The sequence below is a fragment of the Polyodon spathula genome, chromosome 17, assembly GCF_017654505.1.
Source record: "Polyodon spathula isolate WHYD16114869_AA chromosome 17, ASM1765450v1, whole genome shotgun sequence".
NCBI lineage: Eukaryota > Metazoa > Chordata > Actinopteri > Acipenseriformes > Polyodontidae > Polyodon > Polyodon spathula.
Window position 1 is genome coordinate 24,952,430 of NC_054550.1, and position 72,089 is coordinate 25,024,518.

The 72,089-nt window shown below is 34.5% G+C and overlaps 2 protein-coding genes and 2 long non-coding RNA genes across 4 annotated transcripts in view; 3 read left to right on the forward strand and 1 right to left on the reverse strand.

Annotated features, from left to right (window-relative positions):
• Nucleotides 1-12,638: 12,638 nt before the first annotated feature.
• LOC121330388 lies at nt 12,639-24,663 on the forward strand. Its single transcript, XR_005951854.1, has 4 exons — nt 12,639-12,829; nt 13,708-13,872; nt 22,007-22,041; nt 22,661-24,663. It is a non-coding gene; the product is annotated as an uncharacterized LOC121330388 (long non-coding RNA).
• Nucleotides 24,664-29,819: 5,156 nt separating this feature from the next.
• LOC121329563 (paired box protein Pax-9-like) lies at nt 29,820-42,013 on the reverse strand. Its single transcript, XM_041275204.1, has 4 exons — nt 41,808-42,013; nt 40,523-41,155; nt 37,886-38,025; nt 29,820-32,253 (listed from the first exon to the last, which is right to left on the reverse strand). The coding sequence occupies exons 1-4, from the start codon at nt 41,809-41,811 to the stop codon at nt 31,999-32,001; spliced, it is 1,032 nt and encodes a 343-aa protein (XP_041131138.1). The 5' UTR covers nt 41,812-42,013; the 3' UTR covers nt 29,820-31,998.
• Nucleotides 42,014-48,427: 6,414 nt separating this feature from the next.
• The window catches only part of LOC121329549, a 28,521-nt gene continuing 4,859 nt past the window's right edge, over nt 48,428-72,089 (forward strand). The window contains exons 1-2 of the long non-coding RNA XR_005951793.1: nt 48,428-48,653; nt 57,635-57,719. This is a non-coding gene — a long non-coding RNA (uncharacterized LOC121329549). The remainder of the gene's footprint in view (nt 48,654-57,634; nt 57,720-72,089) is intronic.
• Nucleotides 67,687-70,074, forward strand: LOC121329548 (homeobox protein Nkx-2.8-like). The gene is made up of 2 exons (XM_041275176.1): nt 67,687-68,274; nt 68,813-70,074. The coding sequence occupies exons 1-2, from the start codon at nt 68,124-68,126 to the stop codon at nt 69,346-69,348; spliced, it is 687 nt and encodes a 228-aa protein (XP_041131110.1). The 5' UTR covers nt 67,687-68,123; the 3' UTR covers nt 69,349-70,074.

Here is a 72,089-nt window from a genome sequence, read left to right on the forward strand (position 1 = left end):
ACACTGGGTGGGTATTAAATGTTGATGCTACTTTAGAGGAAGGAAAGATGAACACAATCAGCTGGAGTTTCCATCACGATCAGAACTGAAACAAAAATATTGCTGTGTGACCCAGCTTTGAAGGGATCAGGGGTGGGGTTGCAAGAGAGGTGTCCCAACCAGGTTTCAAGCAGTAATGCCCCCCATAGCTTTGTCTGAGGCAGCACAAGGACAGTGGTTTGGGAGTACATGACATGCTACAGGTATGCAGTGGTCCCCCTGGGTGTTGAACGCTTTAATTTGGGAAGTAAGGTGAGGTTACTGTCAATGGAATGGGGGACAAGATATAGGGGGAGCCCCTTGGTTAGGAGGGGTAAAGTTAAACAGGACATGGTTGGCTGTTGATGTGTGCTGTGGCCAGTTGTAGGAAACAGTGTAGAAAAACTAAATGAAAGCTCATTGCATTTTTGACGTAAGAAATGTTGTCCCGACTTTCATTCCCGAACACCACTGCAATTTCAATACCTACCCAAATCACAACTTGGTTTAGAATGCTCACCTAAGTGTGTATATTATGTTAAAACTTGGAAGGTAGACCCTTGAAGCTCAGAGCCAACTCCAAACTGTTGCCAGTATTGTATACAGATGATACAGCTTAATAAAGTAAGAAGGAAGCTTGATTTTCTAAATAGCAGAACTGTTAACAAACCAAATTTTTATGCAAATTATAAAAATACAAAATGTAAAGCATTGTAGGCCTGTCAAGTTTAAACGTTCACTGTACTCTGTATTGATTTTTTTTTTCTTTTTTAATGAAATTCTGTGTGTTTTATACTTGAGTGTCAGGGCTATATTTATTAAGGTACTTACAACAAAATGCTTTTAACAGATACCTTAAGCAGACATTTTGGTCACTAAATAAACCTTCTGGGTTAACTGATTTTGTAGTATTTACAGTTGTCTTTAAAAATATCAGGCCCAATGTGTTCTATATAATATAATACAGCAGTAACTCACTAATACAGACACTGTTAAGTACATTTGGATATGTCTGACACAACGTGTGTCCCACCAGTAATAACCAATTTAGTGTTTAATCCACAATCCAAAGAGACACAATCAAAAAAGAAACAAAACACACCTGTTATACTGACACCAAAGGCAGGAGTCAGCAACATATAGATGACTTTCTTTTTTTTAATGAAAATACAGCATTCAAAAAAAGGTAAGATCAAATTCCTCACCATTTGATAGCTACTGCATAACTTCAGGATGCATTGAGCTATTGCAGACAATTGCCTCTGTCGCTTGTGCAAAAGTCTCAGCACTGTCTTGGATTTTATTATGTCTTTGTACAATTGTAGTTATCGCCTAAATTTAAATATCTAAATGACATAAACATCTGGCCACAAAATATCAAAAATAGTGTACGCAGCGAGCGGATAGGGTGTCTGTGGATGACATGTAAGAAAGAGAATCAGTGTATGCAAACTTCTAGTAATAGCTGCATTGGTTTATCTCATGAGTCTTGAAAAGCAAATTATTAAACGATATCCTATATAATTTGATATATGACCAGCTGCGGTATGTGCTCAGCACAGTGGTTTAGGACATTTAGTATATTTTCAAACACCAAGATACGATACATTGAGCGTATCTAAGTTCAAGCAGGTGCAGAATATATTTCCCTAAATGGATGCTAGAAACAGAGACTAGAAAAACTGACAATTCACATTTCCTAGTCGTCCACTATAGTCTCTGTGAGTCATTTTTCTTGGTTGTTCAAATGACTTACAGACATCTTCTATGTACAGTCTCTTTCATCTTCTAAACTGACCCCATTAAGGTGTACGGAAGTTTTATTTCTGAAGTGGCACTTGAGCAACGGCCTGTGTACATTTATAGAAACAAAAGATGCATTTAATCAACATGTACTTTCAATTCTAGTATTCATGTTCTCTTATTGTGTATGCTAACCGTGATGGTGTACATTTCCTGAATTAAACAAACCTAAATGAATGGAGAGATTATTGATATGACTAGAACCACGTGTTTTCTAAATAAATTCTGTACAAAGTGTTTTTTCTGCTCTGGATATACTTTCATTGTTACCAATTTTTAACTGTGTAAAAGCTAATTGTACTAGAATTGTCCCCTGGTTTAGGTTTGTTGCACACCTTGAGTGGTATGCATAGGCGACGCGTATAAGAGGCTTGGGGAGGCTAAGCCTCCCCAAAATAAATTGCCCAAACCATCACAAGAAATTGTTCTAATAAGCACAAAAATATTTGTGACAGAAAACGATCGATTTTTTTTTTCTTTTTTTCCTTCTACTGCGCAACTGCCAGACCGCTAGGGCAGCTGGGATATCAAAATCAACACTGTAGTACAGACACAGGATTTAGGTGAATTTCAATGTAATTGGAGGAGACAATGCTTGGCTGGTATAACATCAGTTCTTCCCATTGATCTGAGCCCCCCATACCGCTGAAGGAGGCAGCCGATGAAAACTCTGACTCCTATTTGCTCATTCCCTTTCCAGGAACATCCTGTTCACAATTTCTACATTTATTCGAATTGCTGTTATCTATACAAACAGCTTTATCCGAATCTGATTTTACAGAACTTGTGGCAAAATATTTTTGTAGCATACTGTCTGTTTTAACGCACCACCATTTTGTGAGACTTTGATAACTGTATGTGACGCTACAGTCAGAATACTTCCTTCGACTGTTTGTGGTGCCAGATTATGAATGCTTCTGAAGTACGATAGTAAGTGCGTGTTTAGAAGCTTAATAGTCAGTATTATTAATTGATTTTGAATTGGTGTGAAGTGATGGGAATGGTGTTTGAAATTGTTGGGTTCAATAAATGCAGGGGGGAAAGTGTGGAATACCAGCCTCCCCAAATGAAACTCCCTTGCCGCCTATGCTAGTATGATATGTGCCTTATTGGTGCATTTAAGTTAACGCTAGGTTGACATTGCCAGAGTGTCTCTATAAAGAGTTTTGACATTTGACTTGCAGTCACTGTGTTCTATGATGTACAGTGGGCCATAGGTAAATAATAAAAGCACTCCTTTCTACTTGAATTTTAATATCTGTTACAATTGTGTTAAAAATTAAAAGCTACCTACAGAAAACATTCCCCTTCTCTGTTGTTTTAATCTGTTAGTGGTGGGCGTTGCATGTGTATAAATGGCAAATTACCTGTTGTACCTGTTCTGTCAAACTAGTAGACTTTTTTTACTTTAGACTTTAGAATTCTATAACAGCAGGTAAACAAGTAACTTGAGCACATAGCAATTCCATTTTTAGTTTGGATTTATGGATAGTCCAAAAGAGGAAAAAAAATCTGTATGTGGCAGGGTGTGTCTATCTATTATATGATATATATATATATATATATATATATATATATATATATATATATATATATATATATATATATGCTTAACGTTCATTTAGCTTAGAATTTTGTTTATTTTCTTTTAAAACTAATGCTGTAAATACATTGTTCAAAAAATCCCTTAAGAGCTAATAGTAAACATACCTCTGCCCGGCCACTTTATTGCAGTAGGACCTGTATCTAATATCAGGTTAGCCACCGTTGTGACAAATGCGTTGAGAATGCTCTTCAAAACCATTTCTGCACAATTCTGGCATGCGGTCATCATCGTCATTTGAGTACAAGTGCAGCATTGCTGGCTTGATCCAGAGCAATGCTTAGATAAACTATGACAGATTTATTGTACTTCAGAGATCACATGTAACATCACATGATCGACTTAATTTGCATCTCCAATTTAGGGCAATGCCAAATCCAATTGGGTGGACAGGTCCTAATAAAGTGGCCAGACTAACACACAATTTGGTCTTGTTATTTTCCACCAGAATAGTATCTGGCAGGCAGTGCATTATAACACTGGATAATCCCATCTAAGAGATTTAATGTAGGGGTGTGTGTATAGTAGTGAAGTGCATTATGTTTTATTTCCTGCTGTGTTGCTTTTATTGGTCATTATGGGAAAAGCTGCACACAGTAGAAAGAAACAATGATGACTTAAATAGCACAGATACTGGCCATTGGAAAGGTTGTAGAGGTCCCACGAAGTTATCTTAAACCTTTAAACTACACCTTTAGATCACGTTAGACTACCGTGTCATTAAAAGTCCAAAAACTCTTGACTACCTGAAGGCAAACACAAAAAGGTTGTTTGAGCTGAACGCATTCCAGACATTGTGCAAAATTTCTACCATGATGCCATTTTTTTTTTATAATTGCTATTTGTAAATGAATTCCCCCACCCCCAGTATTTGACAGCGTAAGGTAATCCCGGTCTTCTGTTATGCCTACATATTATTTTTTTCATTCCACTATAAAACCTGCCAGGGCAGACAGAGTCCCAGTTGAAATCAATTTGATCTGGATCTGCTACTGATAGAAATGAACAAGCCTTGATTTTCAAATCTCTTTCAAGTTAGTCCCAGTGGCAGATGAGAAAGTGGTATAATATTAAGCTTCCATACAAAACCTTATTCTATTGATTTGACACGTTTTAACATTTTAAATTGATAGGTAGATAAATACACATGGTTCTATATATATATATATATATATATATATATATATATATATATATATATATATATATATATATAGATAGATATATATAGATATTGTTTTATTGGTTAGTAATCCCCTGCACCAGGTGTTAATTGGAAATTAGAGCCAGGTGCAGGATATTTAAGAGAGACAGGCAGTTTGTTCAGGGCTGCTGTGTGTAGGGAGGCAGAAGTTGGGGTCTGCTTCCAAGCAGTCAAGGTAAAGTGCTGTGTTTTGTGTTTGAGTTACAGGTAAACAGTTTAGCTGTCCTGGTTGACAGACTGTATGGTTAGTGCTCCAAGAAGGAGCTAGGTGTTTGTTTTGTTTAATTTATTTGATTGGTGTTTATTAAAAGTGTGCGTCAGCGCTTAAATCAATTCCATTTCTGTGTCCTGGGTCTATTTTAAAAGGGGTAATAAACCGTGAGAGAATTCGTTACATATGGTACCAGAAGTGTGTGTGGGCACCCCTATGACCCAGTAAAATGGAAACCCTAGAGGAATTGATCGCTTTGATAGAGAAACACTGCTGCCCAGATGCACAGAATAAGAGATGGAGATTGAAACTTGGAATGCCAGAGCCGGAGCCGACGGAGCTGGATCTGCTGCTCCAAAAATTGGAGCAGGCAAGAAAAGCCCAGCCGCCGCTCCCAGAGCCCAGAGAGGAGGAGCCGCCGCTCCCAGAGCCCAGAGAGGAGGAGCCGCCGCTCCCAGAGCCCAGAGAGGGCGAAGCAATGAACAAAGAAGAGGAGGTGAGGTGCCCACCTCCATCACCCCAGCGAACCAGTCCGGCACTGCCAGTTGCGGTCCCTTGCCACTTGCTCCTGGACACCCTGCCGGTCTTCCTAGACCTTCCTGCACTGGACCTGGAGCCCAGGAGTCTGCAACATTGGCCACAGCTTTTCCCCTGGTTCCCTGATCCGCTCTTGCCGAGCACCCAGACGTCGCTGGGCTGCTGCCAGACGTCACTGTTGCTCACCCTGTTCGCTGCTTCGCTCCCCCTGGGTGATCGGACATCGCTGCGCCGGTCCCCAGGGGAAGATCTCTGTCCACGGCTGCATCCTCCTGTTCCCCGGTCGTCACTTCGGTCAGCCCTGTCATCCCGGTGGGGTCCCTTGTCGTCGGTTCATGGTCCCTTCCTGGAAGTGACGGAAGGTCTGACCTACCCTCAAGCCCGCCCGTGGAAGAATGCAGAAATGGACATTTTGGGACTTGAGTGTGGGTGGCTGTGATTTAGGGGAGGGGGTGGCCTTGGTATGGCCAATCAGTGTTTCACACTTGAGGGGGAGGATGTGTAAGGTAGCAGGGAGGGGGTTAAAATCCTTCCCTGCCAAAACGTGAAAATGCAACTGTCTTAATTGTTTTATTAGTTAGTAATCTCCTGCACCTGGTGTTAGTTGGAAATCTGAGCCAGGTGCAGAGTATTTGAGAGACAGGCAGTTTGTTCAGGGCTGCTGTGTGTAGGGAGGCAGAAGTTGGGGTCTGCTTCCAAGCAGTCAAAGTGCTGTATTAAACCCTGTGAGTTTTTTGTGTTTGAGTTACAGGTAAACAGCTTGGCTGTCCTGGTTGAGTTAGGTTCCAGACTGTATAGTTAGTGCTCCAAGAAGGAGCTAGGTGTTTGTTTTGTTTAATTTATTTGATTGGTGTTTATTAATTGTGCATCAGCGCTTAAATCGATTCCATTTCTGTGTCCTGGGTCTATTTTAAAAGGGGCAATGAACCGTGAGTGAGAGATGTATAGTTATATATATATATATATATATATATATATATATATATATATATATATATATATATATATTGTAGTTGGGGATAACCTAGCTATTTTAATTAATCCATGTCTCCCAAGCACAATGCTTTTCTACTGTTGGAATTCAAGTAGGGGTGGAGGAAGCAAACAATCTTTAATCTCTTTAAGTAAACCAAGCTGGAGTTGATGATTTTGTGCCTCTCATTAAGGAAACCCCTGCCCTTTCTTTTCAGGATACTTGGCTTCTACAAGGGGATCCTCCCTCTGATCTTGGCAGAAACCCCAAAGAGAGCTGTCAAGGTAAACACATTTATTTCATTTATTTCTGAAAAAACTAGCCGTATTGAAATCCTTGTAACTTTAGAAGCAGAGCAACTGCTGGCAAAAGCTTAGAAGTGCAAATACAATACTGTTGGTAAATGTTTTTTCTTTTCTCTCTCTCTCTGTCTCTCTCTGTCTCTTTCTCTCTCTCTCTCTCTATGTGTGTGTGTGTGTGTATATATGTGTGTGTGTGTATATATATAATCTCACACCCTACATTGTGGTAGGACTGTGTGTGACACTACAACAATTGGCCAGACCAACATATAAGTGCAAACATGGCCATTGAAAACCACCAGACCATGCCTATTGTGTACCATGGCCAAATAAAAAAAAAAAAAAAAAAAAAAAAAAAAATGGCCCATGTTGGCCCATCAGATTGCATTTCCACGCAATGCCAACTCATGAATGGTTTACTAAAACCTGACTCACTTTTCTAAAGTGGAGCTTGTCGGGAAGTTGGTAGGTATATATTTATTAATTTGCTTAACAAAGTACAAGTGAAATATTTTCTATTTTCAGGTTTGTGTATTAAATGGCTATACATGCTGATTCTTTCAGAAATGTCTATCTTTAAATATACTGCAAGCATACTTCAACAAATGTTGAAGTCATTATTTACGCCTGTTCACTTTTCTCATGCTGTTTTTGGCTAGCTACATAAATAATGACAATATTATATATTTCACACAATTAGACTTAGGAATTCATATATTTGACAGTGTATATATAAAATAAACACTGGACATGAAAATCAAACTATACAATTGACTATAAAACAATAAACAATTTGAAAAAATTAGTGCGGCCCACAGCCACCCAACACAAAGTCAGTATTAGGTTTACAGTAATGTTTTCGGAGGACAATACAACACAGTTAAGAATTGAAATAGAATCATTAGTAGTGACAATACTGAGTGCCCAACACAAAGAAAGGGGCACAGGTATTTGCCTTCATGCGGCACTGTGTATGTTTTACTTTGTTATAATCCAATATTGGTTTACAAGGCTGTGGAGATTTTTTTTTTTTTTTTTTTTTATATCTGAAGATACAATACCTGTTTACCCATTCTTATTCAACAAATAATCATTGTTACCATCATCTCTGCAAAATCACAAACGCTAGTGTATATGAAACAAAGCAAATGAGACAAGTAAAAATTAAACAGAAAACATAAAGCTCTGTAGTACTTGAAATCAAGTGTTTTTTGTTGTAAAGTCATCTATGTGAAATGTAATGGTTATTCATTTTATCCTTGATCTATTGTACTCACTTTAGTGTCATGTTACATAACCACCAACAATAATGCAACACATTTGTTAGTAAGCTAGTTATAAACGTGTGACCATTAAAGTGCTAACAGTAAAATTGTGACCAAATAATGCCCTTTGTATATTATGTGGTTGAAGTAGATGTGAAATAATCCCTACTATGCATTTCCATTCTTAATATTATATGTTTGTAACATTTGAGGCAGGTGTTCATATTAAACATCATAATTATATCTTTCAGGGTACTGACTCATTGCTACTGTATGTTGCCTAGTGTAAAGGTACAAGGAGGTGAATTTCATTCCAAATATGTTGCAATACATTTTCTGGAAAACCAGAATCTGGCTTAGTTCCTGTTTAGGCAGTTGTTTACCACACAAAATGAGACAATTGGTAATGTTTCCCAAGACTAAAAAGTGGTCTTTCACTTGAGGAATGAAAGACATTAGTAGAGTTTTGAGGGAGGTTCATAAGCCTGTTTACTGCATGTGTGGCTGATCAAGTACTTTGTTCATCATGTTTCTTGAGTCTGAATTCACAAACACCACCATAAATACAACAAATGTCAATACTTTGATGCCTGAATTCTAAGATTTTTGGCTCCAGTATACACTTTTTTTTTTCCTTTTTTTAAAGGAAACGCCTGTTCAGAATGTAAACTAGGAGCCGTTGTGGTTGCACGATGCCAGCTTTGGCAACTGGCTCATCTGTGGCCAGTCAAGGGAGCAAGCCATGTCTCGCACGGCTCTAGTGACGGAGCATCTTACCCGGCTCACACTCAATCTGGAGAAGAGCTTCCTGCAGCCGTCGCAAGTGACAGTTTTCCTGGGGATCCGGAGCGGGAATCCAGCCATTGTTGCATCCCTGTCGGCCGACAGGGTAATGCACTGCAAGCCTGTCTGCCCCTGTTCCATCTCAGACAGTGCAGGTGGTGCTGTGCCAACGGTTGCTAGGTCTGCTTGCCGCAGCCTCTGTCCTCCCTCTCGGTCTCCTCCACAAGCGCCCCTTGCATGCATGGCTCAATGCCCAAGTAGTTCATCCAGCCCTAGACAGACACCGTCGGCTGATGGTGTTTCAGTCATGCTGGCATGCCCTGCACTGGTAGAAGAATCCTTGCCACCTCGGCGAAGGAGGTTACTATGGGTGTAGTTTATCGGAGGGAGGCGCTGACCACGGACGCCTCCACCCTCGATTTGGAGCAGCAAGGAGACCCATGGGTTCTGGACTGGCTTGTGGCAGTCTGCCCACATCAGTGCACTGGATCTGAGGGCAGTGCACCTGGCCCTGCATCATTTTCAATCAGTGCTGCAGGGCAGGCATGTAATAGTGCGCACGGACAATACCACTGTCATGGCATATGTCAATTGCAAGGGGGAGTTCTAGATGCTCTTACAAAGGCTACCTTCGAGCCTCTGCATTCAGTGGACCCTAAATACTTGTCCTTTAATACAGCCTTTCTCCTGGCCGTCACATCAGCCAAACGTGTCAGTGAGTTACAGGCCCTTTCCATGGAGAGTTCCTGTTTGCGCTTTGCCAGGAGCAGTGATAATGTTACTAACCTGGCTTTTCTGCCTTGTTTTGCAGTTTCACTTGAACCAGTCAGTGGAGTTGGATGCGTTCCACCTGCCCCCCTTCTCCTCTGAAGCAAATCAGAGACTTAGTACACTCTGCCCTGTCAGGGCGCTGAGGTGTTACATTGATAGGCCTCAATCATGGCGATAGACAACCCAGTTATGTGTATGTTATGGGTCGCATACTCAAGGTCAGGCATGTGATGGTGTAGCTCACTCCACTAAAGGGACTATGATGTCTTGGGCAGTTTTTCATGGGGGCATCCCTACCTGACATATGGAACACTACAGCATGGATCACACTGCACATGTTTATAAGGTTTTACCGACTGAATGTGGCTACTTCAGTGACACTTTCTGTGGGGTTCAGAGTCTTTGATGCAGCTTGCCCTCTTGCGCAGCAGCCTTCCAGTGGCTGCTTTTGGCTCGCTGCTACAGCTCTGGTATACATTTCCCAACTCGTAGTGGTTGACATTTCGAGATTGAAAGGGTAACGTTTCTTACCGTAACCCTGGTTCCCTGATAAAGAAATGTCAACCATTAAATTTGCGAGGTCGCTAGCTCGCCTTAATTGCCACATGGAATCAAATGGCAAAGGTTGCTGTGTGACGTAGTGTCTTGTTCCAGAATGCAACAGACACACCGGGCCTATTAGGCAGCTTTTTAAAAATGACCTTGAAATTAACAAAATTGCAGAGATGAAAATTGAAAAGTGTTCTGATTGGATGGATTTTTTTTTTTCTTGGACAATATTACATATCTACAATCTTCACCAGCATTTGTATTTTAAACTAGAAATAAAGCACATGGTTTGCATTAGTGATTCTCACTCAATTAGACAAGGAATCTGGGAGGCCTGTTTGCTCAAAGTGTATAAGCTAACCTACAATACGGAATACACTTCCTGCAACTGACAGCTAATTCATTCTTGCTTCCTCTTCTAGTTCTTCACCTTTGAGCGATATAAGAAGATATTAGGTTTCACCTCATTACATCCTGGCTTGGTAAGTAACAAACACCATTGATGCCAAACCTTTCTTTTCTGTACAAACAACACCAGAAGCTGCATGGCTCAGTAGCTGCTTTATGAGGATAGTAACTGGATAGCAGATTAAACTGTGATTTTCAAAAATAAAGGTTATAAATACACTCTGACAAAATGTTCAGAAACGTTTATATTATATATATATATATATATATATATATATATATATATATATATATATATATATATATATATTATATTAATATAATTTGAATTGTTTTTGTTTTAGTGTTATAGTTTTAGTAGTTTTGCATCACCTAGAATTTTAGGATTGTAATAATTAAACATAAATACAAAAATGGTTCATACCAGTCTATTGGAAGCCAGATAACCTAGAACGGTATGATCATGTTAGTTTCAAAGAGTACACCATTTTCAATTTCACAGTTTTTCACTAAAGTATGGGGGAAAAATGTGAACAATACACCTTTGTTGTTTCATCAAGTATGTAATTCAATATGTTACTGTAACATTATTAAATGGGTTTCATTCGACTTATGAAGCAAAATGTGTTAATTCTGTAGGGTGATGCAAAACTTTTGTCCATAGCTGTACAGTATAAACTTCGGAACAGCTTTATAATCAACCAGTAAAACCAGCAGTTCAAAATTAGGTCTACAATTTCAATGTATTTATATTTCTTGGTTGGGGGGGGGGATTTAACTTCATGAAAGATTCTCAAAGTTTATCATTGTTGCGATATACCACAGCAATAGGAGTGTCAGAAACTGGAAAAGCTGGTGAATTTCATCAAGTCATTCACATGTTACTACAACAAGATATTGTATATATCTGGCAGTAATTCCATCTCGGGTTTTTGGTGTTGGTGACATTGATAAATCACTGTGCTATTCTTGTCTTAAAATCATTGTAAAAACATTACTAGCTATCACTTTGACATATTATATACCATTGTATAATACTATGAGTCATGGGTTAATGTCATGATTCATGCAATTTTTAGTCACTCTTAAGTGGCTGACATTCAGAGGTATATTCTTTACAACATTTTAATCAAATATTCTAATAGAGGAAAGAGTCACAATGTTTTTTTTTTTTTTTTTCCAGACATTATTGAGCAATAATTATCATTAAGAGCTTTGACAATTAAATTCCTGTGATTTATAATGACAGGGATAAGTCGGCACAAATAACAATCCAAATGAAACCCATTTTGGTCATAATGAAAGCGCTACAGTTTATCTGAAACAGGTACAATTGCCCCTTCACAGTATCCTGTACTTGCATTTAATTGTTTTGGTTTGGTTTTTTGTATCCAATGTTTTATACATAATAATCTCCAAATTAACATGGTCCTAATGTGGTGTATTCCCAACATCTGTGGGAACCAAACTTCCATGAATCTTTCCCACAGAAATCCTTTCAAAAAGGCACAAACTTTGAGGGATGAAGGCTTTTTGAGAATGGGAAGATGTAAACTCCAAACTCTGCATACAGGATTACAGTTAAGAAAAGGACAGATTTTAAATCATCTTAAATGTGTCGTCTGGGAAATTTCATATCAGTTTGGCAACAAAATCAGCTGCAACCACTGGAAATAATCTCTTGAGTTGCAATATCCCTTGGTAAGTCATCTTGGTAAATTGAATTAAAGGTTTGTCTTTGCAAAGCCCAAGATAACCTGGGATGATGACCACACAACCTGGTTCAGCAATACAAGGATTATCCTCCTCAGCATAGCACATGTCAATGGCAACATATTAGGAATGAAGTGGCTTTGCTGTCCTTCACCAATTTGTCAACAAACTTGCACTGCAGTTCTTTGAATATACCCTCACATTAAATGGGCTGAGTAAAATGGCCCTCATAAAATACTTAAAGAAGAGTTTACCTAGGTTTTAAAATCAGTTTTATAACCTCTTAATAGCTTTATTAACATTATTGCTGGTCCCTCTTTTATTGTGCTCCAGAATCTTTTGGTCGTACCCTTAATTCAGCATACACAAATCTTTCAAATACTGTATAATACATTAGATGAACTGCTTCATCCTGGTACATTTGCTGCAGGCCACATCTGATTTCAGCTTGACCACTGGAGTGAGTTTGAACTACAACACATTTTAACAGCTGGCTGAAGGACTGAACCCAAGGTCACCCAAAAGGTGATCTATTTTGTGAAAAATGTGCTTGGACATTTTGTCCACTCCTATGTTTTTAGGCCCTTTCAGTCGTCGGATTAGGAGCAGGCCTGATTGAAGCAGTGGTCGTCAATCCCTTTGAAGTTGTCAAAGTCAGTCTACAAGCAAATCAGAATGCATTTGCAGAGGTAAAACATTTCTCCCAGTACCAATACATTTTAGTCTCTACAGCCCTTCACTCTTACATTTATTGTCTCATTTGTATGTCACTGTAGTTCAATCAATGACTCAGATATTGCCTAGGGCTGCTCATTAATCCCTCTGTGACAGTTGTGCTTATGATGTTGTTAAAGGTATTACCCAGGGTGTTTTATTGCTTTGTGCTGTTAATGTTAAAACAAGAACAGGGCACATTTCAAATCTGAATACCGTCAAAGTTTTTTTTTTGTCCATAATCGGGTGAAATTTTATACTGACATGTGAGTGAATATGTAGTATGCCACACCAAACAATATTTAGAGAGAGATTTACATTAAACTATATAAATCCCCAGATTCTGTTTTGAAATTATGCCCAATCGCCTTCAAGATTCATTATTAAGGTTCATATACACAGTGTCATGTTGGATTACATAGTATTATAGAATGGGAGTGGATTTGGGAAGTTTTGGCTACCTGCCCCCCAGATTCAGACACAAAACCACACACTGCCTTCCCTCTACATCCTTGGCCATACACTGTGGACCTACCTTCTCTAACCACAGAGCCGCCTTGTCTTCTAGTCCCCTGCAGCTAGTCTGATTCAACTACTAGACTACTCTAACCTCTGTCTCCACTGCATTGTATTTAGCTGTTGTGTTAATTAACAGATTGGGAAAGAGAAAGCTTCACTTCTTAATGCCCTAAATTTCTACAGTACAAGAAAGTCTGCTTTATTTTCTTATTTTGGTTAGGTTAATAATAAAACCTTGAAATGAACTTTAAATAATGGTGAAAACACTGTGCCTTAGAGAGACAATTGTATCAGTATACCTGTGATGGTACTTTTTTTTTCATGCGGTCTTCAGCAACCTTCAGCGTTTGGCTAGGCACGGAACATGATCCACACCAATGGGTTTGGCTTGCAAGGCCTCAACAAGGGGCTGACCTCTACCCTGGGTCATCATGGTGTGTTCAGCATGATCTACTTCGGGTTCTACTTCAACATCAAGAACATGTTCCTAGCCTTTCAGGTATGGCTATTTTTTTTTTTTTAAGAACCTAAGCTGAATAGACAAATATTTTGGACATTGCCTTTGTCTGTACTCATAGTTTTATCTTTAAAATTCAAATGCAGTGCCTACACAATTCTGTGGTTATGATTTCAATGGCCTACCTACACACGTGATCTACAGAGAAAGAGATTCTAAAAAAAAGATGTTATAGTAATGAGTCTTGTTCTTGCCTGTTCAGTTTGTAAATTAAACAGGCAAAAAAGAGCAAACGACAGAATAATACCCATATAACCTGTACATATTTGACCAAAAGGTTCAAATTATAGATTATAAAGGTCTGACTTTTAAACAAAACTTAAGCTGTGTTAAGAGGAAATTTTAGGATCATATATATATATATATATACTATATCCTATAGTCTATATATATATCTATAGATGTATGGCAGGCTGGCGAGTGGATAGAGGCCCAGAGACAGACTGCAGTTCAAAAAAAATATACTTTTATTATAAATAAACACAAAATAAAAGTGCACAAGGGCAAAATAAAGGGATTTAAACACAAATAAAGCAATACAAAAACAAAACTTGCAAAATTAAGGTTTCCAGGCTGGGCAATGCCTTCACTGGATTCACAAATCACAAAAAACCACAAACACCAACCTGCTTCCTCAGCTCCCTCTTTTTAAATGAGAAGCAGAGGCCTCCTTTTATGTCAGGTGGCTGGGCGCTGATTGGTCGTTAATCAACTAATCAACCCCAGCCACCTGAACATAATAAACCCAGGCAGGTAGGGGAAGTTAACCTCATCCCTGCCAATTTAAAGGACAGAGCTTTGCTCTGCCACAATATATATATATATATATATATATATATATATAATATATATATATATATATATATATATATATATATATATATATATATATATATATATATATAAAAAAAAAACTAGAGCTAACCTAGAGGTTATCTAAATTAATGAGGAAACAGACTCGGCTTTCATTTGGGGATTACAACTTTCTCTCAATCAGAGACCAAAAACGTTTGTTTGTGGCTTTAATGTTCTCTGTATCCTAAATGTTTCGTGACCGAATAATCAGTAAAGCAATGGCTTATTCGTCAGGACAGACTATATAAGCACCTGGACTATTCGACCTGACAAATTGGTTTTATAACAGTAATTTAGTAAATAGAGAAAACATCTCCCTTGTTCTGGAATGTATGGGACAGATATGATACCCAGCGTCTTGTCGTCACACACAATACTCTCTGATAAGTTTCTTAATACTGCTATAGGTACGTTATAAATTCCCAGATTTAGTTTTTTTTTTTTTTTATCCTTTTAAATTCTCATTGGCCAGGAGACAGATTGCTATTATATACAGTATTTGGGTCATTTTGTTAACCACATAACAGTACATGATAAAATTACTCTTTCAAGGTTAAGACACATTTTTAATTTTTATGATTTAATTATGAAAAAGTTATTGACTGGTAAATAAACTGGTCAATTTCAGTTTTTTTTTTTTGTATTCGGGTGATACAAAACTCCATTTAATGGACCCAAGAGAAGTGACATGCTATTCCTAATCTACATTAATGATTTAGATTCTGGTATAGTAAGCAAACTTGTTAAATTTGCAGACGACACAAAAGTAGGAGGAGTGGCAAACACTGTTGCAGCAGCAAAGGTCATTCAAAATGATCTAGACAAGATTCAGAACTGGGCAGATACATGGCAAATGACATTTAATAGAGAAAAGTGTAAGGTACTGCACGCAGGAAATAAAAATGTACATTATAAATATCATATGGGAGATATTGAAATTGGAGAAGGAATCTATGAAAAAGACCTAGGAGTTTTTGTTGACTCAGAAATGTCTTCATCTAGGCAATGTGGGGAAGCTATAAAAAAGGCTAACAAGATGCTCGGATACATTGTGAAAAGTGTTGAATTTAAATCAAGGGAAGTAATGTTAAAACTGTACAATGCACTTGTAAGACCTCATCTTGAATATTGTGTGCAGTTCTGGTCACCTCGCTATAAAAAAGATATTGCTGCTCTAGAAAGAGTGCAAAGAAGAGCGACCAGAATTATTCCGGGTTTAAAAGGCATGTCATATGCAGACAGGCTAAAAGAATTGAATCTGTTCAGTCTTGAACAAAGAAGACTACGTGGCGACCTAATTCAAGCATTCAAAATTCTAAAAGGTATGGATAGTGTCGACGCAAGGGACTTTTTCAGCCTGAAAAAAGAAACAAGGACCAGGGGTCACAAATGGAGTTTAGAAAAAGGGGCATTCAGAACAGAAAATAGGAGACACTTTTTTACACAGAGAATTGTGAGGGTCTGGAATCAACTCCCCAGTAATGTTGTTGAAGCTGACACCCTGGGATCCTTCAAGAAGCTGCTTGATGAGATTTTGGGATCAATAAGCTACTAACAACCAAACGAGCAAGATGGGCCGAATGGCCTCCTCTCGTTTGTAAACTTTCTTATGTTCTTATGTTCTTATGACATTTATCCAAAAATTAGGGTGTTTTTGTCTATCATATTGTTGCTCTTTGAGAATTGGTCAAGTCATGTTGCATATAGTTAAACATTGAATTGTGTATATGCAAACCAAAAGGGATGTACTGTATCAATAGAAATTTGACCCTGCATTTGTGATCCAAGTCTGTGGTCTTCATGAAAAAGTACCAAACACTATCAAGTTGCCTTATCCTTATTCCTTATTTACATTGAATCTACAACTTCCTCATCCTAATGTCCAGCAATACAAACTTTGGTTAGCTTTTTGTCAAACGGTCAAATGCTGATGTTTGTATTGAAAAGGCTTAGGTGTCTTTTGAAGATGGCACTGGTAATCTGGTAGAAAACCTAGACTTACAAAAACATTTCGAATCCTAGACATATGATCTGAGGAAGTTGAGTGACTGTTACGAAATATGCTAATAACACAAGATGTAAAGACATGATAAAATGAATCTCAACTCAAGTAATAAAAACATCATACAACCATCTAAATATAATCCAGACCTTAAAGATACAATATAACTTGTTGATAGTTACATGTGTGTGTGTGTGTGTGTGTATGTATGTATGTATGTGTGGTGTGTGTATATATATATATATATATATATATATATATATATATATATATATATATATATATATATATATATATATATTTTTTTTTTTTTTTTTTTTTTTTTTTTTTTTTTTTTATATTATACCCAAGTTACCTCAAAGTGCCAGAGAATTGGGAATAGCGCACTGATAAATTCTTAAGCAGTGTGCATGCACAAATGTGTGCTAGCAACACCAGTAACAAGGTAAAGCTGGGAGTTTCTTAGTGCAGCGATTTCAGTTATAGCTGCATGTGAGCCTCAGTTTTAAAAAGCTGTGGGGGTGGGGTGGGGTGGATTGAAACAAAAAAAGACTGGAATTAGCCCTTTATTTATTTTACCATTTGGGAGTCTTGTACACAAACAAGTGGTTTAGGAAGGCTATCTGGTGGAAGCTCCTGTCATTTGTAAAATATTCTGGCCAATTAGCTAATAGTACGCTTTGGATGTCTGTTGTTTTGATACAGTAATACCCCTGTATGATGTGGAGTCCAATTATACAAATGATCCCCATATGCCTTGCCAGCCTGCCTTTATGAACTGTGTTTAGAAATCCTCCGCGGGGAAATGTGAACTTCAGCAATTTAGACCATGTGTGAAAACGGGGCCAATCAGAAAGCACAGGAGAAAAGGAAGCACTAATGTGCACCGCTGTTATAAAATGTCTGTGCTTCTATGCAGGCTTTTCCGCTCATATCTTTCAGTGTCAATGGGTGGCGTTGGGGATCAGTGGCTATTTTCAAATTAAATGTGCGATTCAAAGGAGCTCAAATGTGTGCAAGAAAAATCTGTGCTTCGATAATTAACCTCTGGTACCTGAAATGTCTAGGTTCATAGTGATGTCCAGTCTCACTGTTGAGGTGTTATTTCCTACATTTAATCAGAATTAGACATGCTTAAGGACAAAGACACAGTGACGTGCAATCCAGCAACAAGATCAACTGGTTCCCAGACCTCAGATTTAACAGCTACTGTACCACATTTCCTTTGTTCTAAGCAAACCGAATTTCTCCCATTCCTGTGGGGAAAATGTTGTCCCAGAGAAGTTTTTAAACAAACTTTCCAGATGATATTCCATTAGGAGTGCCAGTTTCTTTTAATTATGTTGCATTAATTTGTATTGTAAGTCAATTTAATTTGTTTCCTGATGATGCAGAAAATGTATTTTGTCTCCTGCCTCAATTCAGAGCTAATTGAACCTACATTGAGTGATGTTTATAAAACTATGCAAGAATTTGAAAGTGGTTGTTTCACATAAATACATAGTAGAACATGCAAACTCACAATAATAATCCAATTACTTTAAATGAAATGTATGATTTTTACAATACTTTATAAGAATAAAAACATATTTTGCAAGGTAAGTTTTTGATCATAAAGTTTCCCTCCAGCAAGATTTTCAGGATTTAAAAGAGCTTACATAGTTTTTAATGTAGTACCAATTTGTGATAATACCAGATAGTTAGCGGTGGCCTCAACTCGAAACAAATGTCACTGTCTGAGGATGTGTTCAATCTGAACACTGCTGTGCGGTTAAATCAGGATTACTCCTAAATGTATGTCTTTGTTTAAAGTGTAACTTGGATACCACAGCATCCCAGCAATGTGGGGGCGATCCAATTTCTATCAGTGCCTTTGTTCTTTCTCAGATAAGTAATGTAACTTTGTACTAATGGGTCTTCCTTGGAACAGTTTACAAAGATTTCAATTGGTACAGGTTTTTAACTGCATTAAGGCTCCTTTGTATCTATCAGTTCCAAGTACTTCCAACTTGCTAGGACTTATCTGTAGCATTGTCTTGATTGTCAACAAGTAGTAATACAGGTTAAAGTAACTCCTTTCATAGTACTTTAGGACGTAGCTATTTGACACAGCTTCCAGATATATATTTTTAAAAGACTTTTGTCTGACTATGAATTGGATTAAAGACATAAATGTAAGTGGATTTTGTTATGATTTTACTTCATTTGGTTTTATTTTATTGTAATTGTCACCTATAATTGCTTCATTAATTTAACTGATTGCATGCACTTTAGAATGCTTCATGTTTACAATGCTGTAGAATTGTAGTGTAATAGAACTAAAAGATATGTTTCTTGAAATAATAATAAAATAAAAAAATCATTGAGATACACAGGGGCACCACATCAACATACATTTTAGAATTATTGAAATATTTATATGACAAAAACCTATTAATTGATATTCAGAGTGATTTCAGTATGGTGTGTAATAAACTGGATCTTTCAGCCATTCAAGTACCAGTTTCACCTTCAGAACTGCAAGACATATCAAAAAGAAACCTCAACCGAACTATATTGAGTTTGTATACTGTGCTTTATTCTATATACAGTTGACGTCTCCTGCTTTAAAAAAAATAATAATAATCATACCTGAAGTCACCACTTGGAATATAAAATGGTGACTCACAATTGGCCATGTATCTCGGCCACTAAATGGTATTGTCTTCTAGCTTTTGCCATTGTTTCAGTGAAAATGATTTTGTGTCTTGTATAATGACAAAGTAGTACTATATAGTAGTTATAGGATGGCGAGTGCCTTTTGTATGGGTTATATTAGCCTTGGTCTATTCCCTTCCACTTGTGCCGACACTCCCTCATAGAACAGTTTTTGTCATCCTAGATAAATGTATTTTAATTTATTGACAGCAGAAGAGTTCATTGCTGGTAAAGTTTTAGATTTTTTGTCTTCAAAATAAACATTTATTTGTAATGAATTTTCCCTTATTCGCATGGCTGTATGTAAAAATGAACCCATGACATTGGTCAGATTAGGAAGTAAAATATCTAAAATAAAGCGCTGTATACAAGTGCAATTTTATAAGCCATTTTACTGAGCTCTCAAACGGACATTGCAAAATGAGCTCAAATCAATGGTACACGAATATTAGGTTGACAGTGTATTAGCTAGGTTTAAATACTTTCAGTAGTTGTTACCATGTTTTTACTGAAGGTATTTATTTTGGCCCTGTTGTCTATAAATAGCCTTTCCATGTTTAGAACCAATGACACATGGCAAGCCATTTCAAAAGATGAGATATTTGAAAACCAGGAAGTGTACATGGATTCCTAAATAACATGATGTTGACTAAATATCTGGACTGAATTACATGCATAGCCCCAAGAGGCAGTACTCTGGATGAAGCTGATAAGTGTGTATATAAGCATCTCAAATGTAATTGAATATTTTGTGCCATATTGCATTTATTTTATTACTGGCCCAGAAGGCACACATCTTAAAGGCTAGAGTTCTCATGAATTAGCAAAACACAGTTGAGCTTCCTTTTGTATAAATTATAGTAAAATATGTATCTTTTTATTTTGTACGCCATTAATTGCAGATTAGATTCAGTCACAGAGAACTGAACTTGGATATTAATTGTTCAAGTCAACATCCCAAAGCAGGTTTTAGTTTGCTGTTTGTTTTTTTTCCTTTCAGACAAAAATTGCTCATGATTTGTAATATATATCTTTGAGAACTGAGCCCTATATTGCACATGTAATATAGACAAATGTTTACAATTGTGAAATAGAGAACTAAAGAAGGGTGTATTTTACTTCGTACTCCTGAACAGTACAAATTAAAATGCCATTTTTCGAAACAATTACATGTTCATTTATTGTTCAACTCTCAAGGTAATGGCAGTGAACCTGTATCTGGTTATGTATGGTATTGTACCCAAGTGATAATGTCAGCAAAGATTGTTTTGTTTTTAATACAATACAGTCTCCGCTAATTACTGCACTCTTTAGGAGCCCAACATTTTCAGGTTCTAATGAGCTCTACAGTACAATTTTAATAAGTTTCAGAATAGTTGGGGAGGCATGATTGAGTAGCCTTATTAAGAGCCTTGTGGTCAGGAGGGAAATGGTCTAACTGCCTTAGGATGAAGGAAACAGGGTATTTTAACCTTGAATATAACCCAAATTAGCCTTAGAGCCGTAAAGAGGTACGTGGTTAACTACAGTAATAGCTCATACTGGCCAGAGAACTGTATAAGTGCTAAAACTAAAAATTCCAATGTAATTAAATTGAAGCTAAAAGGGAACACTTCAGTATTTTGTTTGGTTTCCTGTAGGAAATGTCAGTGGGGAGTGGTGAAAATTATGGTCACACAGCCACTTATGTAGATATATAGATTGACAGTAAGAGGCTGAAATGTTTATGGCGCCTAGTTCAAACGTCTTTCAGTAGTTTATTTCTATTTTTAAAATGTACACTTTGTTTCCATGGAGCAAATTTTGTACTAAATCGACAGCTTCTGACATCTAAACTATTAAAATATTAAGTTGCATTTGAATTGTTTCATCCAGTACTTGTGTCAACACTAACATCTGTTTTTAAAAGGTGATGTGCTCCATGTAGCTTACAAATACATTTAAATGTACACTAAAGCCTTACTTTAGGGACACCTCACAATTATGGTCACTTTACTCCTATTAACAACAAATCCAACTTCAATGTAAAGGACACCCCTATATTCAGTATTAAGGCCACTATCAGCAGTCCCTGGCTCTACTTTTTTAAACCTAGGCTCTGCACTTTCAATTCATTAACGAGAGGGATAATAGATTTTGCACTTAATGTCTTTCTGCTGGAAAATGTCATTTATACTGATCTTCATGCACACATACATTTCTGCTGTATCTCGTGCACCGCACTGGTTCAGTTTCTATACACTGAATAGCATTTCTCTAAGCAGTTTCAACCACACAGACACCAGGAACCAGTGAATTCCCATGTGTGCCTGCAGATAAAACTCCATTTAGGGGGTGTAAATAGAAACGGTAAACAAGGTCTGCTTTCTGAAAGAATACACAAACTTTAAAATACTGTAGTCTACTAGCTACAGCTTTTTTTTTTTTTTTTTTTTTTAAAAAGCAGACACTTTATGTATTTGGCTTAACAGGTCTCTTACAAAATGAAGTGATTTTATCTGGTTAATTTGTGTTATGAGTGGATAACCCATATGATGAACATTTTCTTTTTTTTTTCCACAGGTATTTAACATCGTATAAGGGATTGGTACCCACAGGTAATACAATTAAAATTATTAAAAGACCCATTGTATAGACAAGACCTACTGCCTGTATTTAAAACAGGGCATCTGTTCTGCTTTGGTCCCACCGTGACTGGGAACCATTTATTTACATCATTCTTTGAGAGCTGATTGAGTTCATGTTGAGTTTACACTATTAAAAATGTAAGCCTTTTTGTCTAGAATTGGTGATCAAATTAAAATATTAAACACTTTGCACCTTCCAAACGATGCTGGGTTTTATGCATTATTATAATAAACATAATAATAAGATTTTATTCATACAAAACCATGATCGAGTCACATCGCCATGATTCTTTGTTGATAAATACCACTAATGGAAATGCAATCGCAAATTGCGTTAAAGCAGTGACTGCATTGACTACAATAGCTTTGTTCCTTTTATTTTAAAGCTTCACCTTAATGAAAAGGTGACAGATATGCATTGATACTTTTGCACGTTTGCTGAAACATTTTGGGGGTAGATACAAATTAAAAAATGGAAAATAACATTAAAGCCTCTAGTTCTTAAACTTCAGCTTATCTCTCCATGCAGTTCACATTGAAGCAATGTGCATTAGTATTAGTAAATGATCTCCTCTTTTTTTCTGTCCAGGAGGTGCAGTGATGCTGCTAGTTTATGAATACACATGGCTGGCTGCAGAACTACTGGTGAAGGAAAGCCAGTCACCCAGAGGAAGTCTTAATAATTTGAAGATGTTACATATGATGTTAATCCACAAAAGCAGCAACTATTTTTAGGAGTTATTTTCCATTTTAAAGCTATTGAATACTGTAGAAATTATACAGGAGATGTTTTTTTTTTTTTTTTTTCCATATAGAGATACAGCATCCCCTTTCTTTACCCAAAATCAAATAATGTGTTCTGGAAACTAACACATGGTTTCCGTATACCAACTTCTGTATACAACGTCTAATTCCAGGTTTGGCACAGCTCTGTAAGTACTTAATTGCAGCTGATTAAAACACATGCCAGTTCCAGAAAACGTTAGTGCAACAAAAGAAAAGTAAATAACTCGTGCCAGACAACAATGAACTTAAGTGCTGGAGTTCAAGTTTTTGGTATGATTTTAGTTTTTAAGCAAATCCGCTTTTTGCTGTGTTAAGTGGGTGCTGCCTGTTTAGATAAAGCATGATTGAAACTTAAACTTAGTGAACAAACATTTTTTAACATTTTACTCACGTTTTAGGTCTCTTTTAAATGTTTTACCTTTCTTCAATTCAGCCTTATGGAACTTCTCAGGGAACCAGTCTTTAAAAAAAAAAAAAAAAAAACTTTAGTATCTGTCAGTATAGCTTTAAAGCTGTTCTGTAAAAGTTAGAAGAACAGCATCATTATCTGTGTAACAGTATAGTTGGTTCAGACTTGCCTTATCTAATTACCTCCTTGAAGACAGTTTATCCTCTTTAAGCCATGCATTATTTTGTGCTTTACTGCATTTTAATTCCTGACCTGATGCAATTTTTACATAGCAAAAATAAATAAATAATAAAATTGTTTTTTTAATAAATGTTATACAGGTTTAATTCAACAGAAGAAAGTGGCTTATGCTTCTACTCTGATTTATAGCAAGAATAACAATTTAACCACAATGCCTAATATAAAACAATAAATATGGTATCACTTTTATTGTAGAAATAAATATTGATGCTGGACACTGTATCAAAATTGATCATATGCCATGCTGCATGGATATTGTTTTAGGCCAAATCTGTCATGAATCTGCTACATGCAAAAGGATTCTCTTATGTTTCAAAGGTCCATTATCGCCCAGTAATGAACCTGAAGTTAGCTGTTTGATCATGAAGTAAACATTAATAATCAACAATTCACACTTAACTCTCAGGCTTACTGTTGATTCATTGTGCAGAAGCACTGAAAGAAACAGAGTAGTAGTAGAGTCTCCATTATAAAAGTGCACTACAATTATGTTTTCCCATGGTTGTAATATGCATTTATCCTAGTTTGCCATGTTTTTATTATGCTGTACTGTAGATCTCTTGGCTTTGTCATGCTTACCTGTTTACTCTGCTTTCACTTTGCTTTTTTACACTTTGATATAAATAGTAGCTGGGTGCTAATATGAATAAGTGCTGAAAGGATCATTAATTGATTGTTCATTATAATTGAATATTAAATTATGTAATTGATTAACTCCCTCAAACTGCAAGAGGTGAATTGTGCTGTGGAATGTTGCTGGATACAGTCAGATACTGAAAAGGACCAATACAGTTACAAACCATCAACTTATAAAAATAATACTTTTATTTAACGAAAAAGCTATTTTGCGATGAAAATATGTTTACAAGATTGGGACAAAGACAGTAGTCTTATCATTGTATGTATTTGTTTGCTTGTTGGGAGTAGTTGATTTTCACATTGGTAAGAAATGTATGAATTTGTCTAAAGGCAGCTTTGATCAGAAACCAGAGGCCATTCTATAATAAAAATACAATTGTTTTAAAAAAAAGTTATGATTTTTACATTATTAGAAACACTTGATGAAATTAGTCTTCTTGTCTACAGTTGGACATGCCTTATATTGTTTTTATAATTATCGCCCACTTGCAATGCATATTCCAGGTGACAGGAAGCAGGCATATACCTATGTCACGTCCATATTTGTTTCCTTTTAAAAAAAAAAAATGGGCCACCAAAACCACAGCAGATTTAAAAAAATGCAATCTGCCATCAAGCAAGCCTTAGCAAAGAACCATTCTTTGTTATTCCTTTTGCTTCAGAATGATTCATAAGCTAAACATCTAGGCAGTTGTTGACTAAAATAACAGGTGTGAAAAATTGTGCATAGCTATGGCTGTCACAGTGAGTTAGCTGTATGCATCTACAAACTTAAATGTACTTTACTGTTTTTTGGACTTAAGTATTGTGAGTAATTATTCTAAGTTTCCTGAATAATAAGTGATTACTAATTGCATTATAGAGATTTGTTCTATTCTTTGAAATGAATCTATATTTCAGGCTCCATTTTAGCAGCAAACTTGTGTGTGTGTATGTATGTGTATATATATATATATATATACACACACACACTCTTTCTGAAGTTCCTTATTAATAGTATTTTGTTAAATACTACTATGCATGCATTGGTTTATGGGGCTTCAGTATTTGTTCAGTAACACTGGGTGTCAACAGCTCCTGAACAACCCCTCACCTCTTTGATAATCCCCCCACACAAACAATTCTTACCTGCTAAGAAGCATTGATAAACTGTTTGATTTAAAGTATTGGTCCCAATACACTCCATTCTTTTCTATGCCAAGGAGCTATATGAACCATGTGAATCATCATTCTGGAGGTAGTTTCAAGTCTGTCCTAGCAGAACTAGCACTATACTGTCCACGAAAAAGAAACTGGCCTGCCTTCTGATCTATTGAACCTATAAACCATTAAGTAAAATATTGCTATTTCAGTGTAATCCCACCGAATTACCTAATTGTGTTATAAGTGTATCTCAAACTCTTCATGCATTTCAAACTGCTAATGTAAATCAAATTCTGTTTACTTTTAAAAAAAAAAAAAAAAAAAAAAAAAAGCTCTGGGGGACTTTTTAAAGTAGCCTCTGAAATGCAAAATCCCCAAAAAAGAAGTCTCTTCACCTGCCTATACGGACATGTTTTTTTCTTGAGCTGTGCAAACGTTGTATATATTTCCATATCCCCTTTCCATGAAAGACCGTTGGAAAGTATCAAAAACTTAACTAAGAAAACAAGAGTGTGAGCCTTGGCTCAAATAAACATCAGCGCTGCTAGACTGGAGTGGAGTTTTAATAAAGCAGTGCTGAAAAGGTAAGGGGGAGTAAAGAAGGCAAAACAAGGCACCCGCTGATTTCTGAAGTAAATCTAACATGAAAAAAGCTACAAAATGTTGAAAGTTTGTCCTGTAGTGAAACCACAAAAGATCATAAAGGTAAAAAACTGCAACTTACACAGTTGCCCTTTTCAATCACCATGTGTTGCTCTTAACCTCTCGCCCAACTTCTCCTAAGATATCCCTTAAGGAAACGCATGTCTTTTTAAAGCTTTATGGTTCCACAGCTATGCAAACTTTGAAACCACAGTGAGAGGAGGGGTGAGGAATTGGCTCCCTGAAATTTCAATGAAGAATTTTACATTTTAGCAAAACTGGAAGGAAATGCATCAAATTGAGAGTAGAGCTCCAAATATAATTGCAATTATTTTTCTTTGTTTAGATATCCTTTCATATTTTGTGGCATTTGCAATTCTTCTAAATGGGTTGCTCTGAATCTGCTTTCACTTGGCTTTAAGGTTTTATAAAGCTTGTGTGGCCGTTGGCGAATGCTGGGAGTGAAGAGTCCTCCTTGTTCCATTCGAATCATGTCACAATGTAACCTTTGAACTCTGTCTGCCCCACCCACTCTTGCTCTGTTTATATATGCATGTGTAGAGTAGGTGGCTCATAGTTACCACTGCACATGATTTGAATGGAATGAGGAAATCTTGTCCCTCGAGGCTCATTGGATTCTCCAGACAAGACAAAAAAAAAAAAAAAAAAAAAAAAAGCTCATAGCCTGGTAAATACTGATGTAGAGCATCCAGAACCACTTGGATGATCACAAGTACCATAAAACACTGTTCTATTTCTACCTGTCTTGATTCCAGACAGGGAAAAAGTAAAAATTGAATGTTTTGGTTGTTTGCCAAAAATAAATACTTGATGTTATGTGCAAATTTTGCCATGTCCATTGAAATTAATTTATCAACAATTCTGAATCAATTTATTGCATAAAGTCTATTATTATTTTGGTTTATATTATAAACAGTATTACTCTATACCCGTTGCATTACAAATATTCTTGATTTACAAGTAAAAGGCCCCAAACTTTCAACAATCTGAGCAGTGAATAAGTCTGACAGTGTAATCTGCACATTTAATAGGCATTAGAATTATGTCTTAATCAATTCATTTTGAACTAGTATAAAAATCAAATGATGATGCCTTCCAGACATACAAAACTAATTCTTTTTTAACCCTATGTTGCATACTTTAAACGGAAACAGCAAATGTCATCATAATTCAACAAATCCCCCAAATCTCCTATCTAGGTCTTTTTTTTTTTTTTCTTGTCAAAAAATAAACAATTTTCAAAAAAGAGAAAGATACTGTAAGATGATAAGCATAAAAATAATCAAGTGCATCTTACTATCAACATTTTAAATCATGAAGTAAAACTCTGGATCAAAAGCAACAAATGTTTAAAGTCTCAGAATGGCATAATGTGTGCAAACAGTACACCATCCGGAAATACTGCATAATCAAGAAATGATGACAAACATTTATATTTTTAGTTATAAGGAAATAAAAACAAGATGCTTAATAACTCTTCCATTATTTTTTAATTTAAAGCATTTGAGATATAAAAATAAAAAAAGGCTTTATACATATGTACAGATACAGCCTTATGATGTACATCCAATAGAAACACAATTTCAGCTTTGAATTAGACACCCTGGCTTGGGATTATCATAAAAGCAAGAATCGTCTTTCACAAAAACTCTGGATTTTGAATATTTTTCTAATAAAATTCAAGTATGAACCCTCTGAGAACTAAGCAGTAACATTTCTAGGGCTCTGATATTGTTTGAACCCCACTTTTCTTTACCAATTATTTTGTTCTATTTCTGACCCAAAATACAACAGTGATTTTTTGCAATACCTTAGTAATATACAGTATTATGGTCAATTGTAGGTTCAGCAAAGCACTCAAATATTTTTTTTTTAGTTATCTACTTTACAGTCACATGCGTAACATGAAATGACTTGCTATTTGACTGCACTCTCTCTTGTTAGGACTAGGAGTGGGCAAACCAGTTTTGCAAAAATCCCTTTAAATGTGAGTCAAACAGAAAGTGCACAGGAAGTGACATCACTGCATGGGCTTCCTGGTCTATGGCACCCTAGCCTGTCACTTTCTGAGAACATTTTGTAAGATGTAAGTGAATAGAAACGTTAAAATAAAAAAGAATGACATTCAATTCCCATAATTAAGAAGTTGAGACTACACCTCATTGGCGTTTTCCTTGTATGAAAGGATCATGGGGTTCAAGCAGCTAGGATTGAAAACCAGAACGGCTGGCAACAACTCTTTAGTTTCTAACCGCAGTTGTGAATGTAGCATATATGTTTTGACAAGAAAAGGTCAAAGAATGGCCTGTTGAACTGGATTATATACTATACAGAAAACTCAAATCTGGAGACTGATACCTTTTATAAAGCTGGTGTTTGCCCAGACGATTGCTAACAGAAAGGAAATGTTCTACTCTAGCGAATGAAACTTAACTTGTTAGTCTTGTTAATGTGACTAGTGACCAAAATTGAAGCTTAGCCGTGCCTTTTCTAAAATAAGTATATTCCAGACTGTTCATATTATCTCAGTCTACAGTTATTGCAGCTCTACTGACCTTGAAATGGTGTCCATTTAATAATAATAATAATAATAATAATAATAATTATTATTATTATTATTATTATTATTATTATTATTATTATTATTATTATTATTATTATTATTATTTTTGCCTTTTTTACTAATATGTGTTTGGTCATAAATATATATTTGACATTGTTGAGATTTTGTACAAGTAAAAAATGAATTAACCACTGTACATGATGCATGAACTGAAAATAAATAATGCTGAGGATAAAATAGCTAGACAAACAACACATACAATAATCCAGATTGGAAGTAGAATTAGTAGTGATGATGATGACGTCAGTGTCTTTTTGCTTCAAAACTCTGTTCTATAATTCAGTTAGAATGTTAGTTTCCATATTGGGTTAATAGTGCATTGTTAACCTTTCAAATGCAAGCTCACTTGGTGTTTTTCATGCAGAAAACCTTTGAAGAAATATATGTTTTAACCTCATGGAAAATCTTTATTCCACATGTTCTACAGGAATGTCAACAGTGCAATGCTATTTTTTCATGAGATATTTTATAAAGATATATTTGTGTTATGTGTAGTTCTCAAAGGGTCATTCTTTCCATTTTATAGTGTGAAATGTCAGAAGGTGCATTTACTGTATATGGTGAAAGATTTGCAAAATTTTGCAAAATTCTAGTTGATTTTGTACCAGGGATTTCAAAAGTGGTGGATAAGGACTCAAATGCTGTAATCTATTCATCATGAAAAAAATAAACTAACACCTTCACTTCTAAACTAGAAGAATTTCAGAGACATTACATTTTCTATAGATTTAATTAGGTGTGATGTGATACAATTAAATTAAGAGTTGAAAATACCCATGGCTGAAAAGGCAGTACCTTGGCCACTTTAGTTATACTTTCAGCATCTGGATAGACTTTCTTGGTCTCTTGCTGTGAGTTAATTACATATGAAGGAGATCTAAAAGCACACTGTTTAATGCAGAATGCTGATGTTATTATTATTATTTTTTTTACTCTTAGTTGAAATCAGGTGTCCAGAATCTGTTTGGGCACTCAGAAATGTTTTGAAACCAATTGTATGCAAGACTGCAAATGTTTTCTACAGAGAGAGAATACATTTTAAACCCTGATTACAATCACCCTAGAAATGTTTCATGAATAACAAATTGGATTTAAATAACTGATTTTAGTAGAGTACAAGTTTTTGTTTGTTTTTTTTCCCAATTTAAGCATGCTTGTTTCTCTAAATGTATGGTCAGACCTGTGTAAATGCACCTTTTGTGTGGATTTATAAACTGCAAATGAAAAAAAAAAAAAAAAAAAAAAAAAAAAAAAAAAAACGCAGAAATTATATTAAAAATAATAACGAATTACATTTAAATAACTCGGTACTCAGCACCACCACCAGTATACATGCACACAAATAAATATTTACATCAATGTAAACTTTACAGCGAGCTACCTTTACATTCATTTAAAGCTATATATTAAAGGAAAAGCTGGAAATGAGTATTTCTACTTAAATATATTCAGGAAATGTTGGCCAGAAAGGATAAGGCAGCTCAGTTTCACAGTGGTGTTGGCAAAAATCTGCGTTTGGTCCACATTTAGTTCACATTAAGGTAATGTATGGATAATTAATTAAACAAGTATGTATATATAAAAAAGGCATTATCTCAATTGATGTTCAGGTATTTTCCAGTCATTTGTCTTGTTTGCATTCTGTTAAAGTATGCAGTATTTTAAAGAATGATAAATAATTTTAAAAAATGATTTCAGGGCCATATTTCTTTGTGAAACAGCATTCAAAAAAGAATGTATTTACTGGACACATTATATTGATTAGAATTTCTAGAAGAAGAATTGAGACTTCCACAATGTAATACTTCATATTGGGAACCCCTATTAGAGGTTTCAAACAAAAGCATTGAATTATGGAACCTCTAACAGTTCTATTAATTGCTCATTTAATTTCTTTTTGCACCCTTGTGGTGTCAATGGTCCAGCTTTTGGCCGAGGGATTTACTTGGCTAATTTTTTTTTCTGTCGATCTGCTAAAGAAAGAAAATGTCCTTTTAAAAAAAGAAAAAGCTTCAAATGCCTTTTCCATTTCAAAATAAAATGTAGCACTGTATTAACATAGAGAGAGGAGAGCAGGTTTGAAGTGTTCGGGCCACCCACCACCTTTGCAAAACAGGGAGGAGTAAAGTTGTAGAAAGGGAGTTGGGGACAGTAAAGTGAAGCAGAGACTTAACAGCAGTTTAAGAAAATAAATTTGGTCCTTTGTATTTACAAACAACATCAGATACATTATCGTTTAACCTCAGTCAAGTACAGCTTAGAAATCAAAAACGACCACCACAGTCTTTCTGCTAAACAGTCTTCACAATTACATTATGGTATTTACACATAAATAGACCATGTCACTTATAGCTTTCATGCAATCTTTGTACCTTTTATTTTCTGTGCAAGTTAATGTTGTTCTTGCATGCAAACAAAGGTTTTAAATACAGTAGACTGCATCACTAATACCCGTAGTATTTTACCAATTCCTGCTGTTGCATTCAAAATGTGCTGTAAATCTTAATTTACATGTAATACACTTTGGGTTTGGGCTGTCGCTGTAAAATACTCCGTAAAGGTGGATTTTAGAAAGCAACTGAGCATAATCAGATTAAAACAATCTTGGTATCACTGTTCTTCATTAAATACAATCTGATGGTGGCATACAAAGTTTGCAGACAGGCGACTAACTAGTATACTGGATATAAAACCTTTGCTTGGTGTCGCACATCCATAATTGCACTTAATTTGCAATGTTCATTATGATCCCATAATAAATAAGTGTGACCTTGTGAAAACAAAAATCCAAAATGGACCAAGTACCTGTAACCCTTTCAGGAAACTGAATTCAAAATCAAAAGAAGTTCTCTTAAGTGTTGTTTTGTTTGATTATTTGTTTGTTTTGGTAACCTTAAAATCAAATTTGAACTTTAAACCCATCAGTACCGGGTGTGCAAAAATATGATATTACTAAACTGATTTATGGAAGGAAGGTTACATTATGGCTTAAGTGCACAAAGGCTAAGAACAAAATATTCTGTTTTTGTGTACCGGTATTCCACACAGTACAATCTATCAGGTCACCTTCACATAAACACTTTGATCATACCATCACTACTACTTTCTAATGAGACATCAAATATGTTCTTTGTACCATTATCTGTGTATAACATGTGCTTCCGTACAATTGTAAAAGTCCAGTGCTCAAATATGGAATTCACAGGTAGACTTCCTCTATAGCGCTGCTCTAGTTTGGAGGCCACTTGGATTGGGAATTGGACTGGGCACAACCTCTGTTGCGCTCAAAACAGGGTGTATTTAAAAAACTTTCTGAAGGTCCTCAAAGGGTGTTAGAATCATTGAATCAGAGAAGCCAAAAAAGTGGACACCTCGTTGTGCCAAGTGTGGGCCCCCCAAAATTGTTTTCAGTGGGGAATTTCTGTTAGAGAGCTGAGGCAGTGACAGGGTGGCTACCTTCTCTGGCTGTCAGCATGCTTTTGAAGCGCATCGATGCTGGGATGTCACAGCTGTGGGGAGAGAGAGCACTGCCACTGGGGTGCTGCCATGTGTGACCTGTCACATAGCCCGACGTGGTGGCGCTGTACGCCATGTAGGGTGACACTTGGGTTGGTTGGTGGTAGGGCGCCATGCTGGGTGCCGAGACAAAGCTGTTCACTGTGGGCAATCCATTCAGCGTCTGCAGGTAATAAAAGAGGAAGGAAATTAGAAAATACATTGCTGATATTTTTACAAAGCAGGGATTTTGGCTTGGAAATATATTTTCTTATATCTTATTAGCAATACTAACAATATCACTGGGCACCTTGTAGCTCATTCCCTTCCTCACTCTAATAATCACAGCTGTACTCTGCAGCACAGGAATTAATAAGGTATCAGGAAGCAGCTCTTTCTGTTGAAAATGTGCCTATTTCATAAAAAAAAAAGATCAAAGATAGAAAAATAATTGTTAAGCCTTGACTGTCGCTTTAAGAATGTACAAAATGTTAAATGAAAAAATGAATGGCCTGTGACATCAAAATGAAAATCAAATGATGATGCCACTGTATAGGCTAAATGCATTCATTTAGTTTAACCTCTGATAGCTTTCAGTAAATCCACATTATAGTCTACACAGACACTATTGCATTCAAATGATCTTCATTTTCTAACTAGAGAATTGCTGCTCCAACATTAGAAGTTAATTTTGAAAATAAGAGATTTGTCTGACCCCACAATGTAGAAAGTGAACAATCTTGTATATAATGTTAAATGGCACCCTGTTTGATTTCTTAACATAATGAAGTACGGGTAATGCTAAATGTTGTTGCAGTTCTAGATACTTTTTGATATGCAAATATTATTATTAGGAAAAGGGGAACTGGCATGATCCCTATATCTAAAAATTATGGATAGTAATAATACAAAACATTTTTAAAAAATTGATTTAAAAAAAAAAAGTTTCTATTCATTTTTTATTTTAAAATATCTATGACACCTTAGATAAATGTGCCTGCCAAATAAATACATAAATAAATAAATAAGTTATGTACATGACAATTAAGTAGGTTATTAATGACCTGAAGCTTGAATGTCAAATTCAAATCATAAAAGTATGCCATATTGCCAGTGGCCCAATGTATATAAAAAGAACACTGGATTTTAATGTTGACAAGAATATTAAGCCCTATTCTGACAGAAAAACAGTGTGTGTGTGTGTGTGTGTGTGTGTATATATATATATATATATATATATATATATATATATATATATATATATATACACAAGCAGTATTATATACTGTATATAAACTAATGATGGTGATGATGTCCTGGTTATGGTGAAACTATGCATTTTTCTATGCATGCCTCTGTCCTCTTTTGCCCCTAACACCCCGGCCCCACTCGAATGGTCGAGCAATACCACTGCTGAAGCTTAATATGTTATGTTAGCTAATGAGGCGTGTATCATTATTGCACTGTTCAGTTTACAGGCAAAGACAAGGATCTGTTTCAATGTGATCTATATGCCCTATTTATCATCAGCACAAAAGCTAAGTGAGACTTTCTGAACTGGCCCTCAGTCTTCTTAACAATGAGGCGCATTGCAGATATATATTTATATAAACATTTACTCCAATGGCAGGCAATATATCTGTAAGTACTGCAGCAAAGGCCTGTGTGGATATACAACAACAATTTTACCAAATACTGGTTTGCCCTTCCAGACCATCCATTATTTGCATTTGGTGTTTTGCATATTTTAACATAAAAGCTTCAGCTTTGATTAAATTGCCATCTATGGCATTTTAGTAAAAAGGAAAAAAAAAAACAACAAAAATTATAATTAAGAAGATTTCTGCCAAACAAGCAGTGTACTGTGAGCGGCAGGTAGGAAACTCATTAACAGCCTGTTTAATTACAGATTAAAAATGGGATCTATAAATCACTGCAGCATAGTCCCAAGGGATGAGTAATCTACTTGTTGAATGAGAAGCCAGCAACAGGCATGAAACTGAAAACCTGATAATTGACAATAGCAGTGAAACCAGGAATTCGATTTTAGAAATATATATATATATATACATTTGTAGACAATACCTGGTAATTTAATAAACAATGTACATGCAAATTGTATTATTTGTTCCACTACAGTACAAAAAAAAATTATTGTTCAAAACTAATACACGTATCTACATAACGTATACATTGTTTGTGCATATGCCAACATGTGATTGTGCAGTTTTTAACACCAACTACAAATCAAACACCAGAAGGAATGTATAGTGGTAGGAAAGGAAACGTATTTATAAAATTAGACTCTTAATACACCGGTAAACATATTCATCTCGAATAGTGGCTCTCCCTCTACAGTTTGCTACTCCTACCAGACACAGACAGATATAGACGTTTAATTGCCTATCAGTTGCCAAACGTCAAGAACAGCTATTAAAGGAAAGAAACAATTTGTTTTTCATTTGTTAAAAACAACTAAATATTTCATTTACCCACCAGGCATAAAAATATTGTTTCAAATAAAATGTTACAGAGGAGGACAAAGGCTAAGGTCACTGAACGAGTCAGTGGCGGTCACACTAACTTTGCAGTGCTCCTCAAAATATCTGAATAATAGCACTATGAACTGTGGTACGTTTACTAATTCCCAGCAGTCTGTCTGCGGTTTTCTGGTGTAATATTTCACAGAACCTGGAAAGTGATTTTTTCGTTGAGTTGTTGGCACGGTCAGTTGATAGCTCAATTCAGGCTATAGTTTTACACAAATCATCTAAATCTTAACAATGAAAGCTATCTCAACTTTTTAAAATATATATTCTGGATATAGAAATGCTATGTATTAAAATATTATTCAAATTTCTACCCTGCAAAAATATTGTTTTAAAGCGGCAGGTTATCTTTAACATGTATTTTGCTTTTTACAAACTGTCCTTTGTTGCCATTAAACATCCATTGACAAAGTTGCTTTAAAAAGCAAAAATATTTCTTAAACCTGAAACTAATACTATAAAAACAAAATGTAAAACACTTAATACCAAATTTACTAAAATATGTTTATGACAGAGAAGGTGTTAAATCACAACTGTCACCATTTTTTTATTATTTAGTTTTTATTATTTTAAACATATTGCTTGTGCATTGCACGTATGGGATTTTGGGGCACATATGTGAAAAGGCCAGCAAGCATTATTAAAACAATAAACTACATATCAAAATTATGTAACCTATCATTAGAATTTTCAAGATATTTGCCTTTATAGTTAGTTCACACTTTTACCAAATAAAACGTGCAATTTTACTTGACTTCTGTGAGTATATTTTGTCATTGGATTGATATTGCAAACGATTTCAAGAACATAACCTAAAATATATAGCTAGTAAATGTAACATAATGTAATTTAGATTATTATATTAAGGAGACATTATGCTCTACTGACAAGCTGTATTTAAACTCCATTGAATATTATATGAATTCCACCTTTTCTAAGTGTTGTATTTCATCAGCGTGAGTGTGCAATGCCATCTAAGACAGCATGCTGTTGCACATTGAATTAATAACAGTTCTTGCCAAAACTCAGCTGCCTCTATGGAAACCCAACGACCTCACTGAAATCCCCTTTCTGTTAAAACAATCCGACTTCTCTGGCCAAGACTTGCCCTATTAAATATTTCTGAATCGTATTATTTAAAAATGTCACAAATACTGTATATAATAATACTAATAATAATAATAATAATAATAATAATAATAATAATAATAATAATAATAATAGGGAGGATCTGCTAAGTGACCTTCACCGCAACGTGAACAGGGAACATCGGTATGGGCATTTGACTGAAAACAGTAACTTATTTTACAACTGGCCCGATGTTTTCTCCTGTAACAAAGATCAGATTTTATAATTTATTTGAATTTTCCAGCAGTGAGAGAAATATACAGGACTGCAATTTGGAAGTTTCTGTTTTTGGCACAGACATCTGCCTCTGCTATGTTTTACAGACACACACACACACACACACACACACACAAAAAAAAAAACAAAAAAAACAATATGCATTGGAATTGAGTTTCAAACATAAACTTTTCTACTTAAAAGACCTTTCTTTTGTTTTTATTGTACCGCTAAATGTAATCCAAAGCAAGTTGTTTAATATATACTCTGCAGGGGTAGACAAGTATAAAAGCAATTAAAGAAGGCAAAGAAAAAAAAGCGGTTTTTTTTTTTTGTTATATTTCTCATTCAAGTCATTACATTCAGAAATTATTAATTGCACCGTATCCTATAACCATTGTGTTCAATGTGCAATATGTGCATATTGCGTGATGCTGAGGCCTCTTCTGCGATTTTGATTCCATGAAAAACATTATTTTCTCCTGAAGAGTTCCTGACATAAAACAGTGTTGACCTTTGGTTGAATTGCGTGAAATTGTTTGGACATAATAGCACTGGTTTTAAAATAAATAAATAAATAAATAAATGTTGATTGCAAAACGGATTAATACTTCTTGGCAAAATCGATGATGTTGGCATACCTGCACATGTCTAACACGTCACCGTCGTGGCGAGACACAACACAATAATACGCCGATGTTCGCCATTAATACTATTCATTACACACAGACCATTGGGACAGGACGGCAGCTACGTGTTTTCTTTCTCAGTATGTCCTTTGTCATGCTGGCATAAGATACAGTCTATTCTTTATTATAGCGGGCCCCGTTTAAAGGGATAAGCAGTACCGCCTTTGGAATGTCTAAAAATATGTCTATAGTAGAGCATATAATTTGCGGCATATGTGAACCTCAACGAAGTATGTTCTTACATGAAACACAAAGTTTACCACGCATGCCGTTTTAATCGTACAAATAACATGCAACCTTCGTTGTTTTTCATCACTGAGCGCTTTTATTCTATCAGAAATAAGCAGCTATTTGAATAAAGCATTCTGTTGTGCAGATTGAGTATATTGATTCCAAATATATATCCACGCAAATACACAAGGCAATCTCTGAATGGCGATGATAAATGTGAAACGCGAATTAATTTTATGGTAAACATATACCTTTCCTGGTATAAACGGTTGTATTAAAATAGGCCTTTACAGTGGCACACACGTCGAGCTTTTTGGTTTTGTTGTTTGAGAGTACAAACAGGGTCTATTTATTCAAACGTATTTTGTATAGATATATTATATGTATTTTATATCCGCTCTAATTTTCCATATAGGATATAAGCATTCTACGTGAATAATTTATCAATAATGTCCCTCGCTTAGAAACGTTTTGAAAAAATGTGGGCAGAGAATGTGGTAGAATATCTAGCGCAAAATAAAGTTATTATTATTATTATTATTATTATTATTATTATTATTATTATTATTATTATTATTTAAAAGGGAGATTCTGTAATAAATTGTAACATTAAACGTGAATAAGTATATGTTGTATTGAAATATAGGTATTATAGCATCACATCTTGTGTGAGATATTACGTATTATATGGTCTTTATTTTTGGGCAATATTGCACCAAATAAAAACGAATTTGTAAAAAAAAAAGTCATTGCTGTTAAGTGCAGAGATATTAATATACAAATATATGTATGTTTAATTGCTTTAATTCAGCGTTGAATAGGATGTATTAGTCAGACGTAAAAAAAAATCTGGTAATTCACAAACATGTGTTATTTTGTTATTTTGAACTCACCATGTGATAATAATAATAATAATAATAATAATAATAATAATAATAATAATAATAATAATAATAAATAATAATAACGAGTGTATTTGTATAGATATGTATATGTATTTTACCTGTGCATGTTTGGCTTCTTGTTCTAACTGGGCTTTATCCATGCCATTGACTACAGGTGAGCTTGGTGGATGAAAATTACTTCTGTTCAATGAGCTCCAGTCTTCTACTTTGGCGCTGGGATAGGAAGAACTGTCACTAACTGGAGGTAAAGCACACACACAACACAAAATACAACAAACAGGATAAAAATCAGTAACCAGTGAAACTAATCCAGCTGTTTATATCATTTCAACTCAGGTTTTAAATTGAGCAGTCAAACCTACAATATAAAAAAGAGTATTATCAGTCACTTTGTTTTGTTAATCCACTTTAAATTAATTGGCCTATGAAAATGCTTCTCCGGTTGGAATTAAAAGTAGTTATAAAAGTACTAAATTGTTTCATGGAATTGTAGTAAGGTGTAGTAACCTTGTAGACAGCAAGGGGAGTGTGAGTTTAACAAAATTACATTAACTTTTCACTGACAGTCATTGTATATTTTTACAGTATTTGTAGGCCATACATTCCCAGAGCCGAAAATTTATTTGTAGCCCTGAATTTTTAGTTAGAAAAAGCAAGCTATGGTATTAATTAGGAAATTAACCAGGAGTCGTTAATGGAAGTCCAGCATATAGGCCTACTTTCATATAATATTGATATAGGCCTAACTGTGCATGATTGACAGGCCTTGGGTGATAAATAGAAACCTCCCTTTTTGAAAATATTAAACAGGTTAGCACCATTTGAGTGCTGATTTACCTCATTAACAGAAATTGGGCTACCTTAAATGTCATATAATGATTTTAACATATATATCAAGTTGCCTACAGGCATGTACTTGGTGCATAGGCTACATGTGTGTATGTGTACTGAATATATAAACAGATATAAAATTAAAGGTTCTGTTTGAGCCCCCCACCCCCTCCCCCCAAAAAAGTTTAAAAAAAAATAGGCCTTGTTAATGTAACCAAAAATCATTAGATAGACAGGTAATTATAAATGTTATTTACAATATTTGTATGTCCTTTTCAATTATTGCTTGCTTTTTTTAATGCAGTAGATGTTGTTTTTCTTAATACTTTCAGATCCTTAACAAAGCCCTTTGCTCTACCTACTCAGTCCACATTAACTTGTTACTTCGAAGATCTTATTTGAGCTATGAAGTTCTAGAACAAAAACAAACATTTCCATCAAGCTGATTGTTGTTTTTTTTTTTTTTTTTTTTTTTTTTTTTTTTTTATTTTTTTTTTCCTTTTTTTTTTTTTTTTATTTATTTTTTTTTTTTTTGTTTGAGCTATGAAGTTCTAGAACAAAAACAAACATTTCCATCAAGCTGATTGAAAAGCTAATATTGCGAGTAGACTAGCTGTTTGGAATGTTATAAATGTATCACTTTAATTAGTGTGGAATATAATTTATTTCGGCTTTCAAAATGTGCAGCTAACATCTGCAAATCATTTAGAATTACATACATTGTTTATAAAAGTCTCCTTTGAGAAGTTTTTTTTTTCCCCCCTGGATGTTTTTTGTCCAATACGAATGTGAGGATTTCTATAGAATATTACGGCTTGCGTTAAGTTTACTTTTTTTGCATTGCCCACTTCGAGGCCTTGCATGTTGGTATAAAAACGATGACATATAACACTATAAATTACTATAACGTTCGCGTGTGTAGTTTTAACATATGAACACTCAAATGGCTGTAAGATAAACCCTTGCTTAAAAATAAATTGATATTTGAATTCAGAATAATACTCGAGAATACAGGTTTTTTCTCTAGTTTTTCTAATTGACAGATGATAGATGACAGTTTATTGGAATCCTGTGGCATTTATATATGATAAAATAGAGCTAGAATTGTTCAGGTTTACTTTTCTCAAAGAACACAACCGTGTTTGTGTTTTCTGTTTATATTTACATTACTGATGGCATCGTATCTATTTTAAGGCTGCAGAACAATTTAACACTAGGCCTCAGCCCTGTTTTATGTGAAAAGAAATCAAATTTTGAAACACAACACATACCTATTCTAGACTGTTCTGCCGATCATGTAAAGTTGATCAAATAAAAGCACAAAATTGTACGTGTGCTATGTATTGTGTGACATTTGACCTCACTAACTGGACAAATTTGGATTGATTACTAAAAGCAAACAACATGGTGACCCTCATTTCCTTTAGAGATATCGTGCCTACACTGTGGCAGCGTTTTAAACACCTCATTTTAATTTTCAAATATCTCCTGTACTCTGCCATTTCCCTTCGTTATATCGGTACTAATATTCTACATCCGCTACTTAATTATAACTTGAAGCCCGGAACCATCTGTTTTAATGTAACTGTTTGAACTATAGTTACTTTACTTGAGCACAGCTTTCAAATTGCACGCAATGCGACAAAAATGCTCATTTCTATAAAGCGTTCCTCTCGGAAAACTAGTTACAGCTAAAAACAATAAATAAAAAATAAATAAAAAAAAATCCAAACAACACAACAGTTGTTAGAATGTATGGGATCACTGATCCCAAAATAATTTAAAAATAAATTGAGAGAAAAGTTTAGAGGCTGGGTTATTTTTGATGTGCTGTTCTGTTAAGCTAAAGTCGCCAATGCGATTGCTTACAATGTGGACTCGACAACACGTATTCAATGTCTTACTTTGTTGCTCTGTTATTGATCTGATGCCCAGAATATCGGTAACAGAATGTGAAGAAGGCCATATCCTGTGCATAGCCATGTGTCCTGGAATGGCTGGTACCCCGGGAGGAGTTGGCACTTTAGCACCAGCTCCAGCGATGGGACTTGGGTATGAGTAGATATGATTGTACGGGAGAGTAGGTTGCGGTGGAGGGTGGTGCACCGCCTTGTTCGATTCATAATGATTCTGCTGGGACAGATTCCCGATCTTGTTGCGAAGGATCCGGCTGATGGAGCTTACTGAGGGGAGGTTGAATTTATCGCACACACCGTCAGCCAAAAGTCGGTCCCGGATCTCCCAAGCGAAGATGCCGGGGTCCCTTTGCTTGTATGTCCGGATATGTTTAACCACGGTCGGGGTCGTCACCCTGGGCTTACTGCCTCCGATGGCTCCAGGTAAGATGGAACCAGTCTCGTTGTAGCGGGCCAGAATCTTGCTCACACAACCATGGGAAACCCGCAGTTGTCTACTGATGTCACAAGGTCTGATGCCCAACTGTGCAAGTTCTACAATCCTCAACCGGATGGCATTAGGTAGGGGTCTGCCATTGACAAAAACACCTCCTAGCTGATTCACCTCCCCAAAGGCGGGCTCTGGTATGTATGGAAGGAGAATACAAAAAATGGATTATTATTATTATTATTATTATTATTATTATTATTATTATTATTATTATTATTATAAATCTGCTAAATCTGATATTGATACTGTAATACAGCTTCCCTATTTTAAGAACCTGAGCTGAACATTTCGGCAAAAAAAAAAAAAAAAAAGTGCATTACATTCTGTAGTATTTAAAGTAAATAATATATAACTGATAAATACAAATCATAACATTTTACACTATAGCTACCTATCTCTCCCAAACTGTACAAAACTGCACAAAACATTTCCCATATTAATTATATTCATATCGGAGCTTTGAAAAACATAGAACTGATACTAGGACCAAACAGTGATGTTAAAAAACACATAGGCTGTAACGTCTCCTCTTGTGTACATTTCTGTAGTGTGAACACTTGTAGTTCAATAATCAATCAAGTAAGTGTGATTGTTCTTCTATCAGCATAATTATAAAGCGCAACCAATGTATTTCTCAGCACTGTGGGTTGGTGACCCTTAACGCTTGCTTCACTTGTATGAACATGAAGAGTGTAAACACCCCCGGTTCAAGGTAAACTCTTAGTATCACGCGCCTGTTTTATTCGCCCCATTGACAGCTTACAAAACTTCCTATTAACTTACCCATTGCGTTTAGTGCACCAATAATGACACAATGTTTTCGGAATGATGCTTTTGCAAGTGGTTCAGTTTCCAGAACTCCTTCTCTCCAGGGTGCAAATGCAAGTGTTGGGAGAAAGTCAGTTATCCACTATACGAGTAATAAAGATCGTAGCATGAGGGGTAAAATCGGGATCTGTTTCCTGATGAGAGAGACGTCTGACTTACATTACAATCTAATACCAGAATGGGCCGGACTTCTGTAACTTAGCCTGTCACTCACCGCTGAGTAGCCTGTAAACAGACAGGATTTACAACAGACCTGCTCCTATTGGCCAGTGAAGTTGACATGACAGCGCAAAGGTGGAGATTCTTGTTCTTTATCCGAACAAGCATGCCCAACATAGACTGCCAACCTCTATACAAAGCTATAGGCTACTTTACATCGTACAGTAGGAATGGTAAGTTTATTCAAATAATGCAACGCTTTGTATTTATATTAAAAACAGTCAATACATATATGTTACGCAAATATATGTCTGCAATACTGGCACTGTATGTATCCCCTAACATCAATTAAATTATCTTAAGCAACAAATGACCTTTGAAAATACAAATCTAAAACATATAACATTTTAGTTTATTGCACGTTTTAATTCATTTGGTTTATTGTCAGACTTAATTTTTTTTTTTTTTTTTTTTTTTTGCGTTATTCTAATATCTGTCATGATAAACTTTGTGTGTATTGTAACCATGATTATTTAAAAGGTTGGTGTGTGTGTGTGTGTGTGTGTGTGTGTGTGTGTGTGTGTGTGTGTGTGTGTGTGTGTGTGTGTGTGTGTGTGTGTGTGTGTGTGTAATAATTAGATTTTAGATTGTTAGGTTAGATTGTTGAATTTCAGTAAACACTAACTCTTCTTATTGCAAGACAACGGGTTGTCGTTCCGTGTTAAATCTCAGTAAGTTGTTTGAAATGAATGAATTAATGATCCACTTATGTTTTTATGTATGTTGTTTTATTGTTATCTGCAAACAGATCTTCGGGAGTAATTTAGCAAGGTTAGCGTACATATTTCCTGCATCACTTACTTTAATGGCCGAATATTAGAACAAGTTTGTTTCATGCCGAGGTTTCAGAATGCAACACTTAACGAAGTTACATTGAGTTATGGCAAGGATACAGAAAAAAAGGTCATGTTTGCCAGTAAAGTTAAAGATGGCAAGAATTGGGTTTATTTAATTAAATAGATTTAAGAACTACATATAATGCAACCGGTGCACACTACAGTTGTTCTTTGTTATAAAATATTAACTATAAAATCTTTGTTTTGTTTTTACAAATGTAAAAATATGATTAGAAAATGTAATACATGAAAATTAAAATGGACCTGGACCTGGTATATCTATATATATAATATATATATAGTCCATATATATATATATATATATATATATATATATATATATATATATATATATATATATATATATTCACTTTTGTTAGTCTATTTTAAAAAAAAAATGTGATACGGCATGGACGCTTTTTTTAAAAGCAAACTGATTGGCTTGTATTTACTTCGTATGTATAGACCTTTGTTTATTGTCTTTTGTTTTGATAAAACCCCAACACTTAGAATCCCACTTAAGTGCGGCGAATGTAATCTCCATGAAAACAGCCAGCATAAGTGTTATGAAAAATATTCTTGGTTGCCTTTCCTCTTGCAAAAATTTACGCTTTGGTTTAAATCGTGCACATAGTCCAGTGTCTATCGCTGCCACATTTCATAATAATTAAATAATTTCAACCCTTATCCAATAAAGAAGTATGAATCCCACACAAATGGAATTAAGAACACGCAGGCTTGGAATATAGCCCGTGCATCGAGTTAAAAGAAAAGTCAATTAAGTAATTATAAAATTTCTTGGAAATGCATGGTTTCTGTTTTTGCGCGTTTGACTGCATAATAATTGCAGTGTCTGAGTTCAACCTATTTATTTCTGTGTCACTCAAATATTGTCTCGTTTCCTGTTTATACTGATATTCCACCACCCTCAAGGTTCATACATAGTCCGTTTAACTATTATTTATTCGTGTTGTTTCTTATTATTTCTAACCGCTGTCTTACAGATTTGTCTCCAAGTATTTAGTTCTTACTCGCTCATTGCGTTGCAGTTCAAAATAATCTGATGATTTAAGCGCGCCCTTTGTGTTCTCATATTACCCTTATGAAGCACTCCTATTTAAATACAATGTCAATTTATGTAGCTTACAATTTTACTGTCTTTCACGAACTCTCCCCACACGTTGCTTCCGCATAAACCTATTTCTTGTCTAAATACATTGCAATATGGCCACCCTTCCAACTGTGTTTTCTTATCGATGACTTTCTAACCTTCGCTGGCTGTTTTTTCTTTATTTCTTCCCATCTCTTTCTCTCCTTTCTCTCGCTCCCTTTCTCGATGTGTGTTCCCGACGTGCCCCTGTCGGAAGAGCTCGCTTTCCTTACTTCGGTCTCCAGTGGGTTAAGGATAATGTTATTCAGAATTGAACGTGCTCAACTTGTTTCCACTGAGGTGCTTAGTGTGGACTGAAATAACAAAGGTCACATCCACAGCCAGTCTGTAGCGGGGTAGGGGGCTCGGTTGGGCAACTCAAAACAATCAAGTTTTGATATCAAGGATAACCTGTTTGACAATATGTAATTCATGTTTTCCTGTATTGGTGGTCGCGGCTTCATTCATTTCCCATTATTCCTTGGTAATATAGCCTACAAATCATTGGCTGGCTCGTCATGTACCCACTCACTGTCCAGTAGTAATTTCGTTCGGTACTTAGAAGCGTCCATTGGCAAATATATCTGTTGTCCGGCGAAAAGTAACTCTCCAAAACTGTGATTCAGCAAATGTATCACGATCTGGTCAGTCTGCGATCAGAAAACAATTACTCAGTTTAATGTAGACCAGCTTTTACTTTTTTTAAAAAACCATTAAGCAACAATTTAAAGTAGCCTAAATATATTCTCGTAAATTTTTCTGTAATATCAGATTTAGTTTTTACTGAAATGTTTTGTGTAAATACTTTGGTGCTTGTATAGTGATGACGTATCGATGTATGATATTTTCTAGGCCAACTGTAAAAAAAAAAAAAAAAAAGGAGAAAAAAAACTTTACAAATTGTTAACATGTTTATAAAGTATAATAACAATACAAATTATAATTTTAGTCGCAGTGCATTTTGTTTTGCTACCCTTAACTGGGCTAACTCATAGTATAAGATTTGGCTTTTGTTATTTTGCCATTAATAAATACATTGCATACCGTTATAAACCGGTTTCAGTTCTGTACAAAACACTATACTTTACGTTGTACAAAACATAAATAAATGTATGATATAATGGCAATATCAAGGAGTCTTAGGCTACGTATTTAATGTATCTTATAATAATACTACAGACTGATGAATTATGCATCATCGTGTTTTGCATTGTTAGCCATGTACATTTAGAGTCCAGTGTTTAACCTCAATAAAGTGTTTGTGTATTATTTTGTTATGGTTGCTAACAGTAGCAAATATATGATATTAGATCAATACGTGTTTGAATAATAATTTATCATTGTTCCAGTGATAATTTAAACGTTTTGTTTTCCACCTGTAGGCCCAACAACAATGCATCATTATACTGTTACATTTTATTTTGATAGAAGGAAAAATAGCAGTACAGGATTTGTAATCGTGTTATTTACAGATGTCTAAATCAGCTTTGAAATAGCGGCCATGAATCAACTATGAAGTCCAGTATAAGAACTGCTTATTTCATATGCATTTACAGCCATGTTTTGTTATTTGCATAAGTGTTCAGTTTGGCTTCCCATTTTTCTTTTAAAATTTATTTTTTAAACTATATCGTTTATTAAACAAACATATTTTTCTGGGGAGCTGGTAGTTATTTATTGACAATAAAGACACATGAGGTGTCTTTATATTTATACAGAACCCCATTAACAGTTTAGTGCCTTCTATTCTACCAAAGACAGTTGATAATGTGTGAATCCTTCTAACTGTTTTCTCTCTTTTTTGGACTTTGGTGACTTAGTATTGCCTAAATATAATAATAATAATAATAATAATAATAATAATAATAATAATAATAATAATAATAATAATAAATTAAAAAAAAAAAAAAAAAAAAAAAAAAACATACGGTGTCAGTATGTATTTATTATGAGCACTAGGGACTGTGCAAGAGGGACATGTATAAATATCACACCAGGAACTATATTTTTTTCTTGGAAATAGATACACCATATGTTGCTGTTTGATACATGTTTATTAGAGCTACACTTTTCTTCATTTCATCCTTGCCATCTTAAAACAGAGTACAAACAGCAAAGCATTGACTGTTTAAAAGCTAACTAAATATTGTATTGGAATCTTTGCAGGATTCCTGGATAAATCCGTTCTGTTGAAAACTTGTCCCTGTCTTTCAGCAACACGTAGACTTCTGAAAGAGACAGATGTGCGAATTCCGAACGACGTCAGAACCAAAACATTTGCTTTGGGTGTAATCGCGTTCACACTCATTCGAAAGTCTACAATCGACTTGTTCAAAGTTAGGAGACCGTGTTAACAGTTCAGACCAGCTGAGTAACACGCTTTAGACTTTTGGTGTTATCTGGTTTTAGTCTATGTATTGCTAGCCTATACTCATTTGTGAATGTTCAGCAATATGTCCATGCTTATGTAACATGCAAGCCTATGTGGATAATTAAACTATATTACTACTACACTATCACAGTGTATGGTATGTCTTATATGCAAGCTTTATGGCCTATACATTTAGCCTGACGCACTACACAGACAGTGACGTTTTTAGAAAACGTTACTGTGATAACATTTCCACGGTGATACCAGGTTGCACCTAGGTATATTTTGTTTAACATATAAATGTTTAGCAATAAATCATTACTTTTTTGTTTGTAAATAGGTAGACATGTTATACACGGTACACATGACTAATTTGGATAATCCAAAATGTGCACAATAGGGTATATTGATGAAAACTGATCTGTAACCAAATAATAGATTACATTCATCTTTGATGCAAAATTATCCACATCAAATACTACTTCAGACCACAATACCACAAACACACTACTTCAATATATTGGCAACGGTATCTGGTAAAAGACATTGCAACCACAAGGCTATACACCATTAAAAAAAAGTTTTATTTAGCAACAGTTAAACAGTTACATTGAGCCACTTCTAAAACAAATTGTAACGCAGCTTTAGCATCCAGTTTGAAATGCTGAATATAACATATTGCGTGTATACAGGCCTTTAGAAAATTAATGTAGCGTCTGTAAGAGTCCTATATTATTCATTCCATTTCTAACTTAAATTGGTCCTAAAAATGTAATGTACCTGTTTAAATATTTATTTCGTTTAAATAAACAAAGATTGCATATTCTCTCTCTCTCTCTCTCTCTCTCTCTCTCTCTCTCTCTCTCTCTCTCTCTCTCTCTCTCTCTCTCTCTCAGGAAACACTCAAATATATCATCTGCCAATGTCTTGCACACACAATCAAAATGTTTTGAAATGAAGATCCCAGCAATGATCGCTGCAATTGATGTTGTTGCAACCACGATTATTGTTTACAAGAAAATAAAACAAACAAAAAAAGTATTCACCCACTAACACACACGACCCCGCTTTTTCTGTATATATTATGTTTGAACTATATAATGTTAACATAGGACAGTAACACAAATGCATTTACATTTTGATAAGCACAGTAGACAGTTTATGGTTATATTGCGATTACCGCTTTCATGTTGATTTGCATATATGTATTGAAGCTGTAAGATTGAAACTTTGCAACAATAAACGATTAGACTAAAATTGATCTTTGCATAAACTGCGACCCCTTCAGGCTAAATTGATACTGCAGTGCATCTCATGTATTTCAAATATGTTTAGTACACAAACACGAGTGCATAACACTCGATTTCCCTTTAAAAGGCAACAGAATTCAAATTGTGTTGTTACATATAACAATAAGACAATTTTTAAAATTATTTTTAGATTTTTTTCTTTTTTTGAATACATGAAATCAATGGGTTACTTGCAGTTGGAACTTTTTAAAATGAATATTATAAATGTGTTTACCACGACTTTTAACAAGACAGAATGCTATCATCTTCTAATACATTGCACTTTGTGACGCTACTTGCTTTAGTAGTAAGACACAAAGGGGGGTTCCTGGCAGTTTTTGCTAGATAAATAGGGTGCTGTACCATTCACTTTGTCATATGGTAGGAATAATAAGAATAATTATTCATATAACTGCGACAAAAACACAAAAAAGTCTCATTCAAAATCCCCGGCTTGTCTAAAAGGTAAGCACGTGCCCAGAAATAAGGAAAATTTATAAAATTTAAATTATTTTGACATCTAACCTTGAAGAAAACAGCAGTGGGATAGTGCAATCATGATGAGGTTATAACGATGACTGTTATAGACGCACTTTTAAAAAAAAAAATCACTAATGCATGTATATCTGCAGTTTATATCACAAAAGCCCACAAGGACCAATGATCATATCTCACCTGACATCTTCAAAGCAGACCTGTATGACGTCAGCTTTTGCAATAGGTAGTGTTTTGTGAGTTCTTAGAAGACAGCAGGTGGTAGTGGAGAGAGTGAGTGTCTGTCTCGCTCCGAGTTAAGATTCGAACCACGTTCTTAGGGTTTATAGCTGCTCTGGAGACAATAACGATATCCGCTAAATATACAGTTGGCCTATATACGCACAGTACACCTTTGAAGACCGTGAGATGGTGCTGTGCGATTTTGATTAGCTGTTAACAGTAAGTTGATTTTATATTTATTTTACTATAGTAGCCTACTGTACATGTCCCAAATGTATTTTATTTAATTTTCATCAAACTCTTCTCATCAAAAAAAAAAAAAAAAAAAAAAAAATGTAAATAAGTTACCGAATCAAATTTAAAGATTCTTTATGCACTTATGCACAATGGTAGATACACCACGTGATTTGTCAATAATGTAGAACGTAAAGAGACCCCAAAACTTATTTATATATTTCTTTTAAAAACGCTAAATTGATTTTCTGTATTAAGCGGGACATTGTGGTATTTCAAAGTTAACAATGAATGGGCTTTTGATAGTAGTCCTGAAAATGTGTAGGCTATGTGAAAATAATTCTGAAGCAGTTGCTTCCGTTATGGTCCCTTCTGATTCTCAGCGACAACTATTAGGATAATATATTGCCTCTAAGGTACACCCTGGGTGGTACGGAACCGAATATCTTCATAGCTGCCTCTTCCACAGAGCTTATTCCCTTTGGGTGTATATTCCTGGAATAGCGCGAGCAACAATCCATCAAACTAAAAACTTAAATAATGGATTCGTTACCTTGGGGAGCGTCCAGGCTTCTGCCAGTGAGAGTAAAACATTGACGAAGATGAAGGGGTGGGGGGTCTTTCATGTTAAATCGGGATCGTCTTTCATGTTATAGATATTATTATATTATATATATATATATATATATATATATATATATATCATATATATATATATATATCTCATATATATATACTATATATATATATAGATATAAGGAAGACGAGATCTACATCTTGGAGCCTCGGTCACCTGGGACCATTTTATAGTGGGGTTGCTAAAAGCCATGAACAAAAAATGTTATACATTTCTTTACGTATTCAGATACGTATTAAGTCAAACAAAAAGAAATCGTAAAAAGTATGAACATGGGTTTTATAATCGACTTAAGTCACCACAATTTAAGGTTGTCAGCAACATGTGTACATTATCAGTTTTGGAACCGTGGTGTTTTATTAACAGCCTCGTTGTACACAAGTACTCGAGTCTAAGGGCACATATCCGAGATCTTATTCCATGAGGCAAGGAAATCTACCGTGTATAATAAAAACGCCCTCCCCGGTTAATCGAGTAACCACAGCATAAGCAGTGCAAGTCTTCACAAAATATGCTGCTGTCTGTGACAATATTCACACATATTCTCAACGGTAAAAGGCAGTAGGCACGTCATCCGACGTTATATAATAATAATAATAATAATAATAATAATAATAATAATAATAATAATAATAATAATAATAAAATGTATACTGTATTACTTTACAAAATGGAATAGATCTATTTTTTTAACTATACTGCTACTTTATATTCCTTAGCCTTCCAACGTTCTTATTTTTTAATCAAAAGTTTGGGTATTAAAATATTGGATTTTTTGTGTAAAGTATGTATGTATGTATGTATGTATGTATGTATGTATGTATGTATGTATATGCATGTATATGTCATCATTGTTACAGCGATTGATGTAGCCTACTGGACCATCAACTTCAGCTTAAGTTAAAATATTTGTTTTGTTATTCCCGACTTAAACGCATTGATAATTTAATCAATAGGATTCCTAATTGAATCATTAATCCCTTTATTGATTTTGTTGTGGTATAGCTATTAAGTCTTCGGGGAAGTTTTAACCGATTTTATGCTTCCTTTTGAATACCTTTTTATGAGTGGCTCTAATAAAGCTTATATTTTTAAATTTTATTTCATTTGTTACATCATTTTTTTTTTAAACTATTACATCTTGGACATTATTATGGTCTAAATGGTTACAAAGCGAATTACTAGTCATGTGTTTTCATTGCCAATAGACAGAGGCCTAAATAATAGATTCAAAAGTCGAACGAACGGCAATACAATTTAATTGAATATGTTAATGTTCCTTCACCCATTTCTCCTGTTATCGATATGATGTTAAAATAATACATTTGTTAAAATTTGAAAAATAGTGGCATTATGCCGCTACACAATTGGTACGCATTTTTGGCCACGCACATGTTTTCGATTCTAAATTGTTACAGCAATGTTACAGATTAATTATCTACTCAACGACTGCCAGTGAAGAGGCAGATTCCAACGTTCAGTATTATTTATTTACTTTAATAAATTAATCAAATCAAATGTTTTATATTTAGTGCTTTGTGTGGAAATATGCATGACTCACAATGTTAACACGCAGGATTACCTTAGAAAACAAAACACACACACACACACACACACACACACACACACACACACACACACACACACACACACACACATATATATATATATATATATATATATATATATATATATATATATATATATATATATATATATATATATATCATATATCATATATTGATATTTTCATAGATAGTTTTAACAAATTCCAGAATGTTATTTTGACAAAAATTGTTGTGTCCATGATTAAAGATGTGATGGATAACGATAAACTCTATATTATAAATGTATATAAAATATGTGCTACAAAAATCCAATTGTTCATTTTTATTAGAACACACAGTTGGCTTATTCAAAACAACGTTGATGTAGAAAAGGTATTTAAAAAAATACTCAAGCTCAGGATTTATTTATTTATTTGTTTGTTTATTTATTTGGTAAGCTAGGCCTACTTTTTAATTGTACAGTTATGAAATATAGATGAAGTGGGTAATGGAGTGGTTATAGTCGCCCAAAGAGGCGCTTTGTGTAATCCACCGTGTCTGTTGCTATCAAGGGCACACTAAAACCATAGGGCTTTTACCACAGCCTAAAGGACCAATATACAGCTAATAATGAAAGGTCAAAGGCGATTGAAGAGTAAGTAACATGCTCTCCCATTTTAATTGTCTTTATTTTTGGTGCAAAGACACGTGAGGGCATTACATTAATAATAACAATAATAACACACAAACGCACACACACACACACACACACACACACACACACACACACACACACACACACACACACACACACACACACACACACATATATATATATATATATATATATATATATATATATATATATATATATATATATATATATATATGCCTATACTGTGAACCTTAATTAAACTTAAATTCTATGCAACATACTTTATAGTTTACACTGTAATATTTATTTTGGTAACCCTATTGATTTGTGTCCATCTAAGGTATATTCTTGGAATAATTAAAATAATTACCATTAATTTGATTATTAAACATTCATGAAGCGCATGTGAATAATTTTTATAATTTTAGCATATAAGCTATTTGTTATTTGAAAAATATATTTATGTATAGTTCCACTTTTTTTAATAATCGTTTTTTTTTTACCATTCAACCAGCAGTACTTTTTACACAAACAAATAACATGTTAGTATTCATTTTATTTTGAGGAATACGTATTTAAATAAAAGCTCAATAAGGACTGGTGAACTAATGACATGCTTCCTTGTTTATTACAACTTTTACAACTTTTGAGTCGCCATAACTTTCAAACAACCATCAATAAGATTTTATTACAAAAAGGACGCCATGCGTCTGAAGACTTTCTGCACATATTAAAGAGTTAGTACCTTTGTATGTTAACCCATCACGCCAGTGGTGCCTTTTCCATCACTCAAAATAACTTAACTTGACCTATATATCTATTGAAAGGGTTACAAAAGTTTAATTAAGAGATAAAGAAGGCTAGTTGCAGTAATATTTTTAAAATAAATTTTGAAACGGTACCTTTAAATTTGTTATGTAAAACCATTATGTCTCGTGTCTAGTCTGCTTATCTATCTATCTATCTATCTATCTATCTATCTATCTATCTATCTATCTATCTAGGCTATCCATCTGCATATACTTCGTTTTATGATTTCTTACAAACTCATATATTAGCTTTACAAAATTACAAATATGAGCTATTATTATTATTATTATTATTATTATTATTATTATTATTATTATTATTATTATTATTATTATTATTATTAATATACACACGAGATGAATCTGAATAATTACCTTTATATATGTTGGAATGTCCTATGTTCAGAATGTGCTTTTCTTCTTCTTTGCTGTTCCTTTGAATCAGGGTTTAGCAACGCCGTTCTGAGTCTTGGACGTCGAAGAAAACAAAAACATACAAAAACAAAAACAGAAAACGTCCTCTAACTGTATTTGCAAACGCATTCACGTAGCCTACACGTTTTTACAATCACTTACAAAGCTTACAGTTTGATTTCCCATATTATGGGAAGCGGCGCCCCCAAGTCAAACACGGATTTTCAACTATACACTAGCGTATTGAGGTATAGTGTAACAGCTTTGATTCAGTTTGCTTGACAGTGATCTTCAGAATCCAGAGGTTAACGAAAACTGAGAACGGGCAAACTTACAACCGTTTGTGTTTTGCTTTAATTGACATGTAGCTATATTTAAAGAGTTGGCCCACATTTCGTTTAACAGAGTTTTTGTGTATTTATTTATTTTTAGAAATTTCCTGTTTTTGATCAAGGTACGTATCTGTGTTATGAAAAGAAAACTCATTGAAAAATACTTTTAAAAAATGTATACATTTATACAATGTATAAAACATATACATATATTTACATATATATGTTTGTTTCACAGTTGGAAATACTTTTAATTAGGACAATAAATTAAAATAAAAAAAAAAAAAAATTGTGTTCCACAGTTAATTGTTGCCTTCATCTTGATAAGGGAATACATCTGAAAAATGATATAGATTCATATAATATAAAACGAAAGAAAATATGTATGTATACAATAATTTAAACAGATATATTTATGGAAAAAAGTTCACTTTCACCACAACTTTCAGTCAATTCAATGGGATGTTATCAAGCAAAAGTCATCCCATAGGAATGGGCCAGTAGCTACCTACTAGCCCTCCAACAGGTACAGGTCCGGATCAAGCGCTGTAATGGACTTCAGAGTAATAGCCGCTAGAGGGCGCGAAAAAGCGTTGTTGAAATAATAGTAAAACTGATTTTAAAATAATGCCCCATTGAATCGACTGATCTCAATCAGATCGGCTGGTAGGGCAGAGGAGGAGCTCCCAGAAGGGTCTGACCGAAGGAGCATCAATATTCAGCGGAGTGTCTCTGCAGCCAGCACTTGTTTTTCAGCAGTCCTAGCTAATCCATTCAAGACCTGCAAATAATTGACAGCTCTTCTTTTTTTATGCCAACATTTGTTCTTTTATTTCGACTTTTTTCCTTCTAATTCAAGGCGGGCTTTATCTGTATTAATTATTTCGACACTGCAGTTGCATACATTCAATACAGATTGGCATATTGGAGCTACAGGGTTCTTGCAAGAGGGAAAACACGATTAGTAATAGATATAAGTGACAGAAGTATCCAGTAATTGAATAATCCTCTCTGGGTAGCGTGCTGACAGGCCTTTTCTCACTGTCACGCCTCCATTGCTGGTGTTTTTAGCGGGTCAAACTGCTACAGTCAGCCTATTTCTTTGTTTTGCCTGCAACCATGTTATAGCCCTTCCTTCATTAACATAGCTCATCCTGTTAGCAATTTCGGTCCATGTTTGCTTTTTTGGAGATACTTGTTACACGATTGTGCAAGCTAGCCCTGCTTGAAGTACCTGTAGCCCTGCTGAAATACTGTCTTTTAATTGTTGTTTGATGTGCCATGCTCGTCGTCTCCTATACACATCCAGTAACCTCCTTGTTCATTATCACCCGACACCGATTCCAGTGGATTACAGAAACTGATTTATAATATATCGAATTGGTAGGTGATAAGTGGTCGAAAGACCAGTCGCATTTGAATTTACAATCTCGTATAATAGCTGTATTTGCTAAATGCATACACATGCAAGAAGATTTTACAGCTTAGGGGGTAACTTAACTAACTCGAACTCAAACTTTCTTTCTGGCTTGTTAATTGGTATAAACCACCTGACAGGGAGGAGTCTCGATTTCATGATTTAAACTTACGTCGGTTAGATGTCACAATTAATTAAACAATATTGTATTTTCAATGGAAAATGACGGTTTTAATATTAATATTATATATATATATATATATATATATATATAATATATATATATATATATATATATATATATCCAATTAAAACAAGAACATTGAATATAAAAAGGAAAGTAACTGATTACACTCGCTTGTATTGATATCCTGGATTTATTCCCAGTGTTTATGTTAGCTGTGTCCACTGAACGTTCAACTGATGACGAATGCATAATTCATCTGTAACTTAAAAAAAAAAAAAAAAAAAAAAAAAAAGTTTATCTTCAGAACTTGAATATTCAATTACAAATTATGAGTTATTCTAAAGTATGACCTGTGGAATTCTGCAGATCATGTGACTTTATGGCAATAATTTTAAAGTAAAATGTTTAAAAATTAATTATAAAACGTATGCAACATATTGAATTGATCAAGAATATACTTCAGACGAAAAAAATAACATAGGCTATGTGTTACAAAAATAAGCATTACAGTTTAAAGTATAATAATAGTAAAAGATGTTTTAAAAAAATCTGTTGTACTGCAATGTTTTATTTGTTTGGTTCACTGTACCTCCATGCATTAGCTTAACATGAAAACCTGTACAGTGTTTCATGTTTTCATTTTTTTTTTCCTTATAAAAGAATAATTCATAATACCATACTTTCGCAAATGTTTTTACTCGCTCAAGACCCAACTTTTCTTAAGGGACAATTATCCAGAATTATCTTATTATCGCTTCAATAACAGTCTCTAAATGGTCTCACGTTTTGCTGGCTTCGGTATAAAGTTAGTTGAGTTAAGGAGTATTAAATATTAAGAAAATGGTCCATCATGCATTTTAGGCTATTTTGTTCTAATGCCCATGTGTAAATCATTTATAATAAATCTCATTGACGACATTTTCTTATTTTTTTTTTATAGTTGATTGAACTGTTGTCCTAGAGTTTATAAGTCGAACTTTCCAGATAAACAGGTCTCAATCTTGTCCAGCTTGATACATCGGTATGGCGGCTTGCACTGCGAACAGTGACGCTCTATATATATATATATATATATATAATATATATATATATATATATATATTATATATATATATGATATATATATATGCGCGCGTTGCGCGTGTGTGTGCGTGTGTGTGTGTGTGTGTGTGTGTGTGTGTGTGTGTGTGTGTGTGCACGACACGTTCTTATTTTTAAAGGGAAACAAACAGCGCAACAGCTTGTACTCGTTTACTATATTCCACAAGATCAGTTACAAGCATAACGATGTATTTAAGTATTCATGCTAGGTATAGATGTGGTGTGATGGGAGAAGCACAGCAGAAACAACGTTTACGATCTTTTTTAACAATCTGTCATTTTGACAGTTGTTACTTCAGTCACCTGGAATTCATTAAAATGAGATATTTTGTTCCTTGTATATTCTTGTAGATTTTTTTTTTCTTCTTCTGAGGATTAAGATAATTAAAAGGTACGCGTGTAGTGTGCTTTCCATCTCTCGGAATCAATTGTTTACTCAGCAACATACAGGTTCAACAGAGACTTTACTTTGAATGTGTTTATTAATACATGTTTAATTAGGATTGTCTTTTGTATTGGCACTTGTGTATTTTTATTGAAAGAAATGTAGATGGGAAACAGCGCCACATGCTCTGTAAACAGACATGACACTAATTATACTTATTCCAAATAATAAGCAAACCGTTTACTGTTACAATGGGGGAAATAAACGTTTACCTTGTATTTAAACACATCAATCAATAAAATGTGACATGGTTGCTTTGTAATCTAATAAATAGTCCTAAAGTATGGGGGAGGGACATAGTAAACCTATATTCTATGTTGCAATGGAAACAGAACGCTATTTTGCAAGAAATATATCCTTGTAATCTTCATGTGCATACGTAGCACAACATCTATTCCTATAACAGCCTACAATGTAATATCTGTAGCCTACGTCACAAGGCTCGCTGGTCGGTAGCTTCATTTAAAAACATTATTTATCACTCTCGCTACAAAATTCACAGTACAACGGGAAATAAATAAATTCAAAATAAAGACATGGACATTCAATCAAACAATGACGGGAGCTCGGAAACAATGTCGTTCATACCAATAACAGAATAATTTAAGGAGACGTTTTTAAAAAAAAAAAAAAAAAAAAAAAGAAAGAAAAAAGAAAGAAAATAAAAAAATACCCTGGATGCATATATATCATTATGTGATAATATATTCTGACACACACATTATTCTATTTTAAAATTAACTATAAATGGACGTTGGATTTTGGAGAATTGTTTAAAACGCTATACCTGTATATTTTAGATCATAATAGACAACACTGGCTATATTTGGTATTGGCTAGTTTCCATACATAAGAACATAAGAAAGTTTACAAACAAAAGAAGGCCATTCAGCCCATCTTGCTCGTTTGGTTGTTAGTAGCTTATTGATCCCCAAATCCCATCAAGCAGCTTCTTGAAGGATCCCAGGGTGTCATCTTAAACAACATTACTGGGGAGTTGGTTCCAGACCCTCACAATTCTCAGGTAATAGAAAACCACGCCCATACAAAGACTCATGAACGTTCTCTCTTTCTCTTCTTTTCCTGCCATATGTCATATTGTGGGCTGAACTCTTTCAGCACAAAATTGTTGGTCATCTTTTAAGTGCGGGGCACCAGCTATCACTGAAACAAACACAAATGGTAACATAATTGGGTCACAGTTACAATTATTAAACTTCACACTATTACACCATGCACTTTCAATGCAGACCTGACATTAAAAGAAATATCATACAAATATTTAATCTGGTGCATGTGAAATGCTCAATTTTGAATAACCCTTTTAACAAATATTTCTATATCAGAATAGATTTAGCTATTCAATGTTGTGCTATTGTAGGTATTCAATTGTCTCAACATCTTCTAACATGTTCTTTGCAGATATGTAGAAAATAGCAACATACAACCCTCACCTTGGAAATGCACCTGCAAAAGAAAAACAGTAGTCCCAGTAGACTTTGAATGGGTAAGTGGCACAACTTGACTCTCAGGTGCCATCTAGTGGCAGCAGGCTAAAACTGAAATCAACATGTGGCATTTCACAAGTCCAGCTGCTGAGGAATCCATTACACTGTATCTCCAAATACAATTCCTAAATATAAACTAAAATACAAAAGCAATGCCAGGAGTAGCATTACTAATTAGAAAATTAATAAACTAAAAATATCACATACTTTTATTTTATTTTTTGTTTTGCACATCTTGATGGTGTTGATGTAATTCTCCACTTTTTTTTTTTTTTAAACAAGGTAAAGTTTGGTTCATATTTTAACCATTTCGTTACATGAATATGGTATTTCATCAAAATAATCAAAAGATTAATCACATAGGCCTATGTAATCTATTGGTTCATGCCATGTGTCTTTGAAAGATAAAACAAAATATCAACACCATTAAATCTCATTTGTTTGCCAAACGCATTCATAAAATAAATGAATCACAGTTTCTCTTTCAGTATTACAGAATACACAATTATAATCTATGTCAACTTTAAACCAAGCCAAAACATTTTTTGTAGGGTAGATCCTATGAAGAATTTTTTAACCTTATTGGTGAGAAGATACCTATTGGTTTCGTTCAAACGTTCTTCCAATCTACATAACCAAATATTGAACTCCAAAATTAACTTGCAGAAAGAATTGTAGGACCACTGCCTATAGTGCATGTGGTAATTGTCACATTTATGATGCCATATCTAAATCACCTAAAGGATTTCTGAAGGATTTCACTTAATTTAAAGGTACGATTGCCCTTTTGTAGCAGACCCAGATTTTAAATTTTAAGCACTTTTGCGACGTGTTTATTATTTACAGAAATAAAAGTAAAAAACTAAACAAAAGCCTAACTCCCACATGGAGTTCGAAACTATACTTCTTACTCTGGGTCTATCTCAGAAGGCTAAGCCATTTATCTGTTACAAAAACCGTCGTTACACACGGTTTAAACATTTAACCAGCCTCTTCTTCCATTGTAGACTGCCCTGAACAAACATTTCTGTTCTTGTTATATACCTGCCTGATAATTACAGGCAGATGACACTCATTAAATATTAGAGCCATGTGAACCTCATTCTGGCTCCCTCCTGTGGCTTTCTGGGGTATGTAGTCTTTTAGCCCATAAGAGACTACATTTTTCTCTCCTTCTCTCCCTAGTCTGCCACAAAGTGGTTTGAAAGTTTTTAAAAAAGCCTATATATATATATATATATATATATATATATATATATATATATATATATATATATATATATATATATATATATATATATAGAAAGGAGTTCCTGTAGGAATTGCATAAGAGACTGTAGCAAACTCCTTGGCAGTAATAGGAATTTTAAAAGTATTTAGAAATGTTGAATCATTTAACAATTGTCCATCATCATTAAGTAATTGACTCACCAACAAAATGTTATTATTGGATAAACAAAGATCTATTTTTATATATTCTTGTTATTTCAAATAAAGTAATTGTGTGGGGAAAACTTGTGTTTGTACACCATCGTCCAATTGAGCAGTGCTTGTTTATGAAGAGCAATAGAAAGTATGTTCACATCAAAATTCAAGACCTCCAACCTAGACATAGTTTGGAAATACTTTTCTTATTTTTTTTAATATCGGCTTGTATCCAATTTACTTTAAAAATAATATTTGAAGTTTTAAAGTTTAGAACAATGAGACCTCCTTGTTCTTGTCTATTACGTATTATATCCTTTAAAAGGTTTATTTCTCCAAATTAAATTAAATACAAGTTTTTCAAACTCTACAGTTATAGACTGGAGCAAATCTAAAGAAAGTGATGCATACACTGCTCTAGATAGTCCTTCAGTCTTTCACAACAGAACACATCCATACAAGGCTATCTCTCTTGACAACCACAGACTACTAGATCTTTCTCTTAGTTTTTTTTTTTCTATAATGAGATGACAGTTTAATCTACTTCTTTCTTTTTGTTTTTTTGCAAATACTGATTCCAAGATATGTAATTACATCTTTACTGGAATATGCCACATTTCTTTAAATTCATCTATTTAAAAAAAATGCAAATAATATACGCATATTTTTTTTTAATATTCAAGGTTAGTCCAGATACAGAGGAAAATGTATTTATACTCTCAATAACTTTTGCAACTTCACATTTGTCCTTCAAAAAGATGGTGGTGTCATCTGCCAGTTGACATATCTTCAGTTCTTTACCAAACATGTTTATACCTTGGAATGTATCTGTATTTATACATAGGGTTCAAGTTTCTGTGGCTAATAAAAGGAGGAAAGGGGAAATATGGCATGCCTGTTATTTGAGCTAAAGTCATTGAACTAATACAACATGGTGGGGTGGTGGGGGGGGGGGGGGGGGGGGTTTGGGGGTATTATTTTGGTGGGGGGGGGGGGGGGGGGGGTGGGGGGGGGGGGGGGGGTGGGGGGGGGGGGGGGGGGGGGGAGACATTTTGGTTAACGTAATGTTTACTTGTGGGGTGGGGGGGGGGGGGGTATTTGGATGTTTATTTTGACCCTTGGCGTATGGAATTAGTGAGACACATTGCAATTACATGGAATACAGTAGCCTGTATTACCTTTCATATTGTATTGCATTCAAAATGAGAAACTCCTACCTAAGCACTAATTTAAACAGCTGGTACAGCAGGGAGATGCAGCCTTTATATAGTATACACATATACAAATATACAAATTGACTGATCTACTGAACACCCCACATTGAGCTGGAAGTATCTGAATCATTGCATAACCAAATAAGTTGTATGAAGGGATTTTGTTTAAAATCAAGCAATGCGTCAACCAACAAGTTTTCCTGTACGTTTAAATATGTGTTTCTGCTACAATTACAACACCACTGGTGTAGCCTTTTTTCCATGTATAGTATTGTTTTAAAGACTTTAGACCCATAACAATATGACTACTGCATTACTGTGCTGGATCTTTGTATTATTCGCCAGATTAATGATGTAGATAATAGGTGTACACATATATTACGGGCATTTCAGACTTATGAACAACCTCCATTCCCAAGGGATTTGTAACTCAGAGGATCTATTGTATATGCTTCAATGCCATCTTGGCAAGCCTATATTGCACTTAAAAGACTATTCACACTATTTTAAATACTATAAAAGCAAAACAGCAATACTGATAAAAGAAAATCAATGGATTAGTATGAAAAGAATTAAAGAACTTCCTACACGTTACATATTTGAAGTTCTTTACCATTAAAGTTTCATTATTGAGCTAACTTTGCACAGTGGTAAATGCCTTGTGGCCTTATGTGTGTACAAGCACCTGATCTGATTGAGATCAGTCAATTCAATGGGATGTTATCAAGGAAAATTCATCCCATAGGAATGGGCCAGTAGGAACCTACTAGCCCGCCAGCAGGTGCAGCTCTGGATCAAGCGCTTTAATGGACATTGGATGTTTTAGCCACTATAGGGCGCTAAAAAGCATTGTTGAAATAATAGTAAAAATTGCTTTAATAGTAACAGTTAGGTTTAGGGGTAGAGATTAAGTTAGTTGTAGACATTAGGTTTAGAAGTAGAGGGTAAATTTAGGGGTTAGTAGGTTAGTAGGTACCTACTGGCCCATTCGTATGGGATGATTTGTGCTTGATAACGCCCCATTGAATCGACTGATCTCAATCAGATCACCTGGTACAAAACATAAATAACACACAGAGAAAAACTATTTGAACTTTTCTTGTTTTTCTGTGATATGCAATACAGTTTAAAATTTTTATAGTAAAGAAGCTCAATTGGATATCTGTAATAAGTGCCTTAACCGTGTTCGATTGGGAACCCATGTATTTCAGGTCAATTCATCATCTCAGCTTTAGAATATTAGTCTTTCTAACATAAATATATTTATCCTGTGGCTTCTTTTCATTCACAGGGTTATGGTGACATCTTCTGGCAATTTATTGTAGCACTTCATCCTGTGGTGCTTTTAAACCCTTAACTTTCCAAACATTGGCTACACCCATTGAATACCATTACAGTAGTGAGTTAAAACTCTGTGTTTACAATAGTGAAAAAAAAACTCATCAGCAGTAATAAAATAACAAGAAATCAAGTTCTTGCTAAACTTTTAAATAAACTGATGGTTAAATTTAAATGTGAATAGGGTATTACTAACACAAAGTAAACTGTATTGAATCTGTATGCTTTCAATTGATGTATTTAAGTAGCATTCAGCTGTACTATTGCTATGATTTAGAAGATTGCTGATCTTGTTGGTTCTGTGCTTGTTTTTTTTTTTGTTTTGTGTTTTTTTTTTTTTTTTACTTCAATTCAGAATATGGTAATTCATCAAAATGTACACTGCTTCTTTGTGCATTGTCCAGTGGTTAAAGTGAGAAGTGTCCTCCTAGGAGAGAGGAACCAAGGGAAGCTGACACAAAATTGTAGCATACAGTTTGTGGAGGAACTACAATGAGAGGCATGCCATTAAACGTGAATACTGTTCAGTTAAATTGTGTTTGTGTGGGATTATCTCAACAACTGTTATTTAAATAAAACAGGGTGCAAGTAACAGACCACCATCAAATCTCCCTGAACATTTTTCTTCTCCCTACCTTATATAAAAAATATATATAAAGGGATAGATTAATAGAATTCTCCGGAAGAAATCAAAGAGAGAACTTGTTATGAGAGAAACCTTAAACCCTATTTTCTAGAAATAAAAAATGAACTACAATTCTAAGCAACATATTAAAGGGATTACTTTTGAAAGACCACAAGCAAGACTCATGTGGTGAAAGAAATTATCAACAAATATTGATAATACTGAATTTTGTTCCTGTGCAATATATATATATATATATATATATATATATATATATATATATATATATATATATATATATATATATATATATATATAGAGAGAGAGAGAGAGAGAGAGAGAGAGAGAGAGAGAGAGAGAGAGAGAGAGAGAGAGAGAGAGAGAGATGTTTTGCCTGTGGTAATTTGTATTGCTTAGCACATATAATTTGATATGATACTTTTCAACCCTCTTTAGCATATTGTGTTTCAGTGTTTGGTACTTCAGGTACGTAAATATAATAGGTTTTCTTCATACAAAAATGCTGGTAACTAAGGGATTAAATTGTGGCGCTTCTATTTCCAACTGCTTACTGAAATTACATTGCTCATCCTCCAGGGGGTGGTATATATCTTAGCTGCTGCTACACATTCACATGGACTCTTTCTGTAGCCTTGCTGGAAAGGATGCATTTGTGTTTTATGTATTGATTTACTGTAGGTATTTGCAATTGTAGGTTATAAACTGTTCAGAAACAAACAGGGTTAGTAAAGCACTGTCGAAGTACGTAACGAATACAAAAGACCACATCATTAAGATAAAGCATACCGCATACATAGGAGTAGAACATCGAGAAAACACCGTTCTGTATTTCAAGATTAGTGTACGATGGTAAGCATGTATAATTGCGCCATGTTAAAAGTCCTATCTGTGTATCAAGTTTATAATACATCATGTTTTAATATTATTATTATTATTATTATTATTATTATTATTATTATTATTATTATTATTATTATTATTATTATTATTATTCAAAGTTTTGGCAAGGCAACTTTTCGAACGTCATAGAGTTCTCACAAACTGCTTTAAAACTGTATGATTAGTTCGCATCAAAAAGGCAACACGGTATGAAATGGACGCCTATTCGATTTGATAACAAGCATCTGTTAATGGTAACAGCTGTTTGAAAGGCTGTTTGAAACCGAGTAATCATTTAAAAATCTTAATTTTTTTTTTTTTTTTTTTTTTTTAAAGTGTGTTCTGATCAAGCCCGCCGTTCTTTGTTCGGTGTGTTCTGCTCTCTTGTTCAGTGCAGCTTGAAGTACCCACAGGAATGCGAGGCGCAGTCAGGCACCAACAACACATTGTCTTCAGAAGAAATTTTCTTTTCACCCGCAGACTCCACCCTTGTTTGTCATATTATTTCTAGCGCCTTTTCAACACCGAGTGCCCTATATTTTATGCAAGCCACAACTTGTAAGACATAACTTCACAAGAAGGAGCAGTTACAGCATCTGCTATAGTTCAATACTGTTAAAATGGTCTTATTACTCTGAAAATTGGCCTTTGCGCTTAAAAAAAAAAATAGTTAGTCCATTAGTTTCATAACTAATGGAACTTGGTCATTTTAAAATGTCCAATTAATATTTATATTGTCTTTTTCCCCCTCTCAATACGTTTTACTGTTCCAGTTTTAGGATTATTAAGCTTTTGTTACAAACAGTACAGCAAATCTGGCGGTAAAACCTGGCGGATGTGGCGAGAAATAGAAAGGCCAGATGAAAATAATGTGGAAAACAGAATATACAGACACCGCTTTAAAAAAAAAAAAAAAAAAAAAAAATCGAATTAAACAGATTAGTTTGCAGTCTTATTTCCAAATGAATCTTGTTTCCAATTTTACTCACAGGACGAATTGCAATTACAAACGTTAATTACTGCGATTTTCCGGTTCTAGATGACATTTCCTCGAATGTGGTGTGTCGACTACAGATACACGCTCGCGTTTCCTGATAAACTTTAACTTCCACATTGTTTTCTAGTCTTGTAATTATATGATCATTCATTCTGCCTGCCTGAACCGTGGTACGTCATAGGCTATCTATCACTTTGTATTGAGGAATAGCTGCAGCGTAGAGCTAAATCAACACTGGAAACTTTGGTGGCCTCAAGACACCTCTTGCTTTATGAATGACACAGAAGGTCAAAGGTGCAATACCACAATTTTCTGTTTTCCATGGTCACCATCTCATGGCGATGCTTTAGAATTAAGTGATACCACCAATGATAAAATTGCAGGTGCCCCGGAGTCGTGTGCGTTCCAACTACAATAAGACTAAGGCACTAGGAGCAGGATATGTGCTAAAACAAAATGCAGTGTTTAATAATTACTATTGCCATTTGCCTTGTTTTTTAAATATTATTTTTCTAAAAAAGCATACTAATAATAATAATATAATAATATGAATACGATGGTATAGGCCTGATATTTGGAATAGTTGGAAAACTAAATGTTTCAGAATAAAACAGAAATCTTATCTTAATTGTTTTAGAATATCTTTTTAGACGCTCAAAAGCAGATACCGAAATAAACACCGTGTCGCCCACTTTCAAATCAAATATTAAAAACTTCTGAATGAATCTTTTGTAACAGAATTTAGAAAAGTTTTTGTTTATTTTCATGTATTAAAATGTGTCTTTGGTTTTGGGGACATATTAAAAGTTTGTTCTTATGTAAATCTGTATGAAAAGAGGTTGATAAATCATGGCTAAGTGAAAATATAATTAAGATAATAGGCTAGTAGTTCCATCACAAACACTACAAAAGTGTCTTACTCTCAATTAAATCATTAATATAAACACAAAACAATGAAATGATTATTTGCCCATTAATGCAAAGTGAGTAATATTACATTCAGATACAATAAAATAACTGCATTGCAAATTCGAGTTAAGCTGCTATTAACAAGTAAATACATACATTAAAAAAATCAAGGAATGACAATAACAAACAATATTCATCATGTTCAGTATTTATTTCGGATTTGCTCCCAGTTACTTCTTTTCTCTCGAAATGGTCATTTTATTTAGTGGAAAGATTTTGCAACAAAATGGCAGGTCCAATACAAAAGGTAAACATAAAATAAGATTTAATATAATACGTATTTTAGTGTTCATATATATCAAGTGTTCAAGATTCCGTTTATAGCATATTCGGGTCTTTGGTGTGAATTGCACTATACATCTGAAAATGGCTCTTGCAACGAGAGCAAATATTTGATAGTGAAGAGCCCTTAATAGTTTAAGAGCACAGTTTACTTATTTCTCCACAACAGTGTGGTCTTTGGGTGTTAAATAGAGTAAGAGGCTACGAGAGGTCATTGAAGTAGGGCATTTCTTCTTCTGAACATGACTTTTCTACCCCTTGCGAGGTTTTGCACTTAGATTGAGTGTCCTTGGTAAATTTAACAACCCTTGTGGAAGCTTGCATACAGTAATCTGTGTGTCAACGAAATTAAGGGCACCAATGAATAAAATGATTGTCTGCACACTCCATGTGTCTAAAGATGTTCTTCACATTGTAGATAACCTACTTCATACCGATTTTAATGCACGTCCGTACTAAATTGGGATAGCAAATATTCATAATATAGCGTACATATGTAGCTGTACAAATACCAAGGAAATAATTAATCATTTTTTATACAAATAACATTAAAATTAAAAATAAATAAATATAAACTTTGTGTATTAATATGGCCACAATTGTATTGGTTTGATCGAAAACACAATTTAATGCTTAGACTGTGGTTTGCGTAGTTTTCAAAATTATCAATTAATTAATTAATTAATTAATTCGCACGGTTATTAAAAAGGGGTCAAAATCACAATATCAAAGACTTTTTGTTTGATAGTATAAATTAAAAGGCTCTTAATTCAGTTTAGGAACACATAACTAATAATTCTGTATAGACTTGGCTGCAGTTGACGTGAAGCAGAGTCGATAGTTGCCCCAATCCCATTGAAGCCCATTGAAAACCATGACAACACGGAACAAGCTCGGATTTATCCAAGAAAGTTAAAGCACATTGTGAGGAGGCGTCAATCATGCATTATTCCAAGACTGAACAAATGCAAAATCTTGACTGGAACAAATGCTTCCAACGGGTCCAGGACGTAGGACTACACTTCCCGCTTTTGTTCTCAGCCTAGCAGTTGGCATGTATTTGTGTTCTCCTTAGTTCGACCACCCAGGATGCTTGGGAGGCTGATCATGAAGCATGGAATATAACGACTGTCACCAGGCACACTTGATAGGTGGCTCTAATAAGCACGGCCTGGGAACCTTACCGAATAGTCGTCCACTTTTCAAGAAATATGTAGGAAGTATGCCAAATTGAGCCCTGTGTCCTGTTCACCTACCCCGCTGATCTGTCAAAAATAAATCGTTCTTTTTTTAAATCGTCATTGTTCCATTTACATTTGCACTGACACTTGCAGATATGCGGCGAACAAGGTTGTCAAAGCTTTTCATAATGGTCCGGTTTTATTTTATATTTAACACGCTCCTGCAATGTATGTTTCAGGAAGCGGTTATTCACCCTTTTCTTTGATTAAAGGGGAATCTAAAGCAGGCTTCTTGAATGCAATGCAAAAGCCTTTTATATGAATACTATACACTAATTTATTCTATTTGAAATCCATTGAAAAATAAAAATTAAATTATGATATCAGCTATTATCGCCCGCCCGCCCCCCCCCCCCCCCCCCCCCCCATTTGAATACCCTTTCCAAGTATTAATCTCGCCTTTTTTAATTACCATGCCTACTGAGCAAAAAAAAAAAAAAAAAAAAAAAAAAAAAAAAAAACACAGAAGAGTCACGGTAACATGTCAACATATAAGTAATAAAGTTTCATTGCTAGGTTTTCACGAGTTCATAACATTTTGCATAAAGAAATAAAAACGTTTAAAAACCCAGATAGATATGTTTGTCAGAAATACTTCGGTTTGTTTGTCGCTAAAACAACAAAGCAAATATTTAGATATTTAATTTAGCACGATATATTTCCAGGCAACATGGCACACGCTCATTTCTAATGTAAACCAAATATAATTTCTAAAATAGTAGCGTATACTGTGGTTCCTCATTTTTGCACTAATAATGATTTCGCGGTTGGCATAAAAACGTAAACTCTGTGGAATGCTCTTGTGGGATTCCCAGCTGAAGTATGAATGGAAAAGTAAACAAATAAATAGCTACAACCGATAAATTGGTGAATGAATTAAACAGTCCAGTAATGAATAGATAAAAACTAACTCTGTGGACAGTACTCTAATGGTTCACTTTGTATGCAAATGGGGTGGGGGGTGGGGGGGTGGGGGGGGGTGTTTTCATCACTTGCCACCCAAGACGTAATTCAGCAGCAGAATTGCCATTATCTGTGTCCCACTTTTGGTAATCAGACAGAATATACAATGATGAAGACTGTTTCCTGTTGCCATTGGAAGGTAGCAGGGTTTATTCTCCTATGTGGTTACACCTACCCTCATTAAGATTCTGCCACTTGACTAATTCAGGTACTTAGCATCCTATAGACAGGGCTAATCTGCACGCTGACCGTGTTTGCCGTGCAGAGCAGTGTTTATATAAACAGCACCACTCTGTAAACGACACTAATATTTGAGTTCCATATTTGAAGGTGCTCACATCTCGGCTCGTGCTCCACAGTCTACAGTTGGCGCATTGGGTAGCACTTCAATAGCTCTACCGCTTCTTCTACCAAGGATCGTACATGCACTAACGGTTTAGGATTAAATTATGTCGGCGACTGCTAAAATAAGTTTTACAGTGAGAAGCATTTTGGATTTACCAGAACATGAAGCTGAAACCGCCAATAACCATTCTCCGGAAAGCTACTCCAGCTCACCATACACTGAATGGTTAGACTCTGAAGGAAGTCATTGCCTCTGTAAGTATTACGATATTTATCTTATTTTTACTCCTGTGTTTGGGTTTGGTATTTGAAAACGGCATTGCCTTCTGTATAATCTTCTACATCTGTACGTTGTTATGAACGGGCCTAACTGAAATCGAGTTTCGTGTGCTTATTGGATTGTGGGCACATCCATTTACTGAAGAGCTTTTTTTTTTTTTTTTTTTTTTTTTTTTTTTTTTTAATATATCGTGCCCTGAAAATATATAAACAGAAGCCCACAATATGAATCAATTTAAAATATTTAGAAATATAGTCTACATCTATTTTTTAATCTGTTTATTTTAATTATTTAACATAATATAATAATATTATATATTGAATGTTTATTGCATTATTATTATTATTATTATTATTATTATTATTATTATTATTATTATTATTTATTATTATTATTATTATTATTATTATTAATGTATTCATTTTGCAGACGGCGTTATCATTCAAAGCCAATATTGCATATACTTTGCTTTACTAAATTGCTTCTTTTTTTATTTATTTTTGTTTTTGCTAGCCTCTGACGAAAGCAGCGCAGAGACTTTACCGGATTCTACACAGAAAGATGAACCGTCGCCCGAGACAGAGGCTGAAAAGAAGAAAAAACGACGAGTTCTCTTCTCCAAATCCCAGACGTTCGAACTGGAGAGACGGTTTAGACAGCAGCGCTATCTGTCTGCCCCAGAACGAGAGCAGCTCGCCCACCTTCTCAGCTTAACACCGACGCAGGTGAAAATATGGTTCCAGAACCACAGGTACAAAATGAAGAGAGCCAGGGCAGAAGGACATGTAGATATAAACCAGTCTCCATTGATTCGGAGAGTGATGGTACCAGTTCTGGTTAGAGACGGGAAACCTTGCCATACATGTGTCATCAACCCGGTACATTATCAGGACAAGCAAAGTGTCAGTCTGCCCGCGTCAGCAGCTGCACACCCCTCCTTCACACTCCACGGGTACCAGCACTTGCATCACCCTACACCACAGGCATTATTTTCCGGTTACCAGCACTTATCTCACCCAGCAGGAACGATACATCACTGGAGTTGGTAAAGAAGACTATTTGCGTTGGGACTTGAATGAGACTGTAGGAGCTGTTCCTTTTGTGTATGAAGGAGTTATGGTTCATTAACAGCACGATTGATTCTGCAGAGGGTGTTATTGACTTGAACCTGCAAACTCTTCCATCACTGCCGACCAGAACTGCTCAATTTCTTCACTTTTATAGTTACCGAAGGGTTTAACAGATTTAATCGGAGTGATTATGAACTGTTATGGTCATTTCTGTCAATAATTTGTCAGCTTTATACATATCCCCACCCCACAAAGAATACTATTCTATGTTTTTCTTAATTTCAGCTACCCTGTCAGTAGTGATGTTTTTTCTGCCTTTTTTTAAGATAAAGAAAATATTGAAAGTCCATTGTAAATAATTGTTTGTTCCTGGTAGCATTGTTCCAGGGGCATTATAGCTGGCTACGGCCTTTTATTTAATATTTGGTTGAATCTGTTAAGCTAGTATTTTAACATTGGACCAAGGCCTAAGAATTCGGGAAAATAATGGAAAACATTTGACAAATGCCTCGATTAGCTGATGGTTTATGCACGGATGTGTACAGTTTGACTTGTTTAGTACCTTGTATCATTAGTGTATGAGATTTTCGTTGTACTGTAGGCAATGAACTTAGAAAATATATATTTTTCCCCATTTTGGGAGATTTGTTATGAGAAGAATCAAACTGGCAACCAAAAGGAGATGTATTTTTGCAAGTTTAAATGAAATATAATAAATTACTTTTTTAACAGAATGACGTGGAAACGAATCTTTGTTAAATATTCAGTTTATGGGTGCACTGCAAAAAATGAAAGAAATTGTATGCAAAATATTTTAAACACTTGTAGTTTTACAGAATATCTTGGCAGTCTGAAAGTATATGCATCGTCTTTCATCTTACACTGTGTACGTTTCAATGTAAACTCGTTGTTCTTTGAATACTGTAGCTTATATATGGATAACCTAAATATGAAGTGGAATTAACCATTATAGATAAACTCGTTTATAAAATATCCTCAGTAAAAATGCACTAACAAAGCAAGTTCTAATACTTGCCAGGAAATAAGGCTTAACCTAAGCCAATGGCTCTCTGAAGGAACGCATGCATGTATGTGTTTAAATGCAAATTCCCACTGTAGCGGAGGCATACTGACCCTAACAGTGACAGCATGGTGTCCATTGTTTGGAGAACAAGACATTTGTTAGAAATGGAAAGTTAAGTGGGAAATGTTTTGTCAAAAAGAAGCAGGTGCGTAGCTTTTATAATGGAAAATATGTTTGCTTCTGACGGTCCAAAAGAAACACTGAACACAAAGAAAAAAACATGGTTGCTAATTGTTCGGGCATGGTATAAAAATACCTTCCACTTTCTGGTGAACAAACAGGATGCAACATGTCATATATATATATATATATATATATTATATATATATATATATATATATATATATATATCTATATATATATATATATATATATATATATATTAGATATATATAACACACACAATTAAAATATTCTATATATAGTATATATATATATATATATATATATATATATATATATATATATATATATATATTTTTTTTTTTTTATAAGATTGTTGGTTCTTGAACTGGAAGATTTGTTTTAAAAATAGGCGTTTTAGGTTCTAGGTTCTAGTTTCTATATATTTATTTATTATTATTATTATTATATATTATTATTATTATATTATAATATTATATTATTTATTACCAGTCGCGTTATTCAGGGTGAATTACAGTTATTACAAAATATCACAGTGCAGAAAATCACACCACACAATATCACATTAAAGTAAGAGCAGTTAGTATAAAATCAGTAGCAAAAAAGATCAATTCAAATAAGAGCAAAGTAAAGATGCAGTAAATAATTACATTTAAGAGCGAGTTCGTCTAAGAGCAGTTAACTTCTAGTAAAAAGATTTACTTATACGAGTAAAGTACAGTAAGTATGATAAATGGATAAGAACAATTTCAAATAAGAGCAGTTACCAAAAACGTGAGCGGTTCAGTACAAGCTGAGTATACTACAAATCAAGTAATCGGCATATTACACGTTTTAGTATTGCTATCAGTTACAATATAAATAGTTACTTATTTTATTTATTTATTTATTTATTTTTACTGTTATTTTTTTGTGCGTTTAAAGTATAAAACAACAATAAACACTAGACTTTGTTTATGTATCGGTTCCATAAGAGTGAAGTATAATTCTGAAACATGGCTGAATGTGTACAAAATTGTAGACATTCTTAAACAAACTGTTTAAAAAAATATCTTATTGCACTAAGGTTGATAACCTTTGCTAGATATTAAAAGCACAAGAGTAATAATAAAATAAAAGCCTTTTGTACAATGAGGCTATTGTATAATGCATTGGATTTTCTTTTCTACACAGGGGTAAATTGTAACAATTGCTATTCTGCAGTGCTGTTTTAATTAATGCACTGCAAAAATAACAGGTCTAATAATGGTCATGCTACACTATACAAGCAAAAACACAATAATAATAATAATAATAATAATAATAATAATAATAATAATAATAATAATAATAATAATAATAATAATAATAATAATAATAATAATAAAACCTGAGGCACCAAATATTTTTAAAAAGGGTCAATTTAGGAGTGAGATCATACTAGCCAGAAGACTTTTAAAAGTAATATTCCAATAGATTTCTGTAAGTAGACTGGTTTATGCGATATACTGTA

Excerpts from the sequence above, each read along its gene's own strand:
- LOC121329563 (XM_041275204.1), bottom strand. Across the intron at positions 38,026-40,522 it reads ATCAATAACAGAGCAACAAA|TTAGTGACAGTTCTTCCTAT; the intron begins GTAAGACATTGA and ends CTTTACCTCCAG. Across the intron at positions 32,254-37,885 it reads AAGAAGCCAAACATGCACAG|ACGCTGAATGGATTGCCCAC; the intron begins GTAAAATACATA and ends TATTACCTGCAG.
- LOC121329548 (XM_041275176.1), top strand. The coding sequence starts at position 68,124 with ATGTCGGCGACTGCTAAAATAAGTTTTACAGTGAGAAGCATTTTGGAT. Across the intron at positions 68,275-68,812 it reads TGAAGGAAGTCATTGCCTCT|CCTCTGACGAAAGCAGCGCA; the intron begins GTAAGTATTACG and ends TGTTTTTGCTAG.